Genomic DNA, 72089 nt, shown 5'->3' on the forward strand with positions numbered 1-72089 from the left:
GCTCAACAAATGCTCACATAAATCAGGATGCAAAATATAGTATATTTGCCACACCCTGAATAGCAATAGTCATGCAAGATGAAGAGCAGAGTGAAATCCTGGACTTGCTGAAGTCCATGGCAAGACTCCCATTAATTTCAGGCAGACCAGTATTTTAATGCAGATTGTTACCAGATGGTAGATTTTAGGACCAATTGACAAATGCAATTAAAAGCAAAGAATTAACTGATGTGATAGCTGCATTAACTAACTGCATTCATATTATCAAAAGCCAATATGTAAAATTCATATATCTCCTAGTAACAACTACGACTGTCCTCTATACTTTCAGAATACTCTGAAAGTATTCATTTTCACTTTGAAAAACCTGAAATTCTTCTAATAAACATTCTCCCCCAAGCAGATTTTCCATACCAATTAGACTGTTAAACTTAGAACAATGCTACTTCTTTTAAATCAGTCACATAGTGTATTTATATAAAATACACTATCTTACCCATGCTTAGATTTTTTCCCCATGTGTTGAATTGTATCTTTCCTATTAAAAGTCAAGTTGCAAGGATAAAAACTGGGAGTTGTTTCCAAGATAATACTGGGGTCTCCCAAACTGAATTAAAATCAAACATCAGCTAATACAATAAGCCTAAAGGTAATTCTACAAGTTCATGCTCAGCTTCATAGTGTGGCTGTTGCTTTTTTTCTTTAAGTCCTTACAAATAATGTAATAAAGATATTGCCTCCAGACAGCTATTCTTAAATTCATCTGAGACTGAGATGAATTACTATAACTCATGCTTCTCTCACTGTGATTGTTTTAGATTGCCTGTATATTTAAGAAGATTAATTTACACTGTTCGCATTATTAAAATTCTTCTATAACCCTAAGGGAGAATTAAAACACCTTTTCTCCTACAGGCAGCACCTTCATGCTCCAGAAGTAAGGTTAACAGTTCACTGAGCTATTATGAGCAACCGCTGGGCAGCATGGCGAGAGGCGTTTTACCCAGTACACAAATTTGAAATACTCTCCCAAAGTTATTTTGAAACATTTTTATGGGTCTGTTTATATTTTCTCACAAAGTGAGTAAAGGGATTGTTATTTTTAAACTGCTGGCCACAAACTCCATTTGACATCTCAAAGACAAGTTAGTCTTTCTCACTCAAGCTACATCATCCATGAGGACTCTAGAATTTCAGCTTCAGTAAACTCCCATATCCAGCTTAGCTGTCTTGGCTCTTAAGCAGAGGCAGACACTAGAAGACCATTAATGAAAATGCCTTTTTAGCCACTGCTGGTAAGATTTTGCCTACATGCAAAGAGGCAGGAACCACCGTGACTACACCATTGACTTCCCTGAGACCTTTAAGATACCTGTAGCACCGGCCGTCAGCCACTTATGCTGACAGTCATGGCACCAGCTGCTCAGAGATGATGATCAGCTTCCACATTAAAGGCCTTCATTTCGCTATTCAATGCAAAGGAGAGACTGGAGCATCGCTGCAGCTCCAAACTGTGGGTAAATGTTAGTTTAGCACTTCCTGTGGACTCCTGCTTCCCCCCTCAAGCTATTTATAGTAGTGCTTCAGCCATGCACCGATTTAGAGAGAAATCCCAGTCCCAATCCCAGCCCAGTGCTCCATAGCACAAAATTATAAAGCAACACTTAAACTAATAGGAATATCAATTTTAAGATAGCAGTGTCATTAGTGCTCTCTACTGGATAAACACATAATTACTCCCAAATTAATATAGGGACCTCAGTAACAAAGTGGTGTAAACCCACCTGTATTTAATTTATAGTACTTGGACTATATTTACAAAAACTTATGCTACTCAAAGCAAGTTAAAACTTTACATCAAGATGCAACAAGGATGTATTAGAAGTCCTTGAGAACAAAACACAGCTGAAGTTGCAACTCATCATGATATGTGAAGCTCATTTAAAAAAACAGGCAAGACTGTACAAGAATACTTGAGTCAGGGTCATTTTAATCAGAAATATGCCTCCACATTCTTCACACACTATATCTTACATGCACAGATTAACTTATAGCTAACAACCGCGAAATTCAATTTCAGAAATTCCTCTGCCCTCAAAAGTAATAATGCATTTGCAAGTCACACAATTTTCTTCACCGTTCTTCATACCTTGCAAGTACAGGGCAAGCTTCTACTCAGCGGTCAGACTTAAATGGTGTCACTTAGTTCACTGTGATTTCTAGGTGAAGAAAACGGAAATAACATTTCCCTAACACCCTCCCCCTGCCATCACCACCAATGCCTATAGCTCCACCTGAATGGGAAGAGCCGTAATTTACCATTTCCTCCAGCCAACACTGAATCACCAAGCCCTACCACCAGCAGAATGGTTGTACTGCCCTGTAGTTGAGCATTATCTTAAAGGTCTTTTCCAACCTACATGATTCTATGAGTATTCAAAGCCGAACAGAAAAAATGATTTGGCATTGAAGTGTTGATGGTTCAAGCACCTGCAGCCACAAGCCCTTGCACAAAAATGTGTAGTGATTGGCCTTTGTGAGAACCTCTTAATAACGCAATTCCCTACAAATACCTGAAGCACACCTACCACCACACTACTTCCTTCTGCCAGTTCTTAAAGTGTTGAAGAAACACAGAACTGTAACCGCAACTTGCCTAAATTTTTACATGCAAAACAGAGGCTTTACATAAAGTCACGTTAGGTTATGTAGATACAACAGTTCACTTAAATTTTTTATCCCATGTTTGATACATTTAGGAATTAAGTTTATCACAGTAGCATTTAAAAGCTAACCAAGAAAGAAACGCTATGATGCACAGCCCTGTACCAACATGCATGCAGTGTAGAAGACACAGTCTGTGACCTGGAGAAGCAAGCAGGGTCCACAAGGCAGCTTGCAAGGGACATGAGGAGGGAAAACACCACAACACTGATGAAGCCACAGCAGGAAACTTTTCTTAAGTATCATGGTAATTTATTCCACCGACGTTGTTTAGGGGAGAATAAGATAAAAGAAAGAGTTGCCGGATGGACAAGGCAGAACTGGTAAACCCCACAACTAAACACAGAGCTGTTGGAAAAGCTGTCCAAATGACAATTTCCCCTGCTCAGCAATACCGTGGTTTCTCTTACCCAGGGAGTCTCTGGCTGTGTCCCCCTCAGTTCTTCAAGAAGGCACTTAAAGTAGGTGGGGAGTAAAGTGAATAATCTTGCTGGGTCCCAGTGAACTGAAGAACATCTATCCTAAAAAATCCTGGGTTGAGGAAGTCTTAGGGATGAGGCCATCTATAACCTAAAATAAGATACCTATCACATCAGATTGGACTAATTTTTATCATACGCACCCACCCAACCCTTTTCATATAATTGTTATATATCCTTTAAAGAAGTGGGGAGAGTATTCAAGTATAAGACTTACTTGGAAAAAATAACTATTTCCACAGGAGATTAAGTTAAAAAGACAAAAACGAAAATATTTACTTTTGTCCAAAAAAATTTTGCTTGAATACAATGCAGACAGATAGGAGGCTGGACATTAGTTTAGTTCAAATAATGAAAACACAAATAGGTCACAATACCTTGACCTAATGATTGCTATACTTTTTCCCTTTTTTTTTTTTTTAATGTATATATAACATGTGAAGTTAGTAAGGTTTTGCTTAAACATCTTCTCTTTGGTCTCAAAAGTGTAGGAAATCCACAGCTTTGCATACCCACACTCTGAAGCTCTTGCGCAAGTTTCTTTCCAGCTTCTCCCTCCCCTTTTTTAAAACCCTCTGATTGTTTTCCTTTTATCAAATCCTCTTCAAAGCTAAGCATTCGCACCTGTTCCCAAAAAATGAGCTAGGGAATGTCAAAGAGTTGCTGCTCTATAGTTCATCCTGTTTTCTCGCACTCATCACACCCTTAGCACAAAAGGGGACCAAGTAAGATGGAGATGCTTTGAGTTTAAAAGCAGCCTTGTCAAATAAGCAGTTGACAACTTACTCATCACTTGAAGTTTCTCCCAACTTGTGGCACACACTACGCATTCACAATTGGAGAAGAAATACTGACCACAACGTACAAACTCCGTATTAGATTTGCTCCTGGAAAATGGGAAGTTTCAGAAAGAAACTCTGCTCCTCCACACCTGCGACGAAAAGAAACGTTCTTCATCTATGACTCCACTGAAGTCTGTGGTCTATGAACAGAGGGTGCATTTCAGGCCTAGTGTATTAACATGGCAGTCTTGCCATACGTGCCTTCCTATCTTAACACACCCCGTGAAAGCATTGCCGCAGAGGTACTCTTGTAGGCTACCATGCAAGATCACACTGACACTACCTAGAATCCCATTCCAGGCACTGATCCTTCTTCTGCAGAATGGTTAGTAACAGCTTTTAAGATATCAGCTACTTGAGGCCTGTTTGCTTTCTATTCCAGATTCATACTGTGCATTATCCTCACACATGCCTTCATTCACATCAATCCCCAAATGCAAAATACAGCAGACAAATCCAAATGAAGTCATTCACCTAGATGCTTGTTTATACTGCAGCCAATTCTGTTCCCCAATGAATTCTGCGTAGCTGCTGTTTTCATGGCCTCATCAGTAGGAAACACCCCTTGCAGTCCTGGGATTTTAAAGCACAGCAGAGAACTAGCAGCTCCTACTGGAACCAAAGCTTTTTTTTTTTTTTTTTTAAATTATTATTAGGTCCTTTATTATGTTAAAGCTTGATCTGTCCTGTATGTTGGCAGTTAGCAAGTTCAAGTTACTGAAAGCAAAATTCAAACAGCACAGGTCAAGAAAGCAAAATTCAAACAGCTCAGGTCAAGAATAATTCTTCAATTAGCCTGAATAAGTCTTGGATGAAGGGGAGATACCCACGATTTTATCCTCACAGGCAGTGCCCAGCTTAATCCTGACACCACATAAAGGCAGCTGTTTCTAATGCCAGAGGGAGGTGTGGGCAGCCAGCTAGAGGAGACTCAACTTCAAACTACACATTCTAAGGGCAACCTAAACCTTTCCCTTCCCTCTCACAAAATTCACCATCCAGGAATAATTTACAGATTATTAACTGGGCTGTTAATTGTTTGAGTTTCCTAGGTATGCTTGTAGTCCAGAAAACAACCAAACCTAAAAACCTCCCTCCTTTCAACTTGTAGTTTGGGGAAACTTAAGGAGAAATACACAGAAGTTGAAAACAACCTTCAAGAACCTTGTCTTTATTTACAGGAGGCCTGAATGTGTGTGTGCCATAGCTTCCAGGTTCATTGAGAACTGCTGCATTTTAACCAAAGATGATGTTCTTTATTAATTCAACAAGTGCAAGGTCATTTCATCTTCTTTGAAGATTTAAGTAGCACCAGTTGAGAAGACAACTCAAATGAAACACCACTGCAACTGAAATAACACAAGAAATCCAGCTACTGCCTATACTTGATTCTCCAGATCTAGTTGGCCCATTAAGTCAGAGCAGAGAAGTCCTATTTTCCATGGTTTTGTGTGAGATCCTTTTTCAAGCTCACTTCTACAACTCAAAAAAAAAAAACCAAACCCAAAAAACCAAAACAAGAAACAAACCTCCACCACTGTTATATTTTACTAGAACATCTGTCTTTCAACTTAAGTCAAACACACAAAAGCTTCAGTACTTTCAAACACATTGTGAGGCATTTAAAAATAAAATTTTGACTTTATGCAGCCCAACACATGTACAGTAAAACATGCATTTGACCCATCCATTTTTAAAAACAGATATGAAATAATATTAAATACTTATGCCAGTTTACAAGATTTGAAGAACAGGCATACTGTCAAAAATATTTCATCTGTATTTCAGTAGAACAAACACCCTGAAAGTACAGCAAGAAAATGAAGTAAGTTTCTTTTCAGGAACTGAGCACTAAATACTGTAATTTTTTAGAGAAAACTTGAGAAAGGGCGAGTCAGCTGAAAAACGGTACTAACCTTTAAAGCCAAGTACTAACACATTCCTGTGTTTGGCAAGGGATATGCCCTCCCCTCAGAACTAGAATGGCTTTGCATCTCTGCAAACCACTTAAGGCTGACTTTTTTTTTTTTGTTGTCATTTAATGAATTCTGTAGGAAAACAAATGGTGAAACAGTTCCCAGCCCTTGCATCACATTTTGTAAGATGTCAGAATAAACACAGATCCAAAACATGGTCATGCAGGATGAAGTAATGACAGTCTATTCACTGAGTAAAATAATTATTATGAACATGTCAGTTCTGATACCTGTTCCCATCAAGTTAAAACTCTTTTCAAGACTACAGCCCAGAGAAGTAGTCTCCGAAGTGAGACACATGCACCCCAAGGGGTGTGTAAAACAATCCATTTGGGTGCAAGAAGAAAGTATTTTTCATACCATTAATAATCAAAGTTTCAAATAATTTTAAAATACTGTTTATATCATGTTTCTTTCATACGTTTTCAATATCTACACTTGCATATGTACATAATATATTAGGACAGTAGTGCATATATAATTTAAGTGAATAAATATATATAGATTGGATGCACACAGTTTTTACTGATAGGGGGTGTGCAATCAACAAAGTTTGGAGACCACTGGCCTAGAGGATGCTGTATGATACTACAGCTGCTAGCCCAGTCACACATCCTGTTGCTGAATTGATTTTTTAATGTCAATCTGAAATACTCTCCTCAGCAGCATATTTTCAATATACCTACTGAGGTCCCCGTGTCCCCCCCTCAAATTTCCCACACTAATATAATGGAAATTTTAGAAGCATTAGGCTTGGATAACAGGGCATTGTTGACAGTACCCTCTGAAGGAATACAGCAGATAACAGGTGAAATTATTGAAACACACGCAACTTCTAAATCAGATCAGCGCCATCCTTTCTTTTTTGCAGTCTGGTAGTCTCATTTTAGTCCTGCGCCAGCACTTCTTCACCTCCCCCCTGCCCCTCCTTCCCACGCACTAACTCCAAGTGCAACCACCTGACCTCTTTGTGCTGCTTGCCACAGGGGCCAGTCTATCAGTGCTGCCAGGGGTCCCCGAGTTACCCACTGGGCTTGGAGATGTGGCTGAGTTAAGGACTGTGCCGCACTTGAGCTAGCACCTGCCCAGTGGGGCTGGCTGCTACACCTCAGACTCCTCTTGCGGCCCCCACTGCAGAGACACACACTGAGGCAGCACCCCAGGCTGGTTGCCTCTGGCCACCCACAGATGCAGAAGACAGTCAAGGTCCCAAATGGCCACCCAGGCAAGGCACAGTTCACAGGTGGCAGCTGTTGTTCCCAGTTAGTGTCTGGGGAAGCCAGCCAGCAAGTGTCCCAGCATTTCAGTGCATGTGGTACCATGCTGTTTACCAAGGCAGCAGTGGCAGGTTGTGCATTTTGACATGCCTATTCCAGCACTTTTTCTTCCAGAATGGGTAATATTTTTAGGAATCAGTTGTAAAAGGAAGACGACTTGTATCCTGAATCCACGTACCTGCCTGGAATCCAGCAGACTTAAAAAAAAAAAATCCTTCTGTTTTAAATAAGAAAGCAGCATATTATTTAAAAACATTCATCTCTGCTTCACTGGTTAGTTTGTATGTTTTCCCTTTGATCTGGATGCTTTCATTCAAGCAAAAGCAAGACTCACACTGAATGAGGGGATGCATGTGCATTTAAAAGAACCAGAAAGCATACGTGGTAAGCCAGTGCTGCACTACACATCACAGCTAGCATGCTGATCACAGCCAGAGCTCAACTCACAGGCCTAGTCCCTTTAACCGACTTGCTGAAACAGAGATACTCACTAGTTCTTAAGTCCATGCAGAACATAGTGCTGTACACAAGCCAGTGTCACGCAACTTTCAGTTCTCAACTGTTGTACTGGACGCAACACTTGGGTGATTTAAGAGCTTATTATTCATAGCGATGAATTCCGATTAAGGTAGATCTATGATGAGTGGCTGTAGGGAATATGGAAGTTTTTAAGATAGTCTGCTCTATCTCATTTAGACTATAGATCATTTGCTCACCCATTGAAGAAGTCCAATAATTTACATTTGATTACAGCCTACTGAGGATATCAGGTGCTACAACCCATTACACCCCATAGGTTATTAACAAGGGAATCGCCCTTCCGACAGAAAACAAGCACATTTCTTTGGATCACAAGTCTTCCTAGCTTCCACTTCACGTCACTTCGTAATTTTTATGCCTTACCCTCCTAAATCAGAAACCAACACCACCCAAAACTGAGCAGTCAACCTTTGTTGTTATGTCATAGTTTAGTATTCCCTTCATTTACACTTCAATCTTTGAGGCTTAAAAACAAAACTGGCAATGCACCAAGATGGGAAGCCCAACAGAACAGCAAAACTCTAGGGAGGGACTGGAAAGGACCTCTGGTTTATCAAGTCTAGTTGCCTACTATTCAGACATCACTTTGCATTTCATTTCTTTCATAGATATACTTGGCTCTTCCTTCAAAGCTGGTCTCTGCCTGGGAGGCTATTCTAGAATTAGTTCTAGTTAATTGGGAACCTTGTTTGTAATCTAAATCTTATTTACGGAAAGTTTATGCCCAGTTGCTTTTGTTCTAACATTCCTCTAGCTCACAGAGCTTCTGCCCTTTGCCTGTCATTTATACAAAAAAATAGTAGTATTCTGATTCCATAAACAACCTTACTGCTACAGATATTTTTTTTTTTAAAAAAAAAAGCTTACCCAGGAAATTAAACTTCCAGAGCATGCAGAAGATAAAACATTTAACTTTCCAGAGTACGGGACAAGGGGCGAGGGTGGGGAAGGAAGGAAAAAGACCCTAGCCAGAAAGTGTGATGGGTTTAGTTATCCAAAGAAGCCTTTTCTCTCCTTGTCCTAGATAAATGGGCTTGTAGACATTGTAATCACTTGTTACAGGGGTGACATTCACAGCAAGCCACGGTCATGCTCCACATGAGAAAAACATACAAAATAAGCTGTATGGAAGAAAGTTAATAGACCTCCACTAACTATTAAAACAAAGACCAAAACACAATCTGTCATGATAAAAAGAAATACAATTGTAGAAGATATATCATCCTTGAGTTTGGTACAATAGTGTATCCTCCATGAAAAGAAACAACAAAACCCCTAAGCTTCAGAAACAGTATTAACATATTTTGTATCTTTCCACTGATCCAAGTTAAAAAATCAAGAATGGAGCCAAAAAGGTCAATAAACAAACCATCCAACATTCATTCACAGGCTACAGAAATTGAAGTACCCTATGTACATTATTCGCTCATATTATGTCCAGAAGATAGAAGCATGCAACACCATTAGTGTAAACAATGATAAAATGTATACAATTTAGGGTATGAACTACTTCTCCACTTTCACTAGTTCTATTGAAACCTTCCAAGTTAGGTATCAATAGGCCTACGATGGTTGTCGGGTCAGCAGACTTGCAAATAGGTATTCTGAATGTTAAAGTCTATTTGTAAATCCCAAAATAACCGCATCAACAGAAGTCAACAAGGGGAAAGAAAGAAGGTTATTTTCAGTTTGAGGCGTACCATCATTTTATACTTAAGGAGATCCAATCCTACTGGCATTACTCTCATACAAAACTTCCATATTTAGCACAGGCAAAAAGCAGAAAGCCATCTAAGAGCTCATGAAATAAAGTACAATAGGTATACAAAACTCATACTGCACATTATTTTTAGGTAGGCTACATGATTTGGTTTTTTACTGTGAGAATGTAAAACCAAAACTGATCTTTACAAAATTATTATTTAATAGAGTAAAAACACTTGCCCCTGCTTCTACTTACTAGTGTTTTAAAATGAACAACAGATTGATAGAAAGACAAAATACTCCCATTGTAATGGAAACAGCAGACAGCTTTTTAGTGTGTCCTCATGATTTGGGAGACAAAAGCCAAATTTACCTGTCATACAAACCATTTTAAAACCAGAGCTAACTGGCAGAGAAGCCTGAAAGGAAATAAAAACCCCATTAGACTGAAAGTTACAGCATTTCAAGATGAAGCGAGCTTCCAGGAAAGCCTTGTCCAAGCACAACGAAATGAGAACTTTCCTCACACTAGTCTCATAACATTCCATATTTCCACAGCTGAACTCCTGGTTCAGAGACCTACAACTGAGATCGCAACGAAAAGCGTAGGTCAAAGCCAAGGTACTACAGTCAAAACAAAGCTTGGAAACTACTGGAAAATGAAAGTCTAGCTTTCTGGAGCAGTAGCGTACTAACCTATAGCAGAGCAAATAGCACAGTTTTAGTGATAATATAAAAATAGCTTGCAAGCTAAGTTACCTTTCAGACTAAACTCCATATATATGATATCATATGAACAAGGTTTAATTTTCTCAACTTACTTAAAAGTTTTGTAAAGGCATTTTTAACGAAATTTGTTTATTTTGTACAGTTAAGCTAACACCTGCCAGGTCTGCATGCTTTTTAAAGATGCACTTTGTCACCTAGTAGAATATAAAAACACACTAAAAGAGTGCAGAATTTTGTAAAAATACTTTAAATAGACTTACACTTCACTATAAGATTATTCAAGTTAAAAATCAATCATCAGATTCAACAGTGTAGCTCCTTTACTTCTGTTATCCTCATTGCACATCAAAAAAAAGTTGCTCTTTCTGCCAAGACTTAAAGAGTGGATCCCCAACCTCTGCTGGCCTAACAAGCAAGAAAACACCACTCCATAGACAGGATCATTTTGGTCTTCTGCAGACAGTTAAAACCTGAACTCACCAGAAATTTCTCTGTACAAATAAAATCAGAAGGCAAAATTTCAAGGGACTCTTAGAAGCATAGAACCTCAGCAAGAATCAACACAAGTAACCTCTCTGTGATTTCACACACATAGCTCAGTATTTATGACCAGATCTTCTTAGCAATGCAGGCCACAAAAGTCAGAGGACTAGGCATAGAATTTTTTTTTTAATCAAAAAATAACGGGCAACGCACTTACTGCGTTTCAAACCACCAGATTTTTACTTCTGAAAATCTAATAGCTGTCTATAAGTGTACTGATTTCTAATACTCACCAAAAAAAATAATTGACTGACACATTTTTCTCCTTTTCTGCAGCCTCGGAAAGTTTGTTTTAGGTTACAGTACTGCAAGGCACATACAGAATCTCTTCCTTTCCCATACACAGCAGATATATTCCCTGAAATAATTTTAAAATCCTCAAAACAATTAGAAATGCTACAAAGTTAACAATTCCTATTTAAAAACATTGTTCCTACAGAACATGCACTTTTTTGGAAAACAACTTAGCAAATATTTATAAATTATTTTTTCTTCTTTACATTTAGACTGGAAACATATTGAATATTTAACCTGGAAAGTACTGTATCATGTCACATTTAAGTTATTGCCTTCATTATAAATTGCATCATCTCTGGAAATACATAAAGGTACTGGATTTGAAAATAAGGTGAGTGAGAGACTATGTATGCAGTTTAGCCCATCTGAAAGGATTTCCACATAAAGGAATACTGCCAGAGTAAAAAAAGAACTTTCTTCGTTCAGTGGATGAGGACAATAGAAACTGATGTAAGTGCATTTGTTCAGTTGAATGCAGTGTCATTTGCATCTACTTAAAAAACTACTTCATTTTCTGTCTTTTGGGCAAGCACATCTTACTATAAAAGCAACTGAATTTTTAAGAGGTAGTTTTTTTTCCATTATGCGCTTATTTATTTCAAATAAAACATAACCAAAAAACCCCCAACATTTGCTTTTGAACAAGGATCAAGTCTCAAAACTTGGTACAATATCTGACAAAGTTCAATATTTAGTTGTCCTCAGCAGTACTGGGCTGCTTTGGAACCAGTGTATTCCAGGTTGTCTTCATAGTCAAAAGACTAATCTACCAACAGTACTGAACCCACCCCCTCCTCCTCCACCTGTCGGTCCACAACTTCCCGGGGGGTCGTTGTCATCAAATCCATTGGGTCGGAAAGAGCAGGAGGCTGAGGCGGCTTGAAGTGCTTGTGTTCGAGCACTAAGCTCTTGCTCCTGAAATGGAAGAATAAAGACTATTAGAAAACCCAATGAAAAACTAAAACTAACCTAAAGTCCTTGAAGCAGCTTATTTCTAGTAAATTTTGAAACATCTTTTAAAGCAACATCACTAACTTCTGGGCTCGTAAGTCTGAATGGCTCTGCTGAACTTCAAAATGAACATCCACAGCCAATCCGAGATGTACAATTTCACTGTATGTCAGCAAGTATATGTGAATCATAATTAAAACCATTTAAGTTTATGCTAAAATCTTATTTTTTGGCAACATGGGATGTTACTAAAGAATTAGGCTGCTGACCAAAAGCTATCAAAACATTAGGTTTCGATAGATGTTTCACAAGACTTTTCATGCTAGTAATTTTAATATGCCCTTTGTTTTGGTTGCCAAATAGAAAGACCATTAAATCAATGTTAATTATTTAAAAGACACTTTTATTCCACTCAGTCAACTGCATAGAGTCACAACGTATTCAGATAAAAGGCAAAAAAAAAAGGACAACCTATTTAGTTTCCATTTAGCACAGCTTTTTAACTTCCAAGTGTTATTGCTATGCTAACTGTTTTAACATCAGTTAAGTCCCATGAACTCTCAAGCACTCCATAAAAATCAGAGTCAGCTGCTGGAAAAAGTACCTGCACAAGTAGCAGGAACAAGAAAGCATAGCCTCCTGCCAGCTGCTTTTTCAACTGAATGCCCCTGTGGCTTCAGACATCTAACAGGAAGAGCACTGGCTTTTCCCCCTCATTAGAGATATCATATGCTATTTTGTCTCTGGCCAACTAGTTTCATAAACCTCGCAGCGATTTCTTGTCTTTAGTATCCCTTCCTTCACATCTGTCAAGAGCTTCAGAAATTGAGGGTGGGAAGAACAGGTGTTGGGCTCTGGAAGAGCAGCAAGAAAAAAAGACAACAGAACTGCACAAGCTTTATTTCTCTAGGAAACAAAATGAAAGTATTCAGGTGTTAAGGCTCATACTGATAGCCTCCTTCACATGACACTTCATCACTACATACCTCCCTAAAGGCAACGGGAGGAAATTTTACCAGGGTTTTAGCAATTACATGGTTCACCTTGAATTGTTCCTTTTCTTCTGTCTCCTGGTGAAAGCAAGGAACAGAGCCGAGAACCTGGAAGACTGTTCGTATTATACTACCATGAAAGCACTAAACTTGGTCTTGTCCATGTACTTTCACAGGTGCTAATAATAGTACTTGTGGGTTTAAATTACTCTGCCCTCTTAGAAAAACAGAGCCTAAGTTTAAAACTATTTTACAGTACTAAGGACTGAAATGCATACTTGTTTTCAAAATGATATCAAAGATATTTGAAGAACACTGTCTACACAGATATGCTGCCCATATTCCTGAAAGACAGTGTTATCTCCAGCAGTATGTGGTCTCTTCTGTATCTGCTAACTATAAGACACATAAAACTAAGTAAATTTACTAAGAACAACAGGGGAATATGAAGAACTCACTTCTAGTACCAGAAATCAACATGGAAGTTTGATTAAAATAGCAGGCCTCGTATAAATAGTCTGTTTAGTTGAAAAACTACACTGCAGAACTGTTTAGCTTAGAACAGAATTTCTTCTCAAAACTAAACTGTACCTCGGCTGGTTTTTTTTGTTTGGTTGGTTTTTTTTAAATTGCACTAAATGAAAATATGGAAGTTGTAGACAAAAAGTACACTAGAGTCTTGCAGCTAAGAATTTTGTCAGATTTAGCTAGAAACATGATTTATTTCAATTTCCCTTACTAAGTTACTGGATAGTATGGGGCCTCGGCATAGCTCTGCAGCTAAATTAAGTGTCTTCTATTAGGTACCTTTCACAACACCATTAGCAACTGGGCAATTGTTCTGCTGTCACTAGGCTTCCTTGCAGGGAGGGGACAAAGAGAAGCACTACTATGAACAGCAACAACATAGTATCTTGCACATGACTTGTGTGCAAGGGATGACTCCCAGGTCTGGAGCAATGCACCACATTCAGTACAGAGTGTAAATGAACTGCAAGCACAGCTTTTGTCAACCACTTGGAAATACTGTTCACAAGCAGCCACAGCGCAGTGAGAACAGGATAAACCTCAGCTATGATCTTAGCTTCACTGCTATTATGTACTTGTCTATAGTGAATGGAAGGTATCTATACATACACATGCATGAGAGATATGAAGCAGTGATCAAATTATCAGTTCTTAATGTTTCTTGACAGAGCACAAGTATTGAAAACACACATTGTCTTCAATGCTAAAAGTGAAATTATGTAGCACTTTAACATCATTCATGCTTTATGCCTGTTGAGTAGTTTCAGTAGTTTGTGCTAACTAAGCACATTTCTTTCTTCTCTCAAGGCATATATTGACTTGATTAATATGAACTTACATTAAGTTGTTCTAGTATAGCATACAGAGCTGGCATTTTTGAAATAAGTACTCCTGTTTCTAAAAAGATGTTCAATGGTTTCAGGCTGATTATGTTTACCCCAACAAATACTAAATCAGGTAAGTAAAACTTGATAGTCAATACAGTTCTCTGAACTAAGAATTATGCAGAGCTACCCCCTCTGCTTTCCACGTTCCCAAAACAGGATTTTTAATTTGTTTTAACTGGAGTGGAAACTACCCACATTGCTTTTGTTATTTAAAGCAAAAATATTTTAGTTGACCATGTGGTAAACCGGTATGCAATAGTAAAACAAAAGCAATAAGCAATAAGAGTGTTTCTTCTAAAAAGTAAAGGCTTTCTCAAGACAGAAAAGTATATCCTTAATTTAGCAGAAAAATAACTACTTTAGAACTCTGAACAATAATGAAATGAGACTTCTCAAAAATATGACTTAATTCAGTGAATTGCAATATTAGTGTTAATTTGAGAAAAACAGTAACTGAGTATTTCTACATTTAAACTGAGAAAAGGACATGATCTCAACAACTCTCAGATTAGCTGAGCACTACAAAGAAAGCCAATACTGAAGAATCCAAAACTGAAAGGTGGGTAAAAGATCCTGTATTTTAAAAAAACCCAAACAACTAAATCCCAAACAAAACCCATATACCTGGAAAAATCTTCTCAATTTTGAGAAGACCATTTTTATTTAATTATAAAGGAAAAAGTTTTCAAGGAACTACTAACTTTGCTTTCACTTGTAAAGCTAGAAAAGAAAAGGATTACTTTATGTAACTTCAGGTACAGGTTTTATAGAGAAAGCTTTAGTATGGAAGATTACCAAAAAGCAATTTTTGCATATATGCACTAAATGACTAACTTTTATAAAATCACATTGACTTTTCACTTGTTCTAGACATACAGAAGTATTCAAAAAGCTTAAAGTAATTAACTTCTCTGCATACTCCTGAAATTGCATCAAAATGATCTTGAAAATGTTAATTCACAGAAACATATTTAAGAATAACTTCATTATTTAACTTTTTTTTCCCCCAATATCCTGATACTGTTGCTTGTTCCATATGGCTAAAGCATCTCTTCAAATCTGAAAAAAGCCTCTGTTATACATACTCAGGTAATCACGTATCCACATGAAACGCGACTGCAAGCATTGGATTCAACAGGAAAATATGCAAATAATAACTACTAGGGTTTATATTCTATGTGGATGACACTGTTCCTCCTCTAAATGTTGGACTCTATAAAAAAAGGTTACATTACCACCGTAGTAGAAATAGTACTTTTCTTCAGGCTGTGTTCTTAAAATGGATTCTCCCTACCCCGATCCCCCTTACTCTGTCACCTACATGCTGCTATAATTATAATCCTAAAATAAAAAATAATCTGTCTTAGAGTTTGAAATTTCACAACTAAAAGATCCACATATCAACGGAAGTCACAGCAATTCTGACTGAAAACGTGCCCACCACACCTTCCCAGTTGCTTGTGTACGGCCAGCACTGGGTTCTGGATGTGGGATTTCAGTCACTGGATGACGTACATGACCATCTGTCTACACCAGAGGTGCTGTCAAGGTCAGGAAGGCCTTGTCATGTCGTGACCAACTCCACATGGAAGAAAAGACAGGCTATAGCTGTAGGTGACTCCTTTCTGAGGGAAGAGGGTCCCGTATGCTGGACAGACCCTCCCCTCAGAGAAGCCTGCTGCCTCCCGGGGGCCTGGGTTAAGGACCACCAGGAAGCTTCCAGCCTGGAACAGTCCTCAGACTATTTACCCATTGCTGCTCTTCCACGTGGGTGGCCATGAAGCTGCAGCGCATAGTCCAAGGGCAATCAGAAGAGACTTCAGGGCCCTGGGACGGTTGGTAAAGGAATCTGGAGCACAGATTATTTTCCCCTCTCTACTTCCAGTTGTGGGTGGTGACACTGGGAGTCGGATGGACCCAGTCTACTAATACATGGCTCCATAGCTCGTGTCACTGCCACTTTTGGATCCTTTAGTAACAGGATGGCCTACATGGCACCAGGCCTGCTGGTGTCAGGTGGGCCTCACCTTTCTCCAAGGGGGAAAGGGTCTTTGCTCACAAGCTAGCAGGGCTCACTGACAGAGCTTTAAACCAGACCTGAAGGGGGAGGGGGATAATATCAGGCTCACCCATGGACAAGCTGTGGGATGAGACACCAAGGTTAGAGGGGCAGGGTGCCAGTGAGGGCCCTCAGCCCGTTTCTGTGAGACATGCTGGCTACCTTGCAGCACACTTCAGGTCTTACCAAGATGAGCCAGGGGGTCCTGAGGTAACAGGAGACAAGGAGGCAACACCAATGAAATTCCTCAAAGGAGCTAAGAAGGTGACATGGCCAACAGCACAGGTGAAGTGCCCCTACACCAATGCACACAGTGTAGGCAACAGACAGGAGGAACTGGAAGCCACTGTGCTGCTAGAAAGCTACCACCCAGCTGCCATTACAGAAACTTGGTCAGGTGAATCCCATGACTGGAGTGCAGCTATTGATGGCTACAGGCTGTTCCGAAGGGACAGGCGAGGAAGGTGGGGCAGAGGGGTATGTAAAGAAATGAAGGCTGTCTGAGGAACAGCCACGAGCAGGTTGAAAGCCTATGGTTAAGAATTAGAGACAGCGGCAACAAAGGGAACTTTGTGGTTGGTGTCTATTACAGGCCGCCCGATCAAGGGGAGCCTATTGATGAAGCCTCCTTACTCCAGCTACAGGAGGCATCGCGCTCGCAGGCTCGTCCTGCTGGGGACTTCAACCACGCCAACATCTGCTGGAAAAGTGGCATGGCGAGCTGTAGGCAATCCAGGAGACTCCTGGAATGCACTCAGGATAACTTCTTAAGCCGGGTAACAGAGAGCCCTACCAGAGGGAACATGATACCTGTTGTTCACCAACACAAGTGACCTAATCTGAGACACTAAGACTGGAGGCAGCCTGGGCTGCCGTGATCATGCACAGGTAGAAGAATTCACAGTCCTGAGAGACATGGGTCAGGCAAACAGTGAAGTCAGGACCTTGAATTTATGAAAGCAAAATTCCAGCTCTTCAAGGAGTTAATCAATAGGACCCCTATTTTTAGAACTTTGAGGGAAAATGCCGTCAGGGACAAGGGAGCAGAACAGAGCTGGTGGATCTGCTCTGAAGGAACTGGCTGATGTACTTGCCAAGCCACTCTCCATGACATTTGAAAAGTCACAGCAGTCAGGTGAAGTGCATGGTGACTGGAAAAAGGGAAACACTGTACCCATTTTTAAGCTCTAGAAGTAGGCCCATGTGAATCATATGAGGTTCAACAAGGCCAAGTGCAAGGTCCTACACATGGGTTAGGGCAAACCCCAGGTATCAATACAGGCTGGGGGATGAAGAGGTGGAGAGCAACCCTGCAGAAAAGGATTTGAGGGTATTGGTGGATGAAAAGCTGCACATGAGCCTGCAGTGTGCTCACAGCCCAGAAAGCCAACCGTATCCTGGGCTGCGCCAAAAGAAGCATGGCCAGCAGGTCAATGGCCCTGACTCTGCCCTCCACTCTGGTCAGACCTCACCTAGAGTCCTGTGTCCAGTTCTGGAAAGACAAGGACCTGTTAGAGCAGGTGCAGAGGAGAGCCACAAAAATAATCAGAGGAATGGAAAACCTCTCCTCTAAGGAAAAGCTGAGAGTTGGGGTTGTTCAGCCTGGAGAAGAGAAGGCTCTGGGGAGACTTCATTGCGGCCTTCTAGTACTTGAAGAGTACTTTTATAAGGAAGATGGGGACAAACTTTTTAGCAGCACCTGTTGCGATAGGGCAAGGGGTAGCAGTTTTAAACTAAAAGAGAGTAGATTTAGACTACATGTAAGGAAAAAATTTTTTACAATGAGGGTGGAGAAACAGCAGAACAGGTTGCCCAGAGAGGTGGTAGATACTCCATCCCTGGAAATTTTCAAGGTCAGGCTGCGCAGGCCTTTGAGCAGTCTGATCTAGTTGAAGATGTTGCTCCTTACTGTAGGGGTTTTGGACTAGATAACTTTTACACATCCCTTCCAATCCAAATTATGATTCTATCATATGAGACTGTTGCTAAAGAACCTATGTTTTGTGCTACTCTGTCAAATCAAGAGGAGAGATGGCGTATGAACAGAGATGGTTAGGACACATGCTTTAACCTCACAGTCAGAAAATAGCTGCAGAGTTGCAATTTAAACTCTCAGTTCTCTTGTTTATGTTTGTAAAACACCTGCACCTATAACAACAGATTTTCCACAGTGAGATTTAGCTGACCTTTTCTAACTGAATTTACCTAGTTTTTCTAATTTAAGTCTGCCTAGAACTCTTTCAGGAACAGTTTAACACATCAAAGAGCACAGAGTAAAACACAGTTTTACTGTTACACCATTCAAACATCGCAGCAATGCTCAAAGCTAAACATACTGAAACATGGAGAACAGTGGCTTTTTTGTAACAGCAATTGAAGATGCTACTACAGCTAGGTGAGGTTGTTGGAGCACAGAGAAAGTGCAACTGGCAGTGCTGGTCCCACAGAAGGTGGCAGAAAAGGCAAGAAAAGGAAAGTGGAATCTAGTCACTAACATCTGGTCTCCATTTCAGTGGTACTAGCATTTGGGTAAGCACAGTTGTATAAATAAAACTGCACTCCAAATGAAAATGTGCTAGTAAGAACACTGCTAACAAGTTTTTAAGTATGCTTTAGCTACTCTTGTGATTTATTAAAGGCAATGAAAATTACAACTGTTGAAAAGACTCTCCTGCAAAGAATTACTAGTGGTTAAACAACTTATGCAAGCATGTCTTCTAAAAAAAAAAAATTAAACTGCAATGAGTTTAAGCCATTTTCCTTGATGCTTTCCATCTAATGGTGACAACTTTACTATGAAACCTGTCCAGCAGTATCAATACGGAAGCAAGATCGGTGATTTATAAGGATAATAGAATATTTAAAAGCTAACTTTTTCTTTCTTTTAGACTGCCTCTTGTGAGTTTTAAGAAGATCACTCTTCATATACAATTTCCATCTTACCTGCAAGTACAGTTTGTTATCTTTCGTAATTGCATCCATGAGGTCTTTTTGTAGGGGAGGGTCTCCATTTACCCAGAGTCCATTTGCTGAATTGGTGTTGAAGCCACAGGTGCTATTTTGTTTTTTGTAAAACAGAACATAAGCAGTGTCCTTTGGAAATCTACTGGTAATTTTCTGGACTGACTGAAATGAGGTAAATGTCACTCTGCTGTCATTGAACAGAAACCATTCTTTTGGCATCTCAGCATCCAGCTCATTTTCTACAACAGTACAAGGACTCTCCTCTGTCAACAACTTATCCTGAGGAGAGACTAAAGAAAGAGCTGTAGACTGGTGGCAGAGTCCTGAAGGCCCTGACCCAGTAACATTTCTAGCATATGAGTAATAATGTCCACTTTCAGAGGATACACCAGAATGCACCACCACAGAGCTTAACGTGTAGGGCACCAGTTGTGGGCAGGTCACTTCATCAGCACCTGAGGGCTTCAGTTTTTTAGCAAGATTTTCTCCAATATCAGAAATCTCAACACCAACAGACCAACCTCCAGAAACTACAGCTAAAGCGGATGTTGCTCTTTTGACTGGCAGTTCTAAAACAAGTGGCAGAGACACATTGTCCAAGATTTTGCGCCTTATATGACACTTTGGATCATACGAAAATCTCAAAAGAGTGAGAATGAGGTATTCAGGTTCCTCAATGATTTGCATAGTTTTCTCAGCATTCTGTAGAGAGGCACACTTTTCACAATAATACTTATTGTCTCCACTGAGGATCTCAGGTGCCAGAAAATAATTCAGTAAGTCTGTAACTGACAAGGTGTTTTTACCTACTAGTGTCTGAGACATATCCCTATTATCTTGAACTTTGTTGAGTTCAGAATTTGTCGTATTCTCAGAGTTTGGCTCAGTAGAAAAATCTTTCATGGTTCCTTCATTTATTATTGTGTCACATCCACCATTTACTTCCAAATTATTGAGGGGTGTTTCTCCAGCAGGACTAGTTGCTAAAGTATTAGTTTGCACCATATAGTCGTCTTCCACTTCAGAATGTTCCATACATTTTGGGCCAACATTATCCAATGATGTTGGAGGACAGAAAGCCAGAGAGAGATCTGTGAAAGCTTCTTCCTTTTGAGACATACTTTTGCAGTTCAAACAGCATATAGTAGTCTTCAATTTTCCTCCAAACATTTTCTCTATCAGAGTTCTTTCCTCACTTCCCATACAAAGTGCTTCAGCAAATACCTGTGCTTTATGGACAGCTTCTTGTGTCTGGGACTCTTCATTCATTATACTTTCAGAAGTCTTTGCTGAAGACAATGCTTTCAAGGTTCTCTCTTCTTCATGCAGCCTGAAGACAAAGAAAAATAAATCCAAGTAGCTGTGCTATTTTCCAAATATCGCTGCACTATTACAGACTTTTTTCTCCAGTTATGCCAAAAAAATATAGTTAATACGGTTAAATATTATGTTTAATATATAGTACACATATAGTAAAATATGGTTAAGCGGCTAGAAGTGTCTTACATTTAAAAAGCTATTTGTTATTTTTTATATAAGCAAGCTGAACCATACAACAGATCAGTACTATCCAAAACAGAGTATGAGAAAAACACAAATGCTTTTAATGTGGGTTTCATTATATGTAACAGAACACAATGGATATACTGAGAGAACTGGAAAGTATTTAAAGAAAACAAACAACATTTTTGTTATTTACCATTACATTATCTTAATAAATCAGTTTACCAGTTGACTGGTTCTGTATGTCAGACTTTCTTAAGAGAACAAGTAGCTATTTATCTAGTGCCAGGCTATTTCCAAAGAAAAGGTCAGGATTTTGTAGCCAAGAAAATTAAGAAACTACAAGAAAAAACAAACCAAAAAAGAAACCCAAGACAGGGGAGGTAAAAAACACCACAACAACAGAAAAACCCCAACAGTACTTCACTATTGAGCTAATCTTCTCCCGAAATGAAATGTGTCATAAAGCAATACTGCTTAAGCCACATCTCATCAAGCCAAAATAAGAGGGCTACTAATAAACCTAGGTATTTTTATCCTGTTCCACAGTTAATTTGCTCGTTTATTAAACTGGTTATAAGTGCATGTACACCTCTCCATGACTTCTGACCTGTATGAAATATAGCTGTCTCCACCAACATGAAATTCCAGATGCACGACTAAACTGCTTTCAGCAACCACGTGGATTTTACAATGGGACCACGACTAACACCCAAGTTTAGATTTGTAAAAATGGAACACTACTATCACTATAACCTGCTTTAAATAACATGCATACAAGATGGTACCCAGATTTACCACAGATTAAATCCATGATGCAGAGTGTTTCATAGACGATATAGAAAACCAGAGACAGCCAGGAATGAGGCCCAAAATTCCTGGCCCTCACACATGCAGTGGAACTGTTAGATGGCCACTCCTAACAGTTCAATATTGTGATAAGGGTAGATTCATTCCCATTAACGGCACAATAACTGTACCTGTCTAGTAGGAATCTGAGATATTCTGAGCAATCCTGCTGGGATCGAGGAGTGAACCACGGTGGTCTGGAAGCCTCAAAGAAAATTCTAGGAGCATACGCCTCCCTCTGTGTAGGAGAGGGACAGACAAGAATTACTTAAAAAACTCTTTATATTACTGTGATATTGACCACTGAACTTTGGACTACATTATCCTAGAGGAACTCTATGAAACACATGGTGCACAAACTTTTAGAACAATTAATCATAGGACAAGAAATAATTTTGTAGTAATCACCTCTAGTACAAAGATAAAAGTAGCAGATCCTGCAAGCAAATACAAAAAGTGTAGTGAGTGTCAACCAGCTGTGTAATACCAGTTACTGATCTTGCTGGCAAGCTTAAAAAAAGCTTTCTTTCTTCAGAAAAACACCAGTATTTCCTAAGTACCAGTTTATTGTTGAAGGCGATTCAGCCTCATCCCCTTCACAAGTTTATTTTTATTTATCAAAGAGAACAGAAGTGTCTTATGGCTTTCTACCACTAACAAAATATTGTTAACAATAATGATCAGAATTTGACTTACAATAAAATTTAGTGTAAAAATCACTGCAGAAAACCACAGTTTATCACAGAAAGTTATGTTAAGTCAGCTTGTATACCAAGTAAATTCTTAGATTTTTTCATTTTGGCTTCTCAAAGAAAACATGTTACTGTCCATTTATAGAAACAACACAATGCCAAGATGTTCCACTTATGAAATATACATTTCTTTAAGTCCATTCACACCATGTGAACATTTGGAGGCAGACTCATTCCCCTACAAATCTATCACACTTACATTTTTAATATACTCAAGAGGACCCCCATGACATCATGTTTGTTCCTAAATTTTGTTATATAGATCCAGGCTTAAAAAAAGAACAGATGAAATGAACTGACATACCTGGGTATGGGCCAAAAATGCAAAAAGATGCTGTAATTTTCTCATTAGTGAATTACACCCATTTAGATTCAGAGACAAAACATGTCTTCTGAAACTGAAAAAAAATAGATTACATTAGTTTCCTTGCTAGATGTCTAACAACAATACAGTTACCATTTCAGCTCAGAAAATTCTTTAATTTGAAAGAAAGCAAAGCATGTAACACTTCCCTTCAATACCTGGATTCTGCTCGAGTGCAGATGCCAAATTATTGTACAGTAGGAACGAACACTGCAAAAAGCCCATTTGTTTAAACATTTAAATGTTTAAGAATGGGCTAGAGACAGTCAAAAAAAATTTTAATAGCTTCCAGATTATAACAAAAGTACTACCGTAAACTCTTACAATACCAAAGGGATCAAGGACTGAGGAAAAAGGGACTTATCTTTTGAGACTAGACAGAAGGATCAGAATCTTTAACGACTAAAATTGCAGTTTCACAGAGCTGGACTTTCAACAAAGCAACCAGTAACCAAGTGCAAAGAAACCCACCCAGCTCTAGTAAACGGAGACACCCCAGGACACGTCAATAATCTGCGAAAAGCAAGAATGCAACAATAGTTGCATTTGTTTATTTGCAATCAAAAGAGCTGTTGAAATGGACTTACTCCGTAGCCATAAAAAGTGCCTGAATAACACTGTTCATGTAGCAAGTGTTTCCTAGATTAATTAGGCCTGTCTTCCCAGTTTCAGATTTTCCAGAAAGTCTAGATAAACAAGATGGCAAAGAACTGGATTGAGAAGTCCAAGCACTCTGGCTGAGAATTAACTTAATCTTCTCTTCAGTGGGTTTGGGCATATCCTAAGAGAGAAACATTTAACACACTTAATAGGTTTTTGTAGTAGGTCCTTCCATTCAACATTCTTACATCTTTGCTCGTTCCCATATTCTCCTTCAGGGTCTTGCTAGCCTTGATAGCCTAGAAGATACACACCACACACACCACCCCATCCCCCTTCTTCAAAGCTTTCTTTATTCAGTTCTTAAATAGCAAGAATAAGGGGCTAGTGGTCACTTTTGACCTGTACATTCACAGAATCCTTTCTGCCACAAAAAACTACCTTTCATAATTCAAGCTTTAATAGAACCCTAACACATCCTCTATTCTACTAGAAATACATAACTGCTCTGTCAAATCAAAATGTAAAAATGGAAGAATAAACTCCAGAATACTTGGAATTAAGCTGACAAGGGCTTTTAAAGCATCAAAACATTTAACACTGCTATAAAATTAGGCAGTAATACCCAGTGACTTTTTGTGGTTTTTCTTTGGTTTTGTTTTATGTTTTCAACGTTTTTTTGGTTTAGGGTGTTGGCTGTTTTAAAATTTATTTTTAAGTGCATTATGCACTTAAGTATTTATCTACAGAAAGCTAAATTTTGCTTTGAAACAGCACTGGCCAGCACCCTTTACCCACACAGGCATGCAATACTGACCGCAGTATTAAGATGTTATGCTTAACAATGGTCTCCTGGAGCTAGCCAAAGATTAACACCATGCCAAGTACTCCTCAGAACCTACTGCTCTTCAATACTATTAGTGCTCTGAACTTTTATTTGAAGAGTTAGTTTCTAGCTTGGGCTGAAATGAAATGCCTTGAATAAACCTCACAAAAGTCTATTAATAGGTATGTGAGGCTTAAGAAATCACATTTTACTTTTAACAAAGGATCTAACTTCAAGCTTTTCTTAAAGCCTGCTGTAATTTTATCATGGACAGTGAGGACAATTTCTCTAGCGTATTCCAAATGCAGTTAAGAGTTGACATTAAATTATGTGGCTACCTCCTTTCTCCTAGCAGAAGTTCTAAAGATTTTAGATCTATGGGGTTATAGGAACGAAACAAAAACTTTCCACCCGCTTAATATTCCTAATATACCTTAACAGCTTCCAGAATGGGTTCATAGAGCTCTGGAAATCCTGAATAATGATACATCATGCAATGTATCAACTCAGTCAACTGCATCAGAAAGGCAGTACTGGAAGGTAAGCCATCTCTTTTGAAGGAATGAACCAAACCAACCACATGTGGGACAATCTGAATGGGAAAAAACCAAAAAAGGGTGTTAACTGCATTTTTCCAGTTGTTTTTGTTGTTCTACAAACAACTTTATTGTTTCAGACATGCCAAGTGACAGGGGACCTTTTGTTCTTAAACAAGAAGTGGCTGAGAAACAAACATGCATTATCCTTTACCCATGACAATTTTGAAACAGACCAATTAATTACCCAATGCTCTTTAGCTCACATATCAAGTTTTGGAACTTCATGGATATAGAAAATGCACATTAAGATTTTAACCAGTCAAGCTACCAAAGTACTCACCTTATTAAGGATATTAACAGCAAACATTTTACTTTTTGCCACCACTAACAGTGCAGTATCCTGTTTAATTTTATAGATACAGTTTTTAAAACAAATCTCTCCATTTTCCTTAAGCAGAGTAAGATGCTTGCGATCTGAACGCAATGAATACAGCCGTGGTATTTCAGTTGACAAGATGGAAACTGGCTCACAGCTCCACCTAGCGAGGGAGCTAGGCTCAAGAAGCCAAGACAGTAATTTACTAATAAGCTAAAAAAAGCTTACCACAGATATGGTAATTTATGTGAGGATTAGTTCAGGTTCATTACCATTTGAAATTGGGTACAAATCTGAAGTGTTAACTCCACCTCCTTCCCCTTCTTCAGCGCAGCTCTGTGTGTATTTTTAAATTGATGAGACTTACTTTTAATATTAGTCTTAAAACCTCAAGTAGAAAGTTACTTCAATGCAGTCCCGAAGAGTAGGGACTTCTCACTGTGAACGGAAGTATTTTAGATACTTCTGTCTGTTTCCAAGTTATCAAAATGGCTTAACTGTGAAAAAAGTGGATGGACTCATCATAAATTAGCTTACATATTGTTTGATAGTAAAGACAGGAAATGCAGAACAAAAATAATATAGCTATCATAATTTTAGTGAAGTATACCAATTACAGGAATTAATATACTTTAAAACACCAAAGTAAAAGGGGCCAGGTGCAAAATACTCATTTGCCAGCTCTTCAGATATCTGTTGTTCTCTAAGTATAAGGAATATTTTTACATCTCAGAGGAACAAACCCTACTCTTTCTGTAAGCAAGGTATCCACAGTTTAAAAATGAAAACACAGAGATTAAGTGTTCAATGTACTACCAAGTGAACAGCGAAAGTTGCAATGAAAAATTTCTTTCTTTCACTTTATAAATGTGGGTACACTGCAGTAAGAAACTATTGAGCTCCAAGAACTGAATTTATATAAAGTAGATCTAAGATACAATAATTTTGCACAGACAAAGCACATGGGAAGAACAGAAAAAGTACAATTTCTCAACCTGCAAGCCAAGTTCTTACTTACCGCTGCATAATACTGAAAGTTACACTTTGAATACATACAGAAGTATTGCTTCTGGCTTGAGGCCAAATTAAAATTTTATGTATCAGCAGATTTTAAAATTCTGTAGTACACATCATGATAAACTCTGCACCTATACTATATAAGTGCAAGACAGTGTTCTTCTATATATATATAAAAAGTAATTTATGCTAACTATGTTCAAGCATAGGGAAGGGGAACATAAGCTCAGGTGCATTGCAAAATAATGTGTATTTATCAAATGTGCATTTAAGCCTTCAGAACATTTATTATAAAAAAGTAAACAAGTAGTTTAAGTCCGGGAAAATATTATCGGATACTAAATGACAGCAGCAGCTGAAAAAATGATAGTGAAGAATGTTTAAAATGGAGGGAAAATGGACACGAAGTACTGCATGCAACCCATGGCAGGAATTTTCCATCCGAAAGCAAACAACTATTTCTAGAGTAAGACATCTCATACTTTACATTTTTTTCATGACAGTTTTGTCTCAGGAACAAAGGAGAACAGCAAGACAGTAAATATACAAAATATTTGTGTTTAAGCCTATTCAAAGCTACTTTGCTCTTTCAAACTAATTTCTACCCTAGGCCAATATTAAGGCAGCAAAGGGAGGAGAAACTTCAGACTTCTATCACTAAAAAACGGCGTAACAGCCATAAGGCAATTACTCTTGACACTAATCAAAGGGTTTGTGACCCTTTCAGGCCCAAGAACCCTGGGGAGAGCTTAGAGAAACAGTGTGCCAGGCTGTTACTTACTATGGTTCAGTCTGAAAGATGTGTATTTCACTTAAACTTGAAGCTGAACACAAAGTATGAGAACAGGGAGGGCGCAAGACTTCTTTCTGTACTAACATGGACTGTTTGTTTCTTTCTGCAGTAACATTGTCATACCCTAGCATCTACTGCTTTAACTGGAAAACTGCATTTTGAAGAGTGGCCATTAAAAATAGTGTCCTTCAGTTTGCCCACATGAACACTAAAATATAGATAGCATAGCTTTCTTGAACTGAAGTACTTCTTGGGCCTCATGCACCTATCCAGGGTGACTAGGTTATATATAGCAGATAACTGGTTATCTGTTTACCCCAAACAGTTGTTCTTGGAAGTCTACTTGCAGCCCAACTTTATCAGTGACTTCACATAACATAAAAATATTTCCAGAAGTACATGGTCAAAGACAGAATGCTGTGACCAGATGCTACTGCCAGAAATATGTACATACTAGGGAGAACAATATTTGTTTCCAGTTAAAGTTGAACCTCGAAGTTAGAATGCCTAGTGCTCTGTGAACCACAGAAATCTGATGCTGGAAACCTGAAACAAATATGAAATCCAAGTGCCTCAATTCCGTTACTCTCTACACCCACTTTAGAAATCAGATGTGAATGACATTTCAAAGAACTCAAAAAAACATTTATTTAGTTACTTACCAAATGAAAAGCTTCTGGAGAATGCTGAAAACTGAGTAACATGTGGGAAAGGACAGCGAGGGCACCAGGCCTCACTAGAGGAAACCAAAGTCGATTAAAGACCTAAAAAACCCCAAACATTTATTTTAGTATATCTAAATAGTGAAGTTTCAGTAGAAATGTAAACAAATCTCTAAATTCACAACCATTTGAAAGAGACATAATCATTACATGCAATTGAAAGCGATAGATACATTTACATCATCTTTGCGGAATAGTAAGATACCTGTCGCAATACAAAAGATGTTATGCAATTACACGGCTGTTACAAATTCCTTTACTTCTCCTTCAATTTTGAATGTTCTTTTCACACATACCAATTCAATCTTAAGCAGAGTAACATCGATGAGGATTGTAAATTTCTGTACTGCAGCCAGTCCTTTCAGCAGTGCAATCACCCATGTTTCCACATGCTGAGCCAGAGGCCAGGACAACCAGTCAATCATTCTGAAAGATTAATGAAAAATAAAAAATAAAACAAAACAAAAAATCCAATGTAGCACTAATTTTAATCTCAACAAAAAGATTATATATAACCCAGATAAGTTACACACACAAACCAGAAGTAACGCAAGAAAGTTAGGCAAGTAATAAAATAATTTTGATTATATCTCAAGTCATTTGACTCTAACAATAATCTGTTTAACACATGACATAAAAATACGACCCCCTCCAATACATAAGCACAAAAAATCAAGTATTATGTACATTATTGTTGCTTGTTATTTAAGAGTATGAACTCTGGTTTTATAGACATTAAGCTAATATTTTCATTTTGTGGTAGAAACTTACTACTGAAGGTGAAAATGTGCCTGTATATGGGAACCTCCACTTCTACAGCTATTAAACCAAACCAGAACAAAACTGACTAATAAGCCTAAATTTGAAAAGGAAGAACTACCTTCCTGGAAGCCAACTCAAATATTCTCAATTAATAAGGTAAAATCTAGTAATTTTAAATACATGGCAGCAGGCACTACCAGGATCTTATAATAGCTATCACCAGCCTGGGATCTATACACACCCCAATAGGAAGAATTTCACTACAGCTAAAAAAATGATATAACAAAGAGACTTTATCTGCACCTAGAAAATATAGTGAAATATCAGCAATGGAAAATAGGGGTATTCTATCCTTCTAAATTAATAGACAATTTCCACCAACACTTAAAGCAGAAAGGCAGATTAGCTAAAGCAATTCTAAGACACAGATGATATTGTAAGGCAGTACCAGCTAAACCATGAGATTTAGGCTTCATTCTTCTGAGATTTTACTTAGCAATATATTGGATTTTCTTTAATTGTCCCCAAGATTCCCTTCTTCAAACCAGATGAGGCACCACTAATTAAGTAGAAGGAAAAACCTTTTACCATGAGAGTGGTCAGACATTGAAACAAGTTATACAGTAAGGCCAAAGCACCTCCATCCTTGCAGAAAGCTTTTAACTCAACTGGACAAGGCCCTGCACAGCACTGCCTGACTCTGAAGCTGCGCTGCTTCAAGCAGGGCTGAACCAGATGACTTCCAAAGTCTCCACTCAATCTGTGCAATGCTGTGATTCCATTCAATGATTCTATGAAAACAGGAAGCTAGAAGTGGATTTCTTTCCTTCTTTTCTGATAAAATCATTAATCTTTATGAGGAGATTTAAGACATTAAATTCTAGCACAGAACTGAACAGGTTACAAGTAACCAGTCTAATAAAGAGTCTACAAGTCAGCATAGTTTATGATCATCAATCTGAAGCAAGACTGTAAGGTCTTATATTCCCCCAGGAGATTAAGAGAGCTTCAAACAGACTGAAATCAGGGTTTCGGTCCTCAGATTCCAAACTCAAAATCACACCCTCTAGCAACACCAGACATGCAACTGGACACGCTGTATTGATAGAAGAATTATTTACTTAAAAAAAGAAAGAGAAAAGAAAAAAGAAATATGTCAGTATCTATACAGAAAAACAAGAAAGGATTTGAAAACAGAGGATGTTAGTTAAATCCTCACAAGCAGTTAACAAAACATGGCCTTGGGAGAAGGAACAGGCACCATAAATATGTAGTAACAAGATAAGCTCAAGGAGAAACAAATGGTTAATGAGACTAAACACAACATGACTTGAAATATCGCTGAACTATCCTAACTGGCATACTAAAAGATCCACCCTCGAGCAAAGAAACCCCCTACTAACAAAGACCCCTCCCCACAGAACATGTTGGTAAAAAAGAATGTACCTTTAAATGGAGACAAGGCTCATAAGAACCAAGGAAAATTAAGTGTGACTAAACATAATTGCAAACAATTGTTCAACATGAATACAATGTTTTACTCTGTGTTAAGAGGTGTGTTAGCTGTGTGGATTTACCACCCAGCTCTGCCCAGACATGCAATAAACATCTCCGCTGTGTGTGGATGGGCTCTTGCTCGCTGGGGCCAGAACCCAGATTTGGGATAACAGTATTACCATAAACAACCTAAATCTACGTAGTGTTTACAATTTGAATCTCAAAAATGTACAATAACACATTCTGAAATGTATATCTTAGGATCACATACTATCTGCAAATATAACGTTCAAAGGTTTGTCTAAAATAAGGAATCATTAGGACTGATCAAGCACAGATCTTACTTGGTTTGTTCCATGTTATTACAAAAAAAAAAAACAACCCATGACATCATAATCGATGCTCTGAACTTACACAAAGGTCTCATTTCCTCAAGATACTCGATTCAAACATGTTTATTCTGAGCACCCTTGCCACATACTTTCTAGAACACAGAATCAAACAAGTGGGCCAAAACTGCTTTTGCCTGCAAAGAATTAACCTCAACCTCAAGGCTCCGAACCTCATACTCCTATCACCTTCAAACCAATCCCCTCCCCAATTTGTAGGCTTCATATTTTTCAGCAGTGGCGCAAACACCTGCACAGTTAATTTAAGCCCAATAACAAAAATATTTGAGTTTCTTAATTAACTTTTTAGACAAGTAAAGAGTATTCTGTAGAGTCTGACATTAGAACCACTGTTGACTACTGTTTTGTAGACTATGCGCACTTTCACCAACGCTGAACTCCAAATGAAAAACTGCTTTTGGGTGGGAGCTGGACCCCCTCTGTTCCATCCCATTGCTCTGGTTATGTGATGGGCCATCCTGTGTCATCTTTAGTTAGCATAATTAAATGCTGAACTATTCAACATTGTTACTAATGGGACAACAGCTATCATTTCAGTATGATTAACCTTGTGAAGAGAAGCCTCATTCTCTGCATAACTGATACAGATAGAATTCCCGTTCTTCAAAGCTGTTCCTGCTCTTAAAAGCAGAGTCAATGCTCTTCAGAGCAGAAACAAAAGCCAGAAAAGGAAACAGAAGTAAACCTGCTGACATGCCTGAGACTGTCCCAAGAAGCATTAAATCTGAGATCTGGTAGGTGAAGATTAGATGTTTTGGTTACTAAATCCTCTCTGAACTGCATTTACTTGGCTCCTGCTCTGTTGCAAGCAATGACTGCACTTTTATAACAAAAGCTGATATTAATATGGGACATAATCATCATGAATAAAAATACAGAGGATTTTTTTTCCTGTTTGACGAGATTGAGAGAAACTTAAAGGCCTCAAGAGGACCTCCTGCCTCATATCACACTAACACAAGCATGCCTAATATCCATATGTACCTAACCAAGACAGTATTTCTGGTATCTCTGAATAGAAAAAAAAAAGTTATCTGTGCAACCTCAGACAGTAACTTCTATCACAAAAGTATCTTCTTAGCCACATCAAAGAATCTGGCAGCTCAGGTGCAAATCCCTCAGCTTAGAAAAACAACAAAACAACAACAACTGAAGATGCTCAGACTACCAGGCACCCCACAAAGAAACCGATTTTTTACAATATTTTACTTTTTAACCAACAGGGCAAAGGGCCCAGTCATGTCTGGAGTTTTCCTTGGCAACATTTTAATTTTCTCTAAACAAAGATACTTGGGTTAAAGCACAAACAAGCAATATACTTGTCAGGATACTGACTATAAGCAATGAATTTCCTCTAAGAACTCTGAAGTAGACCCTTGAAGTAGTCATACATCCCAGAAGAGACACAACAAATTTCTGCTTTCCCTCGCTGATGCTTCAGGTAAGGCTTCATGAGCCGGCTGAACCAACTAGCACCAGCTCAATGATGCCAAAAAGCAAGCACCCTTTCTCATATGAGCCTATGACTAATCTAACCCCACACACACACTGAAGAGATTCAGTTTATTAGTCTTCTAATTACAGATTATTTACTAATCTGTGTTCAACTTCAGACAGACTCCGCAGTATCATGGAAGTTATCCTTAGGAAGTACGCAACAAGGCCTCTATTTCGCAGTCACCAAAGCTCTGCTGACTCTCATCAGGAGACCTTCTTGTTCCTGGAATTCTGCATCTCCTAGGAATGATGCAAGCCTAATGACAACATTGCCATTCGGTGCTCCAGACATTCCAGATGCATTATGCCCTTTGCAATTACTCCTCTAAGCCAGATGAGAGCAATTACTAGTTGCCAAAACTAGAAAAAGAAACTGGAACAGTATTGACATGAGAGTATCTACAAACAGAAATAACAAGAGGTACCAAAAAGTAAATCCCATGGAACAGAACCAAAGGTTCGACTCAGGTATTGCTTCAAAGAATGAACAAGGCAAATAAGATTGCACTGCCCTTTCAAAAACAAGAGGAAAAAACCCACCATGTGGCTAATATTAAGAAAGAGCACTTATTTGATAATAACTCCTATTATATTCAAAGCTCAGCTCTGCATTACTTCTCTAAACAGAGGGCACACAAAGAAGCCATTCTAAAGCTACAATTATACGATCACATCATGTTGAAGCAGGTAATACAACATTAATGTAAAAGTTACACTAACATGAAAATTAATCACCAGTACTGGCAAATTATTAGCATGCACAAATCCTTCTGAATTCCTCACCTTTGAATTTTAGACTGGGCACACAGCTTGCTTAAAATCTGCTCAGTCAAGAAGATTCTTTTAAAGTCCCTAAACAGTATGTCTTATCCCAAATGACAATATTAATGCTGCTTCTTCTTCTCATTAATTTTATGTTTTCAAATGAAATACAAATTCTCAATTTAATGTAAATATGAGGAACATTTTCAGTGTGATCAGGATTTTACTAAGATATGCAAGTGCTATACTACATGAACATTCAAGTATTACACTACACACGCATGGATATAGTTAAATAATATAGAAGACAAATTCTTTTAGTTGAAAAGACTTTTAGAAAGGTTTTTTTTATATAAAAAAATAGAACAAATTTCTAATGGCCTCCTGCTTAACTACTTTAGATATTATTCTGTTCTTCAGTGTACAATAGCAGCTTTTTCCTTGCGCCTTAAAAATTAATTGAAAGAACTCCAAGAAGGTCTTCATCTTTCTCCTACTGTCATCTTTCTGCATCACTATTATTCACATATCTGAAGACACTAACCAAGATTGCCATCTAAATCAGTTTAGAGTTCAGTGTTTACTCATGTTTAGATCAGTGATGAGTATAATATGCAACTGTTTTTACATCATTGCTACATTGCTAATATTCTGTTACTTAAAGAACTTTCCAAAACACCTCTGGAGGCCCGAGTGAAGATAGCAACAGAGGCTGTCCCCTGCAAATCCTACTAAAAAAATCATGAACGTATCTAAGCAGAAAACCCGCCTCAAAACTAAGCAGTAAAACTCGTTTATAACTGCCTCCTCCCTTCAGAAGAGGAGACTACAGGTAAGATAATGACATGAGAGCACCACACAGCCTGTTGGAAAAGCAGAAAGGTTGATCTTCTGAAAATAAGGCCTTGTTTGTCAGCTTGAGTAAACTCACAGAAGTTTCCCGTTTATGCTACCTCCCATACAGTGGAAGATCTAAACATAAGATGTCATCTAAAATGAACAGAGCTGGCTTCCTCTTAGTTTCTAATTAACCTTCTTCATGACCCTAGCAAAGCATAAGAAAGAAGCCACATTAGCAATGAAAGCAGCAGCCTTAACCTGAAACTATGGCAGGAACATCCACAGTATAATAAACATACATTACCTTAACATACTAAACAGCCTAACTTACAAAACCATTTTGAAACGTTGGTCTTTTAATGTTTTTTGTTTGTTTATATGGAACCCAAGTGACACCTTCAAAAAAAGACAAGACTAAGGTAAAGAGACTTTTCCCCCCTTTACAGTGGAATACAGTACCTGCACAGAGCTTGAGTCATACTTGCATCTTTCACATTTGGATCTGTAGTAAGGCTCCTGATGAGTACTGTAATCATCTGTAATGGTATGTGCTGCACAAGACTTGCCAGGGCAACAGAAGGTTCAAATGAAGAATCTGTAATAGTTGAACATGCCATAATATAAGTAACTAGAAAATCCCATAGGAAAAAATAGGCTTTATCTTCTATCCTACAACTTTCACTGTAGTTGTACAGTTTTGAGACAGTGAGTCTTTCCTACATCTAACATTCTATCATCACAAAACAAAACAAAGTTCAAATGAATTAAAGACAATTAATAGCCCTGAATTACAAACTCCTTTTGTCCACCTAAATATCCATGCAAGAAAGTGGCTGACAACTTCTTCCTCCACCCTCAGAGCTGAGAAGTGGGTTGGGGTTTTTTGGTGGTCTGTTTTTCTCCTAAAAAGTAGCAACATACAATTGTTTATCATAACTGACATTAAGCCTAAGGATCCAATGCAGCTGGTATTTCCCACATCCTATCTCAACAACAGCCTGCTAACCATGCCAGTTATGGCAAAATTGAACCTTAAGTCTCCTGAGTGTCTCAACAGCAAAGACACTTTCTAATGTCAGCTAATACAGCACTTCATAGATCTGAGGTCAAGAAGGACCTATTTACAGCAGCATCAACTCGGGCAGTGAATGCTTCCTACGATACCCAAGTATTACATGTTCCTTACATACAAGCCAGTTCTTGTAGGCTAAACAGTTCCAAGACCCAAGGTGTCTCTTTGGAGGGAACAAGAAGGATGAGGTGCTTTTGATACCAACCAATTTAGCTTTTCCCTAACGGGACACCCAAAACTCTGTTCCAGCATATCATCTAAAGCATTGCAACAGTAGTTTTTCCAAAACCAGCCACCATTTCCCCGCTAGCTTCATTCTGACGCGGGGATGGGGGAAGGCTTTGCTGTCTCGACGGCCACCACGATGATGCATTTCAGCATCTGGGCGAGGAAGCAACGGCTGCAAGGCAGCGCCTGCAGAGGGACCGATGCTGGCGGCGGGGAGAAGCCCCGCTTTGCCGGCAAAGGGCCCCCTCCCCCCCGCACGGCTCCCTCCCGCCTCCCCCGACCCCGCTCCCCGGCGGGCGGCGCTCACCGGCGGCGGAGATGACGGCGAAGAGCTCCTGCAGGGAGGGCAGCAGCGTGTCGGGCTCGGCCTTCCAGACGCTGCGCAGCAACCCGCTGACCTGCGTTACCTGCGAGACGTAGAGGCGCAGCTCGGCCTCCCGGCTGCCCTGGCTCTGGAAGTGGGCGATGCTGCGGACCAGCTGCTGGCAGAAAGCGAGCGAGAGCTTCCTGCCGCGGGGCAGGCACTGCGGGAAGTCGCCCAGCAGCTGGCAGAGGCGGGCGCAGAGCGGCGGCGCCGGCCGCTCGCACACCAGCCGCAGCGCCTCCACCTGCAGCAGCTCGAAGAGCTCCAGCACCGAGGGGCAGCTCATGATCAGGCGCAGCCCCGCCTGGATGTAGTCGAGGATGGCGGGGGTCGCGGTTGCTCAGCTCGCCGTAGCCGCGCTGCAGGAGGCCGAGGACGAGCCCGCGGTTGAAGAAGGCCTCGAACTCGTCGCGGTGGTAGCGGCCGTAGGCCTCCAGCACCTGCCGCCCCACCTGCCGCTGGAAGGGGTCGGGGCCCTGCAGCACCAGCCGGGTGCTGAGAGCGAACATGGCACGGCACTGCGCCTGGCTCAGCGGCGTCTCCGCCGACTCCACCACCCGCCGCACGATCACACGCTTCAGCGGCAGCGGGTGCGACGAGCTCACCAGCCCCTCCAGGATCTTGTCCATGGCGGGCGCGCCGGGCGCATCGGCCGAGCGGCGGCGGCGGCGGGCCGGCCCAGGCCTCGGCAGAGGCCGCCGCCGCCGCCTCCCCGCGGCCCTCCCCCCGCCCCGCCGCGCTATGCCGGCCCAGCAGTAGCGGCGGCGGCCGCCGCTCCCGCGCCCCGCCCGCCCCTCGCACGGGCGGCGGCGGCCCCGCTCTCCCGCCCCCGGCTAAGGCAGCGCCGCGGCCCCAGCGGCCACCGCCGAGCGCTTCCCCCGCCGACCCGGAAGCGAAGCGGCGCAAACAGGAAGCCGGCACGCCGGGTCGGGCGGTCACCGCGCGCGCGCTAGCTGGTCGCCGCACGCCCGCCCCCTCGCTGCGGCGCCGGCCAATGAGGAGCGAGGGCGGGACGGGGTGGCCGCTCGACCCCTCCCCCCCTGCTCCGCGGCGGGTCGTGGTGGTGAGGGGCTGGGGCGTCGTAGTCGCCTGGTCAGCGTGAGGGGCTGCGAGGGGCCGAACGGTGTAAAGCTGGCGTGTGCCGCGCACCTTTTACAGTTTTTACAGCGTGTGCCGTGCAGCTTTTATAATCTCTTCTCCCGCGCACGTACGGCCCCGCCGGCCCCCCGGCCGCTCAGCCCGCAGGCGCGGGGATACCCCGGTGTGCTGAGGCTATTGAAGCTTGCTTATCCCTCGTTTTGACCCAGTTTAGCTCCAGTTCCCAACGTGCGAATTTTGTTAGTATACCTTGCATTTTCATACCAGAATACATTTCCAGCATAAGAAAATTGAGAGTTCTGCAGTTTCCAAGGACTGAGTGTTATCTCTGGAGGACTAGGTGACAAGAAAGGTCACAAAATGGAATTAAAAGCACCAGCAGCAGTAAGCAAACCAGGAACCAAACTCCACTTCCGTAATCAAATAAAATCCTTTAGGCCAGCTCACCGTCACATAAGCTGGGTGTGCTGGTAAAGCCCTCTCCTTGGTTCTCTGTTTCTCAATATAAATAATTTCATGCTACGTGGTTGACTAACGCCTGTAATTCGGCATCAGGAAAGTATGGAAGGTAAGCCTAATTAATCCCTGGTAATATTTCATGTGTAACAGATGCAGAATCTGAGCTGGAGTTTAGGTTGTCAACAGATAGTGGTAACTTAAGGGTAACAAAAAAGGTCCGCAGACCCTACAGGGACAGTTGTAAAACACTACAGCTGTCAAAAAGCAAAACACGAAGTCAAGTTCAGAGTTAACTTGAAAATCAAGTCCACTGTTTACAATTTCAGATGTTCAGTTAAACTGCTCAGATAACTAACTTTGCTCCTCCACGCTCCAGTTTTCTGTCGTCCTCGCAGATGTAAAGTCTAGTTCTAGAAATCGCTGTACACTAAACCAATTGCAATTGCTGAGTCATCGCATTCCAGTATAAATTGTGTTGATCAAGGGCTTTTTCCTGAGAACTTTACAAAGGTCAGACAATGTTGCCACCAATATCTTCATTATCTAAATTATCTTTGTAAAGTGTACAGTATTGGAATGATGTCTAAATTGACTTTTTGTTTGTTTTAATCAAAAGAACTCTGTAGTTAATACCCATAAAAAAATTAACCTTAAAGAAAGTACTGGATTATATAGCTTGTATATCTATGGAGCTTAATGCTTTGCCTTTAGTAATCTGTACCACAAATTTTTTAACTTTCTTAGGTTCACTAGTACAAACTTTTTTTTTTCTTTTTTTTTTTTTTCCCTAGCACTATTCTTTTTTCTTCTGAAGGCAGAAGGGGAGAGGAATCCATTCAGGAGGCCAACCAGAACTCTGAAAGTAAGGGGAAGGACTGAAATCAAGATAACAGACACTCATACACTCATATATAGAAAGGGGTAAAGTGAGACCTTATCTGGAGACAGGATCATGTGGAGAATGGAAAGAGAAAGAAAGTTTAGAGGTGTCAGAAGCTGCTCAGATACATCAGGGTGTATGAGAAAGAGAATGAAGGAGGAGAAATGGAGGAAGACAGGTAGTATGGCAGCCTTATGGGGCATATGATGGAGTAGGAAAAACAAGGATGACAAGAGGGGCAGTTGCCATGAGTAGCAGGGAAGCGAATGTGAAAGAGCTGGAATAGTCGTCTGAAAAGTTGGAGACATACAGGTGGCTGGCAGGTACATGAAGATACAGGGAATGCAGAAAGCACAAGCATATGCATATTAGCAGGGTCAGGAGCTCCTGTGAGCTAGGGGATCAAAGGTCTGAGCAGGTTTTTAGAGCTTTGTCCTTTGTTTACATAGCCTTGTGGATGAGAGGGGAGGCAGTGTCTGCTGCTTGGGATGAGGGAACCGTCTTCCTGACAGCCCAGGAGCATTCTTCCTAGCAGCCCAGTCATAGCAGTTGCTGTGTAGATGAGGCAATTTCTCCAAAAAAGGCCACAGAAAGGTCTGAAAATCTACAGCCCCAAAAAAACCCTAAAATTGATAGTTGGAGCTGTGTAGTTGGAGAGAAGGTAAGGTACCTCTAGGTACCTAGGAGCTAGGAAATAGTATTCTTATTTGCATTCATATGAGCAAGTATGCATAACCCCCTATATTTAATGAACTTATTTCAAGTACTAGAACTAGCAATGAAAACCAAGTGGTTAAGAGTTATGATGGTTGGTTGAGTCACTGAGTATGCTTATGACCTCAGAGCTAAGAATAACCTGAGCTGTGGGGATGATCCATGATAATTACAACTTGCTATTAGGTATGCAATTAGGAGTATATACTTATGAGCTAAATTTTGGAACACAGCCTGTTTCTCTGTTTTCAATGAAATCCAGCTCCTATGTAAAAAGGTATTACTGAGTTGTGACAAAATGAAAAATAAGGGAATTCTTCAGGGAATAAAACATATCTTAATTTTGTCTGAAAAAGTAAGAAAAAAACCCAGTCATGTTTCGTCAAAACCAAAGATTATTGACAAATCTGAATAATAATGACTCATTGTGAAAGAGCACAAATAGCAGTAGAACGTTAACCATGGTGGCATCTTCTAAATGACTCAAAAATCTTAAAGACAGTAAGGCAGAAAGGAAACTTTCTACTGAGAGCCTTGAATTAAAGATATCCTGTCAGCCTACAGACATTTTATACTTTACGCATGAGATGACTGCTTTCTCAACAAACATTTTGTAGGTAAGGGGACCATCCATCGTGGACATCCTAAGGGCTGCTGAGGTTCTAGATGTGACATCTGCCCATTCCTTATGCCACCCACATGAACAAGTCTAACACGCTGGACTTCCTGCTGATGTACAGATATTCACAGTGCATGTACAGTGAATTCAATCTCACTGAGAGGTAAGATCCCCCAAAATTTGCAGTAAGTTCAAGGCATCTGACATTGAACACCATGTGGCTTGGCTGTGTGGTCACGTGACTGCTAAATCTAGTGCAAGATGAGCAATGGGAGCCTGGGGAAGATGGTGAGCAGGCCTCCTTTTTCAGTCACAGCTTGCTGTTAAATCAGTTTCACTGTAACATGAAGCTGCACCATGTGTAAAGAGCCTCTGAGCGCTAATCATGGCTCTGATATCAGCTCCATTGGTGGCTGCAAGCACCTTATTTAACTGCAGGGTCGGTGTCTGTTAAGTATAAATAGGAGTAGCTTGGTACTTCAGAGCACTGTAAGGGTCAATTAGATAATGTTTACCAAGTATTAATTAATTATTTTAATTTTCTAAGTGTTGATTAAAAATGCCTGAATGTTGAGTCATCGTGTTCTAGTTGTACACTGTCACATCCCAAACATTTATTTGTCCAGTAAACAACAGGGCACAGGTTTATTTATCCAAAAATCAAGACAGCACAGCATGTAGCCTCAGTGTCTTACTGAAACCTGCTATCATGATGCAATTATTTATTTTGGAGGAGAAAAGCTTTGATTTGGAAGAGCTGTTTTGTCTCCTGTGGATACAATCTGTATGATTCTGTTTTGCATATATTATATATATTTTTTTTTTTTTTTTTTTGCCATGTCAAGGAGCAACATGTGACTGAATGTGACTTTATTACCCATTCTGTATTGGTTTTCATCTGTTGTAACAGGATAGATGTTGCAGAAATTGCGTTTGCTATTCAGAAGACCTGTGTAGTAATGGACTTGAAAATGAGGGGCATCCATAGCTTCAGCCAAGTAACTGACTGTTAACAACTGTGATTAAAGGCTGCAGTCCAGCAGTGGTGGGAGATCTGGGTAGCTGCTCAGCATTCATGTGGTGATAATCTGGCTGGGTATTAGGCTGAGACACTAAAAAGTTTAAGGAGACTCAGGCCTCTGTTGGGATTAAAAGACATACAGTGCAGACTGCAGGGCCAGGAAGTTCATGTCTTAAAAGGCAGGCATATCCATATGAGATAAACTGATAGACTGTATCTGCCACTGGAAATTTCCAGGAATAAGAAGCATCTCTGTGCTTCAGCATGGCTCAGATTTAGTTTGGCTGAAATGCTGTGTTTAGACTCAGGCTTCTTTGCTAGATACATCTGCCTTCTTTACTAAGTACTCTGTCTCAGTAAGGGGTTCAGCTGGTCCACTGTGATGAGTGTATTTTGTCCTTTTACTCAAAAGCATAAATGGCAAACCTTCGTACGATATCTTTCTCTCAAATGTCCATTACATGAATAAACAAAATTGCTTGTTACCAAATATACTGTTTTCACTGATGTCTACCTCATTGCACATTGCACACTAAAGAAAATGAATCTACTATCCGTAGTGAAACAATGGTAGTTAGATTGATATTTGGACAATTGTAAACTTAGCTGTGCATTAGACTCTCCTTGGTTGTTCTTCACTTACGTCTCTGTGAAATTTAGAATGACATCAGTGAAGTCCTGCAGAGGTCAGGAAGGGTTAAGGTACCTAGACATTCACAACAACTACCCAGAGGCAATGTATATGCCAACAGCTTATGTTGCACAGGTAGCATGTGCATAAGTTTTCAAAGCCCTGACAGTCTAAAAAGTGAACTTTTGGGGGCTCCATCTCTCTTCCTTCTCTTGCACTGCACAAAATGTTCACAGTGAATGTCCCAGATTTTAAAGTTGACATAAACTGCATTATGTTTAGGATATGTAAGGCTAGATGTTTAAATATGGAGAATCAGGGTAAGTTATGCCAAAACCCCTTGAATTTGTGTAGTCCTTTATCTATTTTGCTTGTGCAAATGCCTGTTTTGCATGCATACATTTGCAATACAAATGCAACTCGAGTGTGTTCATATGAAAATGTGGCATTATGTAGGAATTTATATGCCATGATTTCAATGATTTCAGGAAAAAAAATTGTAATGGTGATCATCTCTTTCAAGTACAGACTGCTCTTAAAACAAGAAAAGCCATGCCTATATGAAGAGTTTCCTTTGATGAAATGATACATTTGATAAAATTCAGATACCTGCTGTGGAAATAGCCTGTTTATAGAAATAGAGTTATACATCAGCCCAGCTATCTGACAGAAAGTAATAAAAGTAGATTGCCTGCAAGGTCATCTGTGACTCAAATTAGACAGAATATGGACTGTGGAAGTCAGCTGCAAGGCTATGGCAGAGAACAATGGATACTTCATTGAATCTGCCCTAAAAGATGTATCAAATATCACACCTTTCTCTAGAAAGAAAAGATTCAGTAGGTGAAGAAAATAATAAGCATTGTACTTCACTGCATATTATGCACAAATGACTTGAAAGGTTTTTCACTATGTGATATTTCTACAATTTTAGTGAAAAGTTTGGTAGTTGCACATGCCTCCAAATAGATATATATTCTAATTTGTAAAAAATGTGATAGCATACTTCATTTGGAAAAGTAGCAGGTGTAGCTTAAGTTAGAATGCTGGTTTTTTATCAGTTTTTAATGAGATACTAGGCAGAACCTGTACTAAAATGCTTACAGCCATTGGCTGATACTTACAATGTCTGCTGCTTAATGAAGGAGTAAATTGTATCATAAATCTCTTATTTTTATTGCCATTTCTTCATATGAGGAGTGCAAATGACCTTTCAAACTTACAAATTTCTGCTGTCTCGTTCTTCAAATATTATGTGTATGTATTGTAAAGGAATATTGTAAAAAAATGTAGGTTGTCCAAGACCAAATATCAAAGATGTTGATGCTATCAGATCTGGATATATATTTTATGGATGACATTTGAAGGAATAACTGAGGACCAAATGCACATTATCATTAAAAAGTAATAAAAAATATGTGGTGAATCCGGGGGGGGGGGGGGGGGGGGGGGGGGGGCGGGCGGGGAGGAGGGGGGGGAGAAAAAAAAGAAGAAAGTAGGCAGTTAAGTTTCACAGAACAGAAAGTTTACCCCCGAGAGATATGACCATGGCTTGATTGGTGTGTACCTTAAAATAAGTGCTTCACATTATTAGAGCCTGGGGATTTGCCAGTATTAAAAGAGGTATATATCCTGTGAGGAATCAAGCATCTCTGTGTACCTTTTCTTATTGTTACGTTATAACACTTTTTTCACTAACCCAGCATTTTGGCTTGTATGAAATCCTTTGCCCTGAGCTAACAAAACAAAATGTTTCGGTATATGCCTGATAATGTGGCACAAAAGAAGTTTCATTGTTTTCAGTGGTGCTACTGTAATGTTCAATTGGTCATCCTTGCCTGGGACTTTTCTGCTCTGCTGAGGTGTAGACTCCTCCTAAGTGAAGTAATCCAATGTGTCTTGCGCCTTGGTTTGTGCCTTGTTTTGCCTTGTGCTTGTTACAGCATGTAAGATCTATGCACCGTTTTTAAACTCTGAGGTCTTAGTGCTTTTCTTCTCCTAGTTTTTTCGAGGGTTTTGTTTGGTTTTTTTATAGCATACATGGAGTCTAAATTTTCTCTTACTTCCATAGTGCTGTCATTACCACTGGTCAGGCTTTATAGATTTCATGAACTGTATGACTTCCTTTTTTCTAATTATTTTGCCAAAGATTAAGCATTGGCTTTCCCAGGGTCTGAAAGTATTGCCCCAGGTCATAACCAGGATTTTTCTTTCTCCACTTAAGCCATCAAAAATCCAATATGGGTTTATGAGTTGTAAGTCAGTCACAGCCTTCTCTTAGCATCTATTTTTTTTTGGGGGGGGGGGGGTCTCTGTTTAAAAATACCTGGCTTGGACCTTAAGGCAGACTTCATATGTCTATAGTTTCACCATTAGCTCCCTTCTGATTCTTGACTCTTTCCTGGCAGCTACTTGCTTACAGTTGTGAAGCAAGTCATTGTTTGTTATTCATGTTTTATTTTTAAAAGAGTGTCAGTGCTGGTAAGTCCCAATTCAGTATTTCTTTGGTTATGCACACAATATTCTGAATTATTCAGTAAACACTGTGTCAGAAATATCTGACAGAGGTCCCTTTCATCCTCAGTCATCATTCTGACTGCATCTAACCTACATTGCATGGTGGAGATACCCAACTTAGTTCCAGCCTGAGCAGGTATGTCTGTGCCCTGCCTCAAGTAATAACTAATGCAATTTTTTCATTCACAGGGGCACAGCTGGGCTGCTCCTGCTTCTGACTTCTGACACTGGAGTTTGGTTGCCACTGGTTTAAGTATCTCTTTGTTGTGGGTTAGATAGGTCCTTCATTACCTGAAGAAAGTCTGTTTGATCAGGTCAAATTGGCTTTTAGAGCCCACCTGCAGTGTTGAAGCATTACATCGCTGAAATCTGTAACTCCTGTCAAATATAAGTGAAATTGAACCTTTTATTCTAATGCTTACCATGAGCAAGAGGAGGGCAGACACGCAGACGTGACCACATATGCCTTGTTTCCTTCTAACACTTAGCAAAGGTATCTGACTCCTGGCTCAAGGAACCCTGAAAACACTACAGAGATTGTACACATTGTGTACACTGAGTAAGTTCACCCAGCAATGAAGTACTGCGGAGCAGGAAACACAGTAGCTCTGGACAATAACAAGGGACAGAAGATGAAGAGTATTTTATGCAAACATGCAATCATGTTTAATGAAACAGAAGTCAGATGCAGACCCACTAGCATAGATCCTCCAAAATCAGGGACAACGTAAGAAGTACATTATGCTGGTCTTGTAAAGACATCCTTCAAGATTTCACACTTAAGTGAGCAGATTGCAAGGAGTAATTTAGCCCTAAGACACAGTGTCGTCACACTGGTAATCAGAATGTACAATTAGTTTCTATCTTCTGCCAGAAATATCAGTGCAGTTTAGTGATTTTTTGGAAGAGTTTGCACAGTTGCTCTTTCATTGACCTGTGAAGATTGTGGGGTTTTTTGCTTTTGTGAATTTAGTTCCAATATTCAAATCCCCCAAAGAAATCTTAGCAACAAAGTAATATATCTAATTCAGATTATCCTGGTTTGGAATCTGTGATAATCTTCCAAAGTCAGCCTGTCCATATTTTGTGCAGTGTTGCATGCACTAATTCAAATGGTTAACAACAAAAGGAATTGTAGCAGTTTTTTGGTTTGAATAGCTGAATTGCTTAGTAAAAATGTGGATTACTAAGACAATTTGCTGTACCTCTAGATTACTTAAGATCCATGGAAAAAAAAAAATCATGGAGTATGGAATAACAATGCAGGGTCAGATGTGTACTCAAATGTGAAACTGTGTAAATACATTTTTATTTGGATTCCATTTTAAATTTCAGCACAGATGGAGCCAGTGATAATTCAATAGTGGTGGTATTTTGTCTTCATCTTAAACCAGGATCTGACATGTTCTTTGCTTACAGTAGCTGCTGAGGGGAGCTTAGGTTAATGTGTAAAATAATTGGTTCTCTGAACAGTTGGGCACAGTCTTAATCAGTTCCAGTTTCAGTATCAGATTTCTTTTAATCAGGGGGAAGTACAGTCTTTTTCTGATGCTCTGTGTGCACTGAAATTGGTTGGAAAGAAAATGCTTTCAACAGTGCAGCGTAGAAGCAAATGTTCAATGTTATAAATAACATATGGATAAACAAATATACTAATCTTTTTAGAGCTTATTTATGTTGAATCATGTGTCAGGGTGTACTATGGACTTTTCTGCCCTGATTTCAGTGATCTCATTCTCCTGGGAGAAGACCTATTTAAAGTAAAAGTTCATTTCATGTAAAGCAGAAATATGTGTAGAAAAAGAATATTTTTTCTTTATCGAAGACAAAATTCTCCACTACCTATTATCTAGAATATAAGTAAATGAAAATTCATTATGGGTGGCCCAAAACATTTAAAAAAATGAGGCAGATCTAGCCTCATCTTTTAAAAAATTACATCGTGTATACTGACAGCTTGATCTAGAACTTATCCAAATAAAAAGATGACTGATACTTTTTATTTTATGTGGTTGTTACATGGGTTTGAGTATCTTCATTTTCCTAGAATGATTTAAAGGCAGTGAGAGAATCACAGAAGGTTTACAGTGTTATAAACTAATGTAGGAAAATTTGGATGACAGAGAGGAAAATTAGTATTTATTTAAGTGGCTATAAATTGCTTTTGGTTTGTTAATGCTCTTTTAGCTTAATGTAATTCAGACACCTGATAAATACATGGAGCATTCTTTCTGATAAAAAGAATTGCTGTTTCAGTTCTTCAACAAAGATCTGGCTTAGGTTGGTCCCCTGGGGAGGGCTTGAAGGTACTTGCTACCCTCATCATCCCCTTAGGCCAGTCACCTTACAGTCTGGCCGTTCACCATTCAGAACTTCATTCTGTTGTAAGGATTCTTGTTTTGTGTTGTTTCTTGCACTGCTTATTATCACTGTAAGGGTAACAGCTTCCTAGCTCATGCTCGCTTCCTGTGTTTGCTGCTAGTATTGACCTGCTGTGTAGCTGTATTTCTGCTAGTGCTGGAGAAGGATCTTCCTCTCAGAGTAGATGAAGGCAGGTTGGAAGGCATTGCCATAAAACCTCTGCCTCTGAGGGCACTGTCTGACTGCACAGAACATGCAAATTCTTGTTTCTTATTGGTATTAGGCAGGTTCCCATCAAAGCTAAACCGTGACCAATGAACATCCTCTTGCTCTGCAACCCACCATGGTAAGGGGATGGTTACAGCAGCTGACATACCTCGGTTCAAGCAGTGCTGCCAAACCAGACATCCCTGCCTGAATGTGCTCTGTTGGGTATTTGTGACTCCTGCTTTCTACCAATGCTGCACAAACACCAGTGCTTTTGAAGGTAAGAGGCCTTTAATGCTTGGTCATTTAAAGTTTGTCTTCCCTACTGTCTCATAGAACCCTTGCAAAAGATTAATTGTGGCCCACGATTTGCTTGTGAAATAGACATTGTTGTAGACAGTTTAAATGATTCACCAAAGGCCATGAAATTATTTTACCGCACCTGGGACTCTAAGAGAATTATGCTTGACAGTATCTTGTAAAGCAATTTGATTTTGTTTATATTGTAATTTATCTGTATTTTAAAAGTGGATCAGGAGGACAAGAAATTGCACCCCTCACTTTCAAAGTGCTTTATGAGTATTAAAACCCAATAGGGTACATGTTCTAAAATGACTTATGTGCTTTTGAAAATTCCTCTGTAAACACCTTAACATTTTTCCTGATGAAGATCCACCTCATGTACTCTCATAAATATCAGCAAAACTACTTCATTTTCTTTTTGTGACTCTCTGTCAAACTACCTTTTGATGCGATACCTACGGAAGAGCTCCAGTTTGCTTTCTGTGATCATTCCTTGTTTTACTGGCCTTGATTGTCTTGTTATTATCTCCATGCTCCATCTATTTGTTCTCTCTTCTCTCTTTGCCCATATTTACATTGGTAGTGTTCAAGAACTGGACTGCTCTTTCCATTTTGTGCTTCTACAGTGTCTACTAGGATGTAGCTTGCTTCACAGTGAACATTTCCAGCAATGAAAAAATAATAATGCACAAACTTTGCACGGCAGGGAAAAAGTGAGTGAATATTACATGAACGTAGGCACGTCTGGCAACATCCCCACCCACAAAGGGACTGTTTGCCACTGCAGTGGTAGGAAGAGTTTCAGAATGGGGTAAAGATTACCAAATTCTTGTTCATAGTTTTGCCTTAGTATGCAGGCTTATGTCCTGACAGTAAGATTGCAGAGAGTACCCCATGAACAGATGTTTCATTAGGGTGGAATAGTGTAGCATTGGAAATAAGTAAAAATAGGGATGTTTAGATGAAAGGAGTTGGGATTCATCTGTAAAGAATGAAATTGAACTGATTTTTGCTTCATTTGGATAGTTAAAATAGGAAAAAGATAACCATTATAGTGCCAGTGACACACTTATTAGCACAATAGAAATAATCAGGATTCCAGTTTAATGAGATATTGTAGAATGTGAGAATATTTTGAAGTGCTAATGAAAAAGAAAGAAGTGTTATGAGAGGTTGAAAATGGTAATTGGTAGATAGTAATGCATTTAAGGAATAGTGACAGTTTCATATGAAGAAGCATTGTAAGAATGTTGATTAGCTTAATTGGGACAGGAAAGATTTACAGAAAGAAGGGATTCAAAAGAAGAGCAGCCTTACCCCTCCCCTTGCAAAGCATGGATTAGTATTATTTAAAACTGAGACAGGACAAAGCTTAGGGCACGCATAATAGCACAACTCCTTTTTTCTGCAACATAATTCCTTTCATGTCCATGCAGCCAAGAAATTATCCTCTGAATGGCATTGACCAACGCAGGTGAGTGGTAGGTGAGTGTAATATTGCAGAACATTTAGAAGAATTACTAATTGCAGAATGCTTTGCATTGTACCTAAGAGGTTGGAAACGTTCATATCCCAGCTGTTGGTTTGCATTGTCTTCTCTGTGTGGTAGGTGATGTGGGGCAGGAGCTCATTGCCCACAGGAAATGTGCATTCAGTTCTCATTTTGTGTAATCACTAGCATAATATTTAAGCCCTCTATACCTTAGTTTTTCACATGAAACAGAACTATATAATATGATGCTTCTGGCATGGTTTTTTGCATCTTATTTATCTAGACAATGAGACAGTCCTACTGGCAGGAGCTTTCAGTAACTAACACAACTGGATCCTAGTCTGGGCTGACTGAGTGTGACCCAGGTCTCAAACTGCCTGTTACAACCTGCCCTCTGCTCTGAGCAGCTGCTGTGCCTTTGCCCATTTCAGATGGATTAAATTAACGTGTTTCTTAAGTGAGCTCTACAATCCCACTTCTGGATCTGGAGCAATAGTGATAATCTGTTTTCTCAACAGGCCCTGAACAGGAATACCAATAACCATGAAACCATCTTTACCTTTTGGGGAAGACAGTAAGAATCCAGCCATCCTGGCTTTAGATGCAAACCAGGGAAACAGCAAGTGAGAACCTGAACTTCTTTCTGGGTGTATTTAGTGGGATCTTTCTTGTTCACAGGAATCACTGGCAAAATTCATACCATCTTCAGGAAGCAGAGTTAAATCCACTTTTTCCTTTAATGTCCACAGGCTTCTCTGTTAATGTGACAAATTTGTAATTCTGCAGATTCTGGGAATGCACCTTTACTATGAATTTTGTGCCCCTAATTGCTTTCCGCTAAGTAGGAATTCTATTTAATCTCACAATACTCTACAACCAATTCTGCCAACTTCACACAATGAAAACTTGTCCTTTTATTTGGCTTTTATTTTACCTTACTTACTTATGATACTGCAAACACTTTTAGAAATACCTTTAACATAAAAGGAAGATTTTCTTTTTAATTCAAAGCCATCTAATACCAGTGTCCAAATACCTTATGTTGCTTGTCATTAACATAATTAATTTCTTAAAATAGAAATAATTTACCAGATTCATCCTAATCATTATTCTCTGATTTGTCAGCTGGAGTTAGACCACATTTAATGGTAATGCTATGTAAAATCTGAAATACTGGGAATACATAACATATTTCTGAAGGGCATGATGATAATCAGATTTGTCTAGACATGTAAAACACATTTTTGATGCTGTAAATTCCTCCAATTAATTTCATGAGTTTTTGAGACTCATAATTTAACTCAGGTGTAGTGTGGGAATTAGAAATTTTAATAGTCACAAAGTTTTTAACAGAAAAGCCACTGCCCTCTTAAAATAATAAGGCCACATCACCACGTGTTGTAAATAATATTAGTGTATTCTTTCCAGTATTTAATGCATTCACTAAGCCTTTTACTTAATGCAGGTACTTGTCTGTCTGAGGAGGAATAAATTTAGACATTAGCCAATATAGTGTATCAACTTGTAACTTAATGGCATACTGTCTTCTCCTGATAGCCATGCAGCTGTGAGCTTTTTCAGTTCATTATGCTTCTCTCATTCTGATGCAGCACATGCTGGCTGCAGCAGGAACTGGTGCTTACATATAGTCCCTCTCCAATGTGGCTGTGGAGTAGCAGATGATTTTCCATCACAGGTCTGTTCGGTATGAAAATAATGTTGTCCAAACCAGCACTGATAAGCTGGTCATATGTTTTAAAGTTGCAAAGTCAGAGGTACCGCAATGCTAGTTTTTAAGCTGGGCAGTGGTGTGGCCAGTCCTGCGGTCAGATGTCTGCATGTTGCTGCCACTTCAGAGCCATGGAAAACCCGCTATTTTTCATAGCTGTCTCTTCAGTTCCCCTTGCTTTCCCCCAAAGTCTGGTGTACAAGCAGTTTGCAGAAGCACAGCTCTGCTGGTAAATATATTCGTCTGAAATGATGACATATCATCTGCCAGGTTGAGCCTTTTCCCATCCCAGTTTGAGTCTGGAGTGAGGATTCTCCATTCCTCGTTTCCCCAAGTGGAAAGAGAGGTTTGTCTTTCTCCCTCCAGCCCCTGCCCCCCGTGACTGTCCAAAGGCAATATAACGAAATGTGAGCTGGTGCAGGAGACCTGGGTGTGTTGAGCATAGCCATGGAGGGCTGAGAGCAGTCTATCTCCATTGTCTGCCTGTCTGTCTCCCTCAGTCAGCTTGTGTCTCCACTGTCAGCCTCCACAGAAGCAGAGGCCAACTGAGGAAGATGGGCTGTTTTGTGGAAAGGACAACCCCTGCCCCAGCAACACCCAAGCTAGGCTGGTCTCCAGTCCCACTCAGCTGCCCTGCTCTTGGCTGGGACAGTGGGATGGGGTCCTGGCTGCTAGACCCCCTGCAGGTAGCCCCCACAGCTCTCATTCCTAAGGGAGCAGCCAGCTCTTGCTGCACTTGAAAAGAGCCACCTAGAAAATAAAGGCTTGGAAATCACACTGACGTTTAAAAAACCAAATATCCATCACTGAAAAATATACTTATGTCTTTTTTTTTCCTCCCAGGAGAAACTTATAACAACCTGCTTATACAGCTTGACTGTATTAATGTAACTGCTCTTTACTGCTAATAGTAATTACAGGGAAAGATTACACAGAGAAAATAAATTTTATCTTCCTTTGAAAGGTGTGGTGTGAAGTTTTGGTGTGTGAAATCCAATTCAAGCTGGGAGCTGTCTGACTTCCCTGAGTAAAATAAGCCCATTGTGGAAGGGTGGTTAAAAATCAGAGCAAAAATTGTGACCTAGAAGCCATAGGGGAGACAACACAGAAATTAACTGGAAAAAGCTCCAAATGTTTTAATCTGCTGGAGGTGACCATAGGAAGGGTTTTCCAGGAGGCTTGTCTGCTTGGCAGGGTTATCACAAGGAGACCGCTGCAGGCATCTAAATGCCAGCCTGTCAAACCAGAGTGCGTGAGCAGGAAAGACAAGACAGGAGGTGAAGAAGTTCCCGCTGTCTTTTCCCAGTTAAAAAGTAAAGTGTACAAAGCAGGTAATTAATTTCTCACAGAAAGGTAAAATATCTCCATAGGATAAAGGAGAGAGTCTTTTAGGAAAGACTGGAATGATTGTTTCTCAAAGAATAGATGAAAATCCTAAAGAATGATAATCCAAAAAATCGATAAATCCAGAAAACATAATCCAAGGCTTTGACAGTCTGGGCTTGAGCACTTACGGTGCACTGTGGGATAAATGAGTCAACGAGGCTGTGTGGCTATCTGCAAGACAGTTTTTTCTCTGCAGGGATGGAGAAGGGAAGGAGTGTTCCCACTGCATCTGGTGCTTCTCAGCACAGGGTCTAGCTGTACCTCTGTTCAGGGAAGATGGTAGAAGAGCTAGCACACCCAAAGCTAAGGCACACAACATGTCTGCCTCTTCCACCCCTGTGTCCACGCATAGGTGTCAGTGTCACTGCACCTAGAGGAAAAAAAGCCTGACTGGAAACTTTCACTTGTCAGCGGCCTTCCTTCAGCAATACTTTGGTTTGTTCACCTATCTGGCGGCTTGCTTGTGAGGTGCTGCTAAAAATGGTAGTCCCATCTCCTCTGATGAATGTTTCAGCACAGAAGGTTTGAAGATACAGGCATTTTTATGGTGAAGTTAGCATCTGCCAGCTTGAACGTATGGTGCCAAAATAGCAGTTCCACACATCAGACACCATATGTGAGCGTTATTCTGAGAGAGAGGGTTAGAGGAAGGTGCAAATAGTTTTCCCTCAGCTGACAGGAAAACTTGAGGGTTTAAGGTAACTCCTCAGGGGAGCTGAATATCATTCCCTGGGAAATACTGGTGGACCTTAGCTTCGTCATCAAAATCATTAAAAGTTGTATCTCTTCTCTCGAGATTAGTCTAAAATGTAGGACTTAGTGGACAGCTGAAAAAGTTTTCCTTGTTTCTGAGCTATGATATTTGTCATACTTGCTGGAAGCAGAATCAACTGCAGTACAAGAAGAAATTAAGTTCCTTTTCCTTCAATTGTATTGTTGTAACACCTTACTCTGGTCTTCATATTAGTAAGGGAAAGTACAATTATAAAATCTGTTGAGTTGGTGCACAAATAAAGACATCAAATAATAAGACAAACTGCTAATAAAATTTTACACAACTTAGGGAATATTACTGTAATAACACTGAATGAAGAGTAAGTTATACATAACCAAAATACAGTAATACAGTAAAAATAATATAATTACAGTTGAATGTTACTTAATTAATTTCCTTTCCCTTAATGTCATTTGATTATGCTCCCATTCCACTAGGGGTCAAATTCATCCCTAATGTGACTTTGAGAGGGTGCTAACAGGTGAATTTTTGCCTTTGATTAGGGCTACTCAGAAGTTTATGTCACACTACTTCTGAAGTCCCGAGCACTTTCTTTAGTCATTTGTGTATACCTAAGCTACAGTTTTTCAGGCTTCTTAACATCATGTCCCTGCATGTCCATACTCCTTGTGTCCTTGAATGCCTTCTGATGGTACCAGCTTTCCAACAGAAATGGAAACAGAAATGTTCCCCTAAACCCAGGCAGCAAAGTCATCCTGTTACCTAGGGAAAATTTGCATCAGTAAATGGACCTGTACCACACAGCAGGAGCTCATTTAGATACACTGGGTACACACACATTCGTACAAGCATTAGTATAGATCAGGGAAACGTATTTCAAGAAGATCTGCCCGTTGCCCCTGCACACTGTACTTTGGCCCACACCACAGAGCTGAGGGAAGAGCAGTCCTGTGGGATCCTGAAGGGACAGGACCTTTCTATTGGCAAAGCAGAGCACTACTTTAAGGAGCCACTAGCAAGAAAGACTGCTTGCTGAGTGTGCTAGAGACAGGAGTGATGAGAGGCTGATCAGAAATCAATAAACCATTCTTTGTTTAAATACCACCTTAGTCTCCCACTAAGCAGCTTGCTGACTATTTCATAACTATGAAATTGAGCATTTTCAGTGCTGCCCCAAGATGTATTAGTTACAGCCAGAGGTCTGTATGTGCAGATTACTTTTTTTATTAGGTGTGTTTTCTGCTTTCTCACCAAAATCAACAAGCCATCACTTGTACTCATTGAATTAATTTTATTTTTGTTTTGGTTACTTGGTAATTTATTCTGTATGACTTCTGGTTTGAATGGAATAGCCTACAATGAGTAGGCTACCAGCTATCTGCCCTAGCTTGTAAATGTCTTGCTACCATTAAAACTTTATTTCTATCAGTTTTACTAGCCTCTTTCACAATTTTCAGTTTTGTTAGGCCATGCTGAAGTTTTCTTTTTTCATACAAGTGTATATCCAGCTCCACAGAAATTGCCTTATGGTGTTGAGACCTGATACTATTTTTATTGCTTTAGTAGCTCTCAAAAGGCATGGTGCCCCATACAGCAAGCAGTAGGACTTCCACATCCTGTACATCCTGTAAGCTCTCTTTTTTTATTCTGATCACACAGCAGAACATGCAGAAACATAGTATTTCATTTGCCTCCTTCTTTACTGCATGTATGTACTGGACAGATGGATGTTTCAATGATTCTTCCACTCTAACTGCAAAATCCTTTCCGTGTTCACTTTGCTGGATGATTGCTCCATTTAGCACATTCTTCAGCTTGATTCTTCACTTCTAGACTAATTATTTTACAAGGTGCAATGGCTAATATAAACTGTTATGTCAAACTGCCAATACCTAGAATGCATTTTTCCCTTACAGAAATAGCAAACAAAACATCCAATGGAAAAAAAAAAAAAAAAAAAGAATGTAGAGGACAACTCTTATTCACTTGTCATTCATATTGCTGTGTAAACCAGTTAGCAAAGATCAGAGGTAACACACTGCTTGTCACAAGTCTTTTTGAGTTTTCTTCGACCCTTTCGCTTAATTATCTAAGTGCTTCTTTGCCAAAGTAACATCTGAGAAGGTCTGTACTTAGCCATTTTAGCTATAATCTCAGTTATATGAAATACTGCTTCAGTGATGTTTTCTTTTAAAAACAGCCATTCCCTTTTGCTGCGATTCCATATTCTCCCTTGGGCTATACGAGCTCTATGCAGAAAATAACCTAGCATCTCCCGAACAGTGTTTTTTCTCTTTGTTTTCTGAGAGAGGCATTAAATTCTTTCAAGAACTTCTTTCCAGGGACGACAGACTGATTAAGATATCTTAATCTTCTCTTTGCTAAGACTAAATGATGTAGATCTCAGTATTAACGACAAAAACTCGTTTCTCTGCCAACCAGGTATGTGTCTTGCAGTAGGCTGATCAAAGATGCTAGTATGCAGTCATGAAGTCTATGTGTCAGCAAAGCCTCAGGTGACTTAAAGCCCTTAAGATTACACACTTGAAAAATATATTTTGGAAGAAATTCTGGGTGAAAATAGCAAGGACTATTGCAATGCTATGGTTGTCTAAAGCAACAAAAGTAGTCTGGTGTAGTACCCAGGTTTTGCCTCTATCACTGTTAAAGTGAGCCAAAAGAGTGTGTGGATTTAAGGAAGGCACAGCTTACAGCAAGGGATATTCCAGGTAGACTCTAGGAACAAAAATGTTGAGCAATCATTGAATAAGGCTTGCACAGGAAGGATGTGGAATCTCCACCCTCAGAGATATTCAGCACTGGACTGGACATGACCCTCAGTAACTTGGTCTAGTTTTGAAACTGGATCTGACTTTGAAGTTGGTGATGCTCAGTGCAGTGGACCAAATGACCTCCAGAGGTCCCTTCTAACCTACGTCATTCTGATCCTGTGGTTATAAAACATCTGATGAGTTGGGATGAGAAAGTAGAAATTGCGAGGGTGAAGGGCAAAAGACAGTGCTAGTTTTGCTGCCTACTGTAAACATTTTTCTTGTGTTATATTTTGTCTGGCGATTACAGAAAGTTTAAGAAAATGGTGCTAGATCCAGGTGACTTAGCTACACGATGTTTACAGTACTACAATAGTAGCACATTTCAAAAAAGAATTTTTTGTTTAAGTATTTGTTCTTCTTAGCATGCGTTTTCTTGAATCTTGTTGAATCTAGCATCATTAAGAGCTAGATCTGTAGCAGTACAATCTTGAAATGTAGCAGGAATATGCATAAATACAAACCGTTTAGAATCTATCTTCCAAAAAGAATTATCTGTAAAACAACATCAAATGTACTAATTACAATACCTGCTTTTGGCATGGTTGAATCTTTTTTGTGGAAACAAAACTAGATGGGATTTTCAGTATCTTTGATAGCTGGCTTATCCCTGATGACTTATATACATTCCTATTGATTTTTATATCCATGCATCTATCAGCTGTTTTGTAACTGAATCTGCAAATAGTTTCTGGCTTAAAAGTCTAAATTTTGAGGTGGACTAGTGCTTTAAACGGAAAGTTGCAGCTCAGAGCAGAAGAAGAAGTCAGAAAGCACTGCGGTGATTTTGCTGATTTCTCATGTTTGATTGTCTCGTTTGTTTATGAGTCTTTGAAAACAGTACTTAAAATCCTTGGGCAAGGATGGTAGGATGGTGGTCAGTGATCTAAAAATAGCAATGAGAACATGCGCACATTTAACGGTGACACTGGTGATTCATGATTTAGCTGATTCTTCCATTTCAAAAAATATTTTCTTGCATCTCTGCATGGCAACATCTTACATCTTCTCTCCAAGATCTGCTGCATTAAAAAATCAGTAGAGCATAAAGTAACAACTTTGTTGTTCCATTTGCAACATAATAGAAATTCAGGTTTTTCTGCGTTTCATGTTTCTAGGGACTCTGAATGAGATCTCTGGCTTATATTGCATATCTGCAACATTTCATTTTCCTTTCTAGGATGCTTTTCTGCTGAATTAAGAGAGGCTATGTGAAAAGACCTGTAGTAATAAAAATTGAAATTACATTCCAATTAGTACTTTTTCTCAGAAATGCTGTGCAAACATAGCAGTGCGTTACAGCTTTTCACATACACACAGACAAAGAATATATTGTCATTCAGTGATCAGTGTAAGGGAGAGTTGCTAAAGTGACATTTCAGTGTAAATTATGATTTATTAAAACATTTGAACTGCTCTGCTAAATCACTTTCTCCTTTCCTTTCCATTGCGCCTTCGCTATCTCATTCATGTATAATTCCTTTCCTTCTTATATGAAAACTCTCCGTGCTGTACAAACTGTGAAAGCATTACCATCAGTGCAGGTACTACTTCTCTGATCCTGAATGAGGGATGAAGGCACTGAAAGCAATGGGAAATGACTACTGAGAAGTAATCTTAATCTATTTAATTGAGCACAGCCAAACAACAGTTAGTAAAATGAAGCTCTGGTGTAGTATTTCCAGCAGATATTTATGTTTATGATTCTGTGTTTATAGTTTAGTGGTTAAACCAGTAAATACCACCATCTCTGTAGAGGCAGTGAAATTGAGCTACCTTTTTCACTCCTCAGGGTGATGCCCTATTTCCATTACCAGCAGAAGAGTTTCTGAACAAAAGGTGTATGCTCATCGAGATTGTTGACCTTCCTGTGGGATGTAAAGGATCCTCCAGGACAATCCTCCCCAGCCAGTACTTCTAGTTGGGCTGGGCTGGGCTGGACACACGCTGAAGGAGAGGCTCTGAGTGTCGTGCAGAAACATTTATCTCCATGACTTTGTGCAGGAACTGAGGCTCTATTTTTGTTTGAGTAAGAGTATTGGTGGCCAACCCTTGGTGACTCAAAAGCAAGTCAAGACCAGTCCCGATTATTATGTTTTAACATTAAATGGTTGGCTTTCAGTCATCCTAGGACCGGATACTGAGATTTGCTGGAAAAACTTAACCCTGGTCCCATCAAAGACAGCGAGAGTTCTGCCAAGTATAGGAGGACTCAGATTTTACATGTAATGGCAAATATTTTCTCTCACCTGACTAATCAACTGACAGGAGAATAAAGAGGTTAGAACCTAGGAGCGGGAAGGTTGGTTGTAGCTCTGCAACTTCTTTCATCCTCCCCAAATTTGTTAATTAGTGGAATTCTGGAGGCTGTGAAGCTGTTAAATGAAGAGCTGCTACAGCTGCTGTCCCTCTGGAGTTCCATCGTGCTGAAGAGGGCTCCCTCCTCCCTCGTTGCTGAAGACAGTTTTAGGAAGGCCCTGCCATCCTCTACTGTATTTGTTAGCTTATTCAGTGAAGTTCTTGCATAGTTTTTTTAGAAGCTACTAAAATGCACACTTATATAGCCCTGGAGCCCTACTTCCCGTCTTTGCATTTACAGAGGTGGCTGTGTTGAATTAACAGCTATGACTGGCACAGAGAAAAATAATGCATAAAATCAGATGTAAATAAGAATACTTTCATCCTGAGTCTCTGTGGAGAAGTAGCCTTCATACCTCTCTAACAAAGTCTCTACTGCATACATCTTTGCTTGATAACAAATGACAGCCAGAGATGTAAAGGTGTCTGATGAGTGACACTCCTGCACTGCTGAGCAGCCTGCACTGCCACTGCCATGAACCGGGATTGCAGGGCTCTCAGCACCCTACAGGTACTACTCTTCAGTATTTTGTTTAACAATGTATCAGACCTTGGATTCCAGTGCATGTGCTCTTAGCTGTTACAGCTCTGGAGTCTCACATGAAGAAAATTTGCTTTTATCACTAAAATTCAGCAGATGTGACTCTGATCATGCTTCAGGAGTAGATTTGTTGCCAAAGTAGGAACTATTTTTGTAATAACATTTTCAGAGAACCAAGCTATAAATTATTTAACATTGGCAAAGTAGACATATTTTTATGGTGGGAAAGAGCTCATGTTTCTATGGTTCTTGGTGACAACAACCCAAAGATACTGTTTTTGTGTAGCTGATATACAAAATGGATTCTCTTTAGCATATCCATCCAAGTGAGTGCTGAATAAAATCACAAGGGAATATGTGCCTCTCTATAAATATGTGGATCAGTTAGTATTGTATCTTCCACTAAAAGGAAATAAGATCAAACGCTGCTTATGCCATCATATTTTTCTAAAAGTGCAAATGACATGTTATTTGAATCTCAATAGGAAAAGGTGCAATGCACCTGTTTCTCCCAGTTCAGTCAGCTTTCCATGAAATGCAGCTTGGCCTTCAAAGCCCGTATACTGGTCACGTGCAGAAGAAGAAGATAACCTAGCTAAAGTTTCATAATCCTGTCCAAAGGGTTGTAATTCGGGTGGCAGGAGAAAAAGGGAGGGTAGAGGAGGAGAAATATTTTTAATTTATAAACTGACAGATCTGATACAAATCTTTTTAAGACAATAAGCGGAGTTCCTATTGAAATCAGCTGGATCTGCACATTTCAGAGGCTCTTGTGGATAATTGCAGTGTTGCACCTGTCTGGAGGGCCTCCTTTACGCTACATAGTAGCTAGGTGCTGATGTATTTAGCTTTCAGTGTGTCATTTCAAATGCTTCCTACTAACTTGGGCCCTGAGGTGGTGCTTTATGATAGCAGAATTCTAAGGTGACAGAACAGAAGATAAGAGTGGAAAGTTGTACAGAAACAAAATCCTTTTTTTTTTCTTTCTTATTTTTTTTTTTTTTAAACATAGGGTTCCGGGTTGTTTTTTTCTTTTCTTTAAAAAATAGTAAGTGAAGCCTGGTTATTTATCAAATCCAGATACAATGTACCTAATTTCAACTGGAAAATACTTAGCCCACAGTAATCTCTCCTTCAACAAGAAAATCCTGACCTATATCAGAAGCCTCCAAGGCACTACTTCCTGGCCCAGTGGCAAGGTTGTGGGCTAGAGGTGGGGACTACTTTTTGTTCTGTTGTAAACATCTAGCAGAGTTAAGTCATAATCCTGCAGCAGTTTGGTATAACCACATGATGTTGATAGAGTGCTTAGTGGCAAATAACATACAGATGGAACAAATAATTTGTGTGATGTGGTTAGGTTTTTGTATATGAAGGCTCATTTTTATGACCTTTTGTGTTTTTTTAATTTTGTGCCAACTTATTTTTTCCTTATCTTTCATGTCCAAACATTGTTTTAGCATTATATAAACATTTTAAATGATAGTAATTTGGATTATTTTATTACAAATTTTATGTGTAGCTTCCCTTGTTCTTTCTATTTATATGTCTGATGAACGTCTATAGTAGAAGAGTGATTTACTAAATGTGTCTGAGGATTATACGATGCTTATTAATCGATGTCTTGTGTTGCTGTTTTGCCAGCAAAATGTGAAGTACAGAAATTCAATATAAGGAAATATATTGAAATTTCCTTAAATCATATGGAACATAGCTATACTAATCATAATAGCTGATAGACGGATGAAATAAGCTAAGTTGATCTGCCAGCAGGTGCAAGTCAATTAATCAAGAGAATACATTTACCATATTTCTATTTCTGCTATCCAAAAGTGAAAACCCCAGAAGGAAAAAAGAACTTACATAATAAGTAAATTATTCTTTTTATAGGCATTTCATTTCCCCTTTTACAAATCTCTGTAATCCTCTTCAGTGGTGTGTGTAGGTGTTTACAAATACTCAGAAGGAGTATCTCCTGGAATAGCTTCTGGCAGCTGGGAATTGGCTGCAGTGCATGCAGCAATGTTATCGGTGCTATAGGTTTAACTGCTGTACTTCATGCTTTCAGAGAGCAATATTCAAAGAACTTGTCAGGATAAACTTTGTATTATGCATTAGCTGTTAGAAAAGCTGGTACTGGAGTGAGAATGCAGTCTCCATACAAATATCCCTTTCTTCCTTTCCCAGCCTTTTCAGAAGGGTGGAGACAGAAATATTTGCACTTTCCCCTACAGATTCAAGCGGTGAGAGATTGCAGTGAAAACTCCGTTTTCTTCTTGTCCTTCTTACGTTTTTGAGCGTAGTGAAGACAGTGAGTCTAAAAATTAAAGTTTTATGAGATAGTTTGTAAACCTTTGAGTATTACTGGATCAAATTTATTTTTGGACTCTACCAGTAATTCTTTGTCCATGACCCATACAGTCCAGGTTATCTGCAGTTGCCTACAGTCACATATTCCTACTTCCAATTCAGACAACCAAAACCCTACTGAGTGCTTCCCTAGCAACCATCCTTCACATAACCAGCTGCTGCTGCTGTGACCACCTTTCTGTGACAACTGTAGGAGTACAGCACAGGCAGTGCAGACATGTGCCAACAGCTCCATCTTTTGGAGTTGTAGAGTGAGATAGATTTGTCAGTGTTCACTTGGGAAACATTAATGGATATACATAATCCTTGAATACAAAGAGTATCTCTGAAGACACAAGTCAAGTATGACTCATGAATACAGTGACCTTCTGAGGATGTGGAAAGGTGCCTTCAGGTGGTACCAGTTGTCCCTTTCATCGTAACTGGCTCCCTCTACTGTGTGAGAGGAAGGGCAGGAACAGATATGTGTAATATATTCCATCACGTGGGAGTGTGCAGGGAGAAGCACTTTGGAGATTCCATACAAGGCCCAGAATGACACAATTTTTGCTCTGGAAACACTTTAAGTACAACACAAAGATGTTCTCAGGCTTTGCTTGCAAGCTGCTGAGGCAGAATAGGTGGACTGAGGGCTGGTAATGGAAGAAATAGCTAGAATAATATGAAACCCTAAAGTATAGTAACAGGATGTATTTTCTAATGTAAAATTTTTATGGTGGCTGTTTTTTGGAGTAGGATGAAATCCCGACTGAATTGCAATTGGCAGTTTGTTATAGCAGCTCATCCTGAATTTCTCGTAAACTGAGACAGGGTTGTTTTGGTTGAGGGTAAATAGTTCCCCAAAGAGAAGAAGGTACTAATGTGCTCCTAGCTCTAAATCAGAAAGAATTGCCTGTTGTCCTTCTTTAACTGGGATTTTATTCTAATATCATTCGGTCCTTCTGACTTCCATCTTTTTTCTCCAGATAATTTTAAAGAAGCACGTGTACTCAAAGCTAATCAAAAAAGTTTTATTGAAACAGTTTATATAAAGAAACACATTTCTGTCTAGTAGTTCTTCTCCCCTCCCCATTATATCTTTTACTTTGAAGAAACTTTATTTTAAAGTGAGGAGAATTGTTTTGGAAAATATTTAAATATTTTGTTGAACAGCTGCAGAATGAAGTATCTTGGGTTTTGTTCTTATTTAAAATGTCTTTGCATAAACTAACAGAATGGAAATATTTATAATTTATTGACATGTTTTGGCTGTGAATTTGTGTTACAAAAATTTTGATTAATTGAAAAAAATCACAATGATTAGTCTTTTTCTCCCAGCTTGGAATTAAACAAGTTTCCAGTCACCACTATGTACTCTTACTTTAGAAAGAAGAAATATGGAAATGATAGGCATAACAGCTACTGAAATTCTCTGGGATGCCTCTTTAAATTTATTTCCTTTTCTATAGTTTCCATCAATTGTGGTTACATTTCTTTTTGTTGTGCTGTGCTTTGGGACCAAGGACATACTTGATCATAGCCATTTGCTATTTTACAACAGCAGCAAAATGTTGATTGTCACAAAATTAGACCAAAGCCCACAACATTAAGTGATAATAATCCCTGTATTTTTTGTCTGTCTGCTGCTCTGTGCTCTCTCACCAGCCTGGCCCTGGAAGATTATTATAATTTTGCCATCTTTCCAAATTCAGACTGCATGGGTTGCAGCTTACCACAGCAGGTTTACTACCAGGAGTTTTTTTGGGGGGCTCCACACTCTTTCATGCTTGGCACTGCACAAACACACGGCGAGAGTTTGTGCCTGACCTAAAAATCTACCTCAAAGCTGTGCAGGCAAATACGTGAAGCTGGAGCTGAGACTAATTAATCTAGTGCAATGACTCCAAACATCAATTAGCTGGGAATAAATTTTAATTACTGCCTGAGCCAGGCAGGATTTCATTTGGTATCAAGAGGTGACAGGCTGTATCCTTCATTTGCCACACTTTGTGTTCTGGGAAGAAGCTTATTATATTAAGACCTAATCTTTTTGGATTTTGCACAGACCCAGTCACCTTGTTTCTGGGAATACAAGCAAAGCTGCCTGGGACAAAGGGTGCTCAATATTATTTCTTTGGTTTTGTTGGGTGCCACCCTTGTCAGTAGCACCAATCTGCATTCCAGTTTGTGTACTGGTTTGGGTGGTTGGTTTTCCATCGCTGGAGTGCACACTGCAGCCTCAGAAGCACAGTCAGAGAAAAGCATGGAGGCTGCCACAGCTCATCCTTAAAGGGCTGAATGCTGTTAGTCAAGGTAACAAATGTACAGCAATAAAATATATATTTACACAAATTTTGAAGTCATATGTTAATTCAATATGTAGGAAGCAAATTATTCTAGAAGCATCCCATTTGACTTCACCTCAGTCTGTGCAAGAGCCCTTACTGGCCCATCAGTCCTCGTTTCAATGCTGTCCAAATCACTTTTAGACTTCCTTTTCCTGCAGAACTGGTGAATAATAGTTACTGTGCAATTGAATGTAATGTCTTGGGTTGTGAAGGGCAGAAAAACATTAACCACAGTTGGCAGAACAGCTGGGACTTGAACAATTAGCCTCTAGACACATAGATAAAGCGCTCTTCTTCAGAGCTCTAAGACATTTTGAGGGGGATTAGTTCCTCATTCTCATTTTACTTTGCAAAAATTGTGTGAAAGTTGCAAGATTATATATAGCGACAAAACAGCCTATAGCAGTGACCAGAATTATGTTACCTGTGATTAATAAAAAATGACAACACTGCCTGTATGTGGCCTATTTCAATGTGAGGAATCCAAAAGTTGCAAACGCAGAGTCTAATCTCCATCCCACTGATCTCTATGGTGAAGGAGTCATCACTTTAGCTAGTGTAAGAACAGGCTGCTTGCAGAACTAGTGTACAAGCTATATGCTTGGCCCAATTACTCTTCCACTGTACTGTAACCACTACCTGTTTGAAACACTGTAAAATCCAACAGTTCACAGCCTTACTGCCTAACGGTGCAGAAGAGAGGGGAGGAGCATCTCAGCCACTTCAGTCTGCAGAGGCAACAGGACCACCAGCTACAGCCCCATCAGGTTACCTGTGCTAGGCTGCTTACACTTAAGAAAATCTCTGTAAAATAATGAGTAGTAGTTAGTTTGAGACTTTGGGACAGATGTTTTCTCTTCCTTTGGTTACTGTCTGACCCATCAAGGCCACAGGAGCCAGCTGGGAATACAATTTGTGGGGCATGGGCCCAAGCTAAGTGACCTGGAAGAGCTTCCGCCTTAGCACCTGCATGCCAAGGGAGTCACCAGGAGGTGGACTAGGGTAAAAGTAAAGCCCTTGCTCATGGCTCTGCAGGGTTTCTGAGGTGTACAGCAGTCTGCAGGGCATATGGGATGATCCTCTGGAAACTGGAGTACTTGATAATTTGCCCTCGTTTATGCTAAGTTTAATTTTTAACCTCCAAAATGGCCTAGAATCTGTAGGGCAAAAAATAAATGCAACAATTAGCTATACAAATTCCTGTATCTTTTGTTTTTCTGGGTCCTTTCCAGCAAGTACAGCATGGCATCATGCCTCTTTAGTTGCTTTCTTTTGAAATCAGGCACCTTCAGCAGCTCAATGCCCCTTTCTCACAGCACTGAGGAAGAGATTCACTACTGACTGGGAGAGCGGACACTGTGCGATTGGTATCTGTTTTGATTTCTCTGTGCTGTTTTATTTGCTTTTTTTCTAAATAACAAAAATGCCTGTGAAGTAGGGGTGGTGTCAGTTTTGTGATCAGAAGTAGCCTGCAGCAAAATAAACATGGAAATGGTAAGGAAGACCCTGTGTTTACTCTCTGAAGCTTTTTGTTCAGTATAAGATAAAGGTCATTCTGGAGAAACACGTCAAGAATTCTAGTGAGGCTTGTAGACATCTAACATAGCCAGAGTTTTAAAAAGGATTTAAAACAGTAAGGGGAAAAAATATTCTAAAAATATTTTTTGAAATCTGAGTTTCCTGTTTGAATGTAAGGACAATCCTCTGAGTCATGTCTTCTGAACTGGGCAGTACACACACTGTAGAAAGCTTCAAGTGTAGAATGATATTTCCGGTTGCTGTTTAGAGGTGCAGCGCCACGAACACACCCCTCTCCCCTCCCTTGTGTTTTCCAATTATGTTGGTAAAGTGAGATGATACTTAGCAGACACTTATATGCTAGACTGCAAAAACAAACAGCTGAAAGAACAAGCCTTAACAGATACAAGTGATAATACCAATTTCTGAATCACTTCCTGAAACCTCCTTTTCCTTTAAGGTGTCTCATTCCTGCTGAAATTGGAAGAACTGGAATGTAAGTTATTGCAGAGATCACTGTAATCAGGAAGTGTAAATTTAAAGAGAGCCCTTTAAACATTGACAGGAATGTGTAAAAAAGTGCTTTTCATTCCACCCCCCCACCCCCCCGCCCCGAATCAGTATGACATTGATTTTCTTCTTCATTAATCAAGGTTTCAGAGTTTGTGTACTAACCAGTACACAAAGTGTGAGGGCTAGGGAAGCTCTGATTTTGAAGCTGTTGGCTTCTTACCTGGTAGGCAGATAGGCAGGATAAAAAGTCCTCTGGGTTTGGAAAGCTAAATGGATGGGGATTGGGGGTACAGCTTGTTTTTAATCTGATTGACAGAGAATCTAGTGAAAAGTTGGTCTTGGCAATCTGCCTAAATCAAATTACTAGTTTAAGAGTCTCTTTCCTGTTCCAGTTATACACAATAAGCACCACCATGACTGTTCCTAGTTGCTACTCTTTCTCACTGTGCATGGGTGAAGGGTAAAATGACAAAGTAGGGTGCCCTTTTGGGGGGCAGTGGCCTGGCTGGGAGCATTGGCTGAGTTGTTGCCGGCATTTACTTCTTTTTTAAATGCATAAGTAAGCGTGATCAGCCTCACCAGCTAGTGTAAAGGCCTTCCACAACCAAAGTGGATAAAGAACATGTAAGAATTTGGCTTCGCACTTCCAGAGGATGCCTCTGACATTTGGAACTGGATAATGCAGTTCAGAAAGAGTGTTTACAAGCTGGTCATAATACAGCTCATATCAGCTCGGGTCAGGCTTGCATTGCCCACCTTGTAGCAGTTTACCTATTTATAATCTGACAATTTTGAAAAACCTATAATGGTATGGAAGTATTGTGAGTAAGCAGATAATGACAAATTTAACTATTTCCTTTACTTCATTAATTTTTGACATGAGCTCCTAAAATCAAAGTTGCTTTTAGGGTCTGCTGGAAAAACAGAGGCTTATGTCAGACACTCATTTCCCAATGCAAAGGGTACTCTGCACCCTGACCACTGGGGTATGCTCTCCTTCCCCAAAGGCAGACTAAAATATTTCAAGTGTTAGTAATTTCTTACAGAAGAGCCAAAGCAACAGAGCCTCCCCAGCTAGGTGCTAGGTCAGCTTTGGGCCCTCTCTCCTCTGGTCACCGGGGCTGGGGTGCAGCACAGCAGCCCCCTGCTGCAGCAGTGCCACACATCTGCCACATGGGCACTTGTACCCGTGCCCTCACTTCGCGGCTCATCTGTGCTGGCTGATCCTGCCAATACTGTGAGGGTGGTGCTGCTTAACTTTTAAATTAGGGCAGGGGAGACAGGTGAGAGGGGTGACAAGGCCATCAGTGTAGGGTTCCTTTATTGAAATTAAGCTGTGAAATTATTATATTTGCATGCTGGATCCCGCATCATGGGCAAAAGTGGTTGCAAGAGCTTTTTGTCTATATAGGAGATAACTTCTCCATGATGTAGCTTCACTGCTGCTGCTAGGACTCTAGAAGTGCAGCTGGGTGCAGGATGACACAGCTAAGATTATCAGGGCATGCCTGTCCTTGGACCTGGTGATGCTCTCAGTTGCAACTTGATGCTAGGATGGTCTTAAAACTGCTCTAAAAGATAGCTCCAAATGTGTGACATGGCTGGCCTAAGAAGAAAGAATAAACCAGTAGGAACCTACACATGCAGGCACTGAAAATTGGGACTGTAAGTGCCTGAATGTCTCAGTAGGCAATAGTACCAGCATGTATATATTTCCATGCTTTTTTTCTGTTTCAGATTGATGAACACTGTATTCAGTTATACACCAAAGTTAATAAAAGATGCTGGTAACAGGCTTTGAGACTGAATGCCTTTATTCACAGAAGATATTCAGCAGAGGCGGTGACAGTGTTCACTTTCCCTAGACAGTTCTTTCAAAGTGCCTTTATGCTCACCATCTCTGAGATGTTAAAGGGCAGTTCAGTCACAATGTTTATTGAATCCTTGCCCTTTCTACTTAAACTGCCTACAGGGAAGGCAACTAATTCTGGCTTCTTATGAAGTAAACAGTAAGGACTGTTTTCTGAGGACCCTTCTTCTTCCCTCCAAAAATTCTAGTTGTGATTTATAATAAAGTTTTTCATTTTACTTAAAACTTTCTCTACTAAAGTAATTTCCATATTATGCTGAAGTCTAGATTGTCATGACCAAACACTCTTCGCTATTTTACAGAGGTGTTTTTATTAGGAATAGCTCCTAAAAGGGCCATGGGACTGCCTCCTTTGCACAGAGGCAAGAAATGAGGAGCTTCTGCTTACTTGCAGCCTTGCACCCAGCATCCTCAAGCACAGAATGATGAAAAGTAAAGCTCCATCCCTCCAACGTGCTGACTCATTTACCTCTGCTCAGTTGGTACATAAGTCAATAGCATTTACCTCCTCTGGGAAGCATAAAAATCCTTCTTTTTAAATAGCTAACAGGCAATAATATTTCTCCTCCTGCAACTGGTCACATACCTAGAACATAATCACATTCTTAGCAGTTAATTTTAGGAAGGCGAATAAATAGTGGGCTGTCAAGATTATCTGTATATTTAGCATCTTGGTATACTTCAGGTTTGTTCTCAAGTGTTCATTAGTTGGCAATGGTAGATAAATGTTTTTTTTTCCCTAGTAAGTAATAAGACTTTCATTTGAAGAGCTTATTGCTCTTAAGAAAGTGACTGTAGAGAAAAATTGCTTAGAAATGAGGGAGGGCTAGCCTGTTTCTGGCTAGATTTCACTTTCTGTGGTGGTCTTATATGTCTTATGCAGTTAATCTGGGCCCAAGCAGTCATTAAGCAGAAGGGATCTTCTCTTCTCTATATTAATTACTGAAATAGACTTGTGCAGAGCACATTGTAGGAGGAGATACGAGCGAAGTAGCAGGTTCCTATCCCACAAATTGTAGGATTTTACAGAACATGCAAAAATGAATACAAACACAGAATGTTGAGGGCTTGTATTAGCTGAAATATTATGTGGGATCTTAGGTAAATGGAGTCTGTTTCATTCAGAGTATTCTGTGTGGAGATAAAGTCAGGAAAGATACAGGTCACCATTGCTCAACAATTTTTATTAGTAGTGCAAAGTTCAGATTTAATAGCTTTTTGTATTTGCTCTGCGTCAGTTTAGCATTGCTGCAAACGTATGTAGTCCTTGTTTTCTGAAAGTGGCAGAGGCTGTGGCTTCTCTTTTGTCTGCTTCCTCTTTGGTGCTGCTTTCCTTTTATTTTTACAGCCGTAGTTCAATACAGGTTTGACTCCCCCTCAATGCTGAACCTAAGCCAGGCTAACCAAAAGGAAACACATTACTGCAATTAATATGAGGCAGAAATCATTGAGGGAAATTGACTGCTTCAGGAAACCCAGCAAACTAAAGAGAACACAGAGGCAGCAGTTCTGGCGGGATGGTGACCAGCACCTGCCATCACAAGGAACTCCGTTTTGTCCCATAGACCAGCCACCTAACCTGGGTCTGCCACGTTGGTGTGGATCTGTGGCTTCCAGGATGGAGCTAGCTGCACCCCATCAGCTGGAAATACATGTCGGCATGCAGGGACTGGCCCAAATGTGCATGGGGAGACTTACCCCAAATCATCCTTATTCTGTTATGGAGAGCTCCTCTAGGGCTCTGCATAAGAAAATGGCCTTCATTCCACACCAAACACCACACAGGACATCTGAAACCTCAGACTGTCCCGTTTTATGGCTGATCTGAGTCTTCATGTTGCTCCCTCTGATCATCAGGCAAGGATCCTACCCAGCTACTCTCCCTGAAGTCCCTCCAGTACTCCTGCAAGACTTCCCTTGAGGACCAGGCTTACCACCTACAGGAAGAGGGATGTAAGGCAGACTGCTCTTCACCTAAAGCTGTCCTGAAACGTCCAGTGCTAGTCTGTTATGCCAGATAAACCTTTTCCATCTTTTTATTTACCTTGTAATATCACATGGATTTAAAAACAGGGGGGAAAAAGCTTTCTCTTGGTGCTTTGTGGCAATTTAATCTCCTCTTACATTTTCTGACACCGGTAGTTCCTGACCAAGGAGTTGAAACATCGTGTTTTGTTTTCAGTATTCTGTGAGCAAAGGAGCAAGTCTGACTGGTATTGAAATAGAGAGGAGTCTACTTTACAAGATCAAAATAGTCTATCATCCTCTGCCCTTCGCAGTACGTTCCCAGCTTTTAGCTGTTCCCTTATTAGGGGCTGCTGTTTATATAACTGGTTCATTGTTTACAGGCAGAGATGTGACTGTCACAGTGGTTAAGGGCTTCTGGTCCTGTATCCATTTTTGACCTATTTTTACTACTGCTTTAAATTTCTTTTCTTAGATATTCAATTGCCAGTCCCATGTCTGCCCATAATGCACTGTCATTAGTTTCCCGTGTCTTTTACTTGATGCTGCTGTGAACTCACTCCAACAGTGATTTAGGAGCTTTTCTACCTACCCGAAGTTGTGTGGATGAAATTGAAGATACGTCCCCATCTGTAAGGCATTGGGATTGCCATGCCCTCTGTTGCATGAGAGAGAAGCAGGTTTTCACAAGCATCCAAAATACAAATTCCCCAGAAACTGCTAGAAGAGACCACAGTTAGACTATCAAATACTAAGAGAATAATATTTTTGGTGCCAGACAGGAGACCTGATAAGAGAGCTCAATGAGTTTTGACCTCTGACTTTCAGTCAAGACCTCCACAGAAGGGCATTTTTCCAGAACAAACTCATGGATAGGGAGAAAAGAGAGATTGTAGTGAAAAGAAAGAAGAAAGGATTAAGAGGTAAATAAATAGAGAGAATCTTTTCCCTTTGAACCTCCCACCAAATCCTTTGATCTGTTTCTGGAGTTGTGGTCTCTCTGCTAAGGAAGGTGAAGCAATGTCCCTTACAAATCTTTCCAGAGGTATCAGTTGTTTGGTTTGTTTATATCAGACAGCCAAATTATCTTTTTGCTCCATCAGTATACTAGACCTGGGGGAAAGGGGAAAGACTAGCAGTTGTTATGCTAATACAGCTTGATTATTGTGTGAAACCAAAACTTAAAATCGAGTGCATCCTATCATTTTGACAGTTGTCCCAGCTAGTATAATGAAATCCCTTTCCTGCTCTATGGTGCAATGCTAAAAAAATTTGTCAGTTGCTTAGATTTCAGCTCAGGATCACATTTTCATTCCTATGTATGTGATAGTTTATTACTATCTTATAGTTAAACAATATTACAAGATTTTACAGGGACCAAATTGTCCATACCAGTAGCCCCACTGAGCTGGATTTCAGCTCAGTAATACAGGGGTAAACACAGATTAGCTCCTTCAAAAGCAATGGAGTAAGTCCAGATCTATGGCAGTGTAAACAGGTCACTAACCTTGTTATGCCTGTTTCGGGGTGGGTGGTGGGTGGTGGGGAGAGTGGGGGGTTGAGGAGGGGTGGGGAAGACAAGCAGACATTTGCATAAACTCTCCTGAGAGAGTCTGGAAGAAATTGCATTGAAGTTATCAGCCATGGTGGTTCAGGAGGAAGACTAAACTGACTGTGAAGGTTTTGAAACAAAGTCATTACAAAGCAAAATTTCCAGAGACCCCAACAGGGAGTTTGGTGAAGAGTGAAGGATCTCAGTACTATACATAGGTCCGTTGTCAGAACAGTAACGGAGTAATTGCACAGGGGAACAGGGTGACTGCTGTGAGCAAATTCACAAATTGTTTAGGAGAAACAGTACACTTAATAGGTAGGAAATGCTGACTTTAAAGTACTGTTTTTTACTTTGCATTTTAGGTTAGCTTACAACCCAGCCTAGCATTTAGATCACAACACACTAGCCTGAGAAACTACTGCCTGGGAAGACAGCCAAAATCTAAGAAAATTAGTGAAGGGAGAAAACACATTCTGTAAATGTTGAGCTTCAAATCAGGTATGCTCTAGCCTGATATTTTTACAATTTTCTTGGGACTGATATTCATATCCTTAAAGCAGTATGCTTTTATGTGAACAACAGTTACTTGTTTTTGATGAGAAGTGAAAGGTTTTGCACCTCTGGGTCCCTTGGCTTTATTTCCTCCTGTGCTCACTTCTCCTCTCCCCATCCCAGGAACAGGTTATACCAACTGTTTTACAGTAGTCTAAGACAACTGAATTTGAGTTAAACGTGATGAGTCCTTCCTTCTCTCTTGTCACTGACAGTAACTTTAAAAAGGAAATGTCATCTGCAGTACTGTTTGTTACTAAGCTATTCCCTAATTGTAGAGAATACTGTACAATTCGCTTTATAGTCCACTAAATACTGTAAAATTTAAAAATTCTAGAGGGTTTTAGTTCTGCACCTTATTAGCCTGCCAAGATGAATTTATTAATGCATTTTTTAAATGACAACACGTGCCGCTATAAGAGTAGGGCTTGGGCAGAAAAAATTCCCTTCAACTATATTGCATAAAAATGACTCAGAAAGGTGTAGTGTCCTCTGAATATGCAACGCTGAATTTCATGGAGCTTATGGGCATGGCTATAGAAGAATTCCACTTCGGATAGCAAAGACATTTTTAGGAACAGGGTTATAGAATAACTTGGGCTGCTAAGTGAGAATGTTTGTGTTGTTTAGTATCCTGTAATAAAATAGGGGAAGTAAACTGGAATAACATGGAGGATCTAATTTGAACTTACTTCTCAGAGCTGTTCGTAGATATTTACTGTAATGTAAATCAAATAATGTTATAAATCAAGCACTATAAAAGATGAATAGAAGGAGCCTAGGTCACACATCAGTGTTTTGTGAAGCGTGTGAGCTCCAAGTTGCTTCTTAACGAGAAACATCTGAAATATTACCTCAGATTAATTAACTGAAAGTCTCTCTAAAGCCGTGTAGCATTATATTTACTTTTACTTTCCTCAGGTGTGGCAGTTATGCATTAAGTTTAAGCACATCCCAAAAGTCTGGCCAATGATGCGGTCCCAGGGTATTAGGAAATTGGGATATTTTACAGCTAAAGGAAGGTGTATGCAAAATGCCTGAAACTTAAGAATGTAAAAAGAAAGGGATAGCTCCTGCAAACTTACCAGAACTGGCAAATTACCACTGGCACCGAAAGACTGTGCTAGCATGACTAGTGATGAGTAAAGCTTTTTTGAAATTGAAAATAATAAAACCTATTCCCATTCCTGCATGGGTCACAAGGAGCTGAATACATTAGATGCTTAAACACAGCAGAAAGTTGTCTTTTCTTAAATGATAAATTGCTTCACAGCAGAGAAACCTCAGACAAAATGATTTTATACTCCTATTTTCTATAAAATATGTGATTGGGTTTATGATCATTTTATTTTATTGCTTTCATATGGATTCTTGTAATAAATTTTCAGCATTATTTTTACCAGTAGAGTAGTAAAAAATAGCAAGTTATATTAGCTGCTAAAATGATTTATGTTTGCATATGTATATTTATATTATATTTTGCCATTTAAAATCATTATTAATGTATTATCTTAGATGGCAAGTGGCTGAAACAATAAATAGAAACCCTATTTAAATGGCTTTATCACTTTTTAAAAAGCCCTGAACACAACAATGACCAATCAAGGTCAAGAACCAATTTACACAAGAAACAAACCTTTTCTCCAGTAATATCAATTATTAAAATATAATAAAATAATACAATTTTAATAAAATAGTATTATTGTAAAAAATAACTGGAATAATTACATTTTTATACAATTACCAACAAGGACATCAGAAAATGAATCTAGAAAACTAGGCAGCACTGTTTTTTCTGACTGACCATCATTCTTTCTGTCCACAGGAGGCAGGACTAGTTTCAGGTGTAAAACAGAAACAGTTCTGCTTGTACTTAATGCCAGTGAGGTTCTCCTGGTGTGCAGCACAGCCCCATCCCATTTTTCCTTGCCTTTGATAGAGATATTGTGCTCTGGGTAAACTACAGTACCTTTATGCCTACTGAAGGCTGCCTGTGGTGAGATTCTTCTCTAGCAAGTTGGTCCATTTTTCAGTGTCTTTTCTTTGCAGGAGCCCAAAGGGGATGGAGCAGGCCAGAGTCTGGATTACAATTTTAGACACTTCAATAAGAAAGAGATGCATAAAACTCCCGCTATGTTACACAGCAGGGATCCCAGATTTAATTGGCCAGATGTTTTGACAGCTGTGATAGATTACAATTAAAGCCTGGTTCTTTTACGTGTGCAGAACTTCAGGAGTAGAGGCAAGGAATGCGCTTTCCCCATGTGTGAA

The 72089-nt window shown here is 39.7% G+C and overlaps 1 protein-coding gene across 1 annotated transcript; it reads right to left on the reverse strand.

Annotated features, from left to right (window-relative positions):
* Nucleotides 1-5575: 5575 nt before the first annotated feature.
* USP38 (ubiquitin specific peptidase 38) lies at nt 5576-36135 on the reverse strand. The gene is given in 11 exon segments (XM_056362747.1): nt 5576-12026; nt 19472-20822; nt 21976-22082; nt 22901-22994; nt 23548-23741; nt 24820-24978; nt 27774-27875; nt 28130-28259; nt 34061-34196; nt 35209-35593; nt 35595-36135. Coding segments are annotated over 11 exon segments (3120 nt in total). The 5' UTR covers nt 35895-36135; the 3' UTR covers nt 5576-11864.
* Between the last annotated feature and the right edge of the window lie 35954 nt (nt 36136-72089).

Source organism: Falco biarmicus, chromosome 1 (assembly GCF_023638135.1).
Source record: "Falco biarmicus isolate bFalBia1 chromosome 1, bFalBia1.pri, whole genome shotgun sequence".
Classification (NCBI taxonomy): Eukaryota; Metazoa; Chordata; class Aves; order Falconiformes; family Falconidae; genus Falco; species Falco biarmicus.